We start from the raw sequence: 62372 nt of genomic DNA, 5'->3' as shown, positions 1-62372 counted from the left end.
TGAAATTTGAATCACATTCAGCAAATTGTTTTGGCCAAAAAAATGTAGTGATATGTCAATATATATGATTACTATATATATATGTTTGTGTGTGTATATATATATATATTTGCCTATAAATAAATATTTTTGGAAATGTCAGTGAAATTTTCTTCACCAGTACCAAATTACTAGGCAGCAAAATACAGTCTACTATTTGGTGTCCATATACAGACATAAGAGACAGGTAAACCAGATTTGAAATCTGCTGATGGGGACACTTTCTGCGCGGGGAGCAGCTCTGCTCCCTGCTTTAGTTAGTGTCATAGGCTTACAAGGCCCTGCCCAGAAGCCTGGTTATGCACATAGGCTGAGAACGCCCTTGCAGTTAGGGTGTTCCTCTGAGGGAAGTGCAGAACCTTTTTCCATATTACAAGGGAATTTGGCCTTTGCTTGTGATGACAGTCCTCATCTCCGAACTGTAGAAAACGGGGAGGGATCAGATCCAAAGGAAGTCACAGATTTATTCCTCCTGCTCAGTTCTGCGAATGCTCCTAAGATGCCTGAGAATCTAATCATCGTTTCTTAATCCTGTATTAAAAAAAATTTAGTACATGTGAACTCAAAATGAAACATTCCATAGTATATAAAATGCCCTGTTTTATACAAGATGTGTGTGTGCATGTGCTTTTATAGGTACTCATTTTCTTAATTATTTTAGGGGTGGTTAATAAGTATGGAAATCAGTGTAAATCCATTCAGATCTCGTCGTGAGACTAGTTTTGTGTAGTGGAATAATAATTCACTGCTTGAAGAGATGAAAAGAAAAAGATTATTTCTGAGCTTACTTGCATCTTCTAGTGACACTGTATTTTGGGCAAATAAATTTGAAGGGAAGCCAATGCAGTTGCTACACTGCACAAAGGGTTTTTTTGACTGATCAGAAAGTTCTCCCAGAAAATGATACTAAAAAAGTTTAAAATCACAACATCAGCAGATTTGTTTACTTTGTGTATAGGGTGCAAGGGAAAGTGATGGAGAGGAGGAATATTTAGCCTGTGATGAATGTAGCCAACAAAACTGAAAAAGAATGTGGATCTCTTGAATGCTAGGTCAGCTACCTTTATTTGCAGTTCCTTTTGGAGCTCTGAGAGCGTTGCACGTACTGAACATAATTCTAAAGTAGTGTGAAGTCATCAACAAATTTGTAATACGTTTCATGCTGTCAGAGGGATGGCACTTCTGTGATCCTGCGGCTGAGCAGTGGTCTTGGGAAGAGAAAACAACGCATCAGCATCCAAGTCTTGGAAAATGCTTAGAGCAAATTTGCACTGTCATAACCCCAGAGCTGATGCGATGTGATGGTGGGCATCTCCCAAAGTTTTGTTGCAGTAAGAATGAAGAGTTGAAGGCTCTGAGAAGTGCTCTGAAGGTCCCTTTGCACATGGGCGCATTCTTGTAACCCTGGAATTCCGCTGGGCAGAGAAGCTTCTGAACCCAGCTGGTGCTGGATGATGGTGAGGAGTGGGTGAGTGAGCATTGGTGCTTGCTGGGAAGAAACACCTCCAATAGCCCAGGACTGATAGGACACTTACAGGTAACGAGCGTAAGTGACTCTAGGCAAATGGAGATGTCAGTATTTGTATGTAATAGTTGCATTTTCAGGTCTGAGTTTCAGGTGTTAGATGAGTTTCTGAGCTGGTGTATCACAAAGCATCAATGAAGATGTTCTCCTGGAAGATGTTATTTCCATTATCTTCTTGGTTGGAACTAGATAACCTGTAATTTAGGAAAATATCCCCAAGATCACAAAGGGTTATTAACAGATCTTTCTGAAAATTGATTTGACGTAATTTGGTGATGGAACAGGACATTATACAGGCTCACCCTTTCAGATCAGGGTAAAATATGTATTAGATTATCAGGGACAAGATTCTGTTTGTAGAAGGAAAAACTGGAGTGTGATTTTCAAACTTTTCAAAATTCTGAAGGTCTCCAGATTTTCCAGTGAGGCTTTCTGTCCTTTAAAAACAATGAAAAACACTAATGTGGAAGTTGCTCTTTAGCACTTAGCCGTTTTCTTTTATCAGTTGTCCTGTACGGGCTGTTTCGGCACACTCTGAACACCTACGCCTATAGCGACGGGAGGGGACCCAGGTGGCGCCGGGGGTCCCGCAGTGGCTGCGGGCTGGAGCAGCCGGTGGCTCACTGATGTGCGGCGAAGGCTCCACTTCCCGCTGGGCACGCGGGACGCGCTCTCCCAGTACCGCCAGTACCGGGGAGCCAGTGCTGCTGCTCTCGCTGCCTGCGGTGGGCCACGCTGCCTCACGGCCCATCGCCAGCCGCCCTCCCGGTGGGACCCATCGCACACGCCGTGTCACGGCAGCAGCGCGGTGCGGTGTGACCCCCGCGGCGCCGCCTGCTCCCCGGCTCTCGGGAGCGGGTGACGGCGGGGGAGGGTGTTTCACCGGGCCGCGAAGCAGCGCCGCGCCAGCCCCGCCCCGGGCCGCTCCAGCGCGCAGGTGTTGGCTGCCCGGTGCGCGCCGCTGCCGCTCCCCGCGCTCCGCCGCCACGGGGTCCGCACCCCACCCCCCGCTGCGGGAGCGCCCCCCCGCGCGGCCGGTCCCGCCTCCCCGCCCCGCCCCCCGCTCGCTCGGTCCCTCCCTCCCTCCCGCCGGGGCCGGGCAGCTGCGCGGCCGCGGGCAGGCGGGCGGGATGGCGGTGCGGGCGCGGGTGCTGCTGGCGCTCTGCGGGCTGCTGGCTGCCTGCCGGGCGGCGGCCGAGCCGGCGGCGGGGCCGGGGGGTGCCAGCCGGCGGCGGCGGCTGAGCGCCGAGGAGGGCATCTCCTTCGAGTACCACCGCTACGCCGAGCTGCGGGAGGCGCTGGTGGCCGTCTGGCTGCAGTGCCCGGCCATCAGCAGGATCTACACGGTGGGGCGCAGCGCCGAGGGCCGCGAGCTGCTGGTCATCGAGCTCTCCGACCGCCCCGGCGAGCACGAGCCCGGTAAGGGGGCGGCGCCGCACCTGGCGGCGGTGCGGGGCGGGGCGGGGCGCGGCGGCTGCGGTCGGGCGCTGTCCCTCGGGCGCTGCTGCGGGAGCGCCACCGGCCGCACCCCGCGCCCCGCGGCTGGCCGTGGCGCCCTGCGGGGGAGGCGCGGCGAGAGCCCGGTGAAGGGGCGGGAGCGCGCGGGGGGCGCCGCGGGGGGCACGTGCCCGTGGAGCCGCGCCGGTGTCGCGGGGCGCGCGGAAGGGCGCGCGGATGCCGCCGTGTGCGCGCGCAGGGCGGACCGCGGCGCCGGGCTCGGCGCGCCCAAGGGCGCCATCCCGACAGGTGCCCGGGGCCGGCCAGGAGCCACCGGCGCGGCGCCGCGCGTCCCTCGGCGGGTCACGGACCGGGTCTCGAGCCCCCGGGTTGTCGGCGGAGACGTGGCTGCCGTGGGCCCCGGCGTGTCGGGCACGGCCGGGGCTGCGTGCGGCTCCGCGGCCTGAGCGTCACCTGGCTCCGCGCCCGCAGGGGACTCGGTGCCGCTGCCAGCACTGGGGCTGCCGGTGGAGGTTACGCGGTGCTGAGTGTAAGGGAGACGGAGGAGAGGGACGGGGTAGCAAAGCGTTGTCCTGGAATGAAAAATGTAGGAACTGCAGTGAAAGTTGAGAATTTTCCTTGTGGTTTGGTGCCATCTTGGTGTGAGGGGTGGTCCTGAAGCACAGAGTGAATCTGTCGCCACTGTGCCATTTGTGGGCCGGAATGATCCGTTGTGTCAGGGGACATCACCCCAGGTCCCTGTCGGGCACTTGTGCCGGCTGGGGCAGGGGCCAGGAGCACGCTGCAGCCCGCGGCGCGGCCGTGCCACTTCCCGGGGACACGCCGCTTCTCCGGTTGGCATCACTGACCTGGGAAAGGGTTTGTCATTGAGCCCAGCCCAGAGAGACTCCAACTGCGTATCAGTGAGCAATAACAGGCTGCAGAAAAGAAAATTTCCTGTGGATTCCATCCACGTAAAAGCTGCAGCGCATGTCAAGCGTTCCCTAGAACGTGCTCGGTCCCTCACAAAGGGAGCCCTATAGACAAAAATGCCACATGTTGTAATGTCCCAGTCACGTGGCAGGGAATGTGATGAGTCCTGGCAATCTTTAGTGGCGGATGCTGAAAATGCTGGGTTTTGCAGAGGATTAACCAGGGGTTGACCCAACACAATTTAATTGTTTTATTTCAGTCCTCGGAGTTTCACTCTGTGAGGTACCGAGCATTTCTCAAGAAGTGGAGAGCTGCTACAGCTGCTGTCGCTGTCTGCAGTGGCACATGCGGGGGACCCAGGGATCTGCCTAGGGACGGCGGTGAGCCAGACCCCGTGCCTGGTTATGGTTGTGGTCCTTCGGGAGAGTTGTAAAGGCACAGATTAACATCCCGGCGCCTTCCTTACAGAGCCTAAGCACCTACGTGTTATCCTAATGGTGCTTCTCAATAGCGTGCCCTTTCTTCTGCTGTGCAGTAGAAGGTAGCACTGTTTATTTTTCCGTGTGAGCTTTTTTAAGCCGTGCAGTGGAAGAAGTGGAGCCTTGTACCAGGCTGGGCAGGGAATAGGAGGCTGATTCTGCAGCTCGTACCTGAGGGGGGATGCTCGCTGGCTCAGAGCATCCATGCTTGATTCCCAGGGCAACGACAGGAATAAAGACATATTTTGTGATTAAAGCTTGTGTGATCAGGTCCTGATTTATCATCGTTACTAAAAAATGATAGTTTCACAGACACACATATACATATAGTTAATTTTTCGTGACAGGCCAACCAGTTGTTATTGCTGAACAGAATCTGTCCCTACAAGAACTCCTGAGTGTCACGGGGTTTATTTTTAAACATGTATGAGCATAAATGAAATGCATACTGTGGTTCATAGGTTTACAGTCTGTAGAGAGCTCGTGCTTCTAGAAGCCTGGAATATGCAGGCATGATATGTGAATTATCTAGTGAGCTGCTGTGAAAACAAAAAAATATGTTTCTGTTCACTTAGTAAGCAAGATGATGACAAAATAAATCAGGAAAGTGTCAGCAGAGCACCAATAAAGACTCCTTGTACTGAGTAAAGAGGCTTTGTACTGAGTAAATCAAATAATGTACATACATGCATATATTGCATAACCATATTGCACGGCTGTGCAGTGTTGTGTGAGCGCCTTTGTATGCAAGCATATAAATCAACTTTAGAGTATCAGCTATTTTTGAAAATGAATTTATGATACATGTGCAGTATTTGAAAAAAAATGCATGAGAGAAATAGGAAAATTTTAGAAATATGCTTTAGACTTCCAAAGCAGCTGGAACAAATCCTCCATGAATGAAGCAACTGGAACGAATTGTTAAGGCTTCATCTTTTGATGGGGTAAATACACAGTGTGAGGTTTTTTGTTTTTGAAGCCCTGATACTGCACTGGAAACCAGAATGACTGTATATAAGCCAGTCTCATTTCTTGCATAAGCATACAAAGTGTCTTGGCAAATCTTGGGGACCCGAATTAGTCACTCGGAGGACGCACACTGGGCCTTCACTGAGCTCTTCCCAGGGACATGGTGAACGCCAGAAGCGTGAGACTGCCTAAAGTTTCTCATCTTAGGTTAAACACTCGGAGAACGTGGTGCCTTCTCCGCAGACTTGAGCACCAGGCTACCTCTGCTTCCCTGGTGGGTCATACCAAACCCAGGCTGGTCTAATATTTTGTGATTTTGTTTTTTTGTGGCAGTAATTTCTTTAGGCTGATACTGCACCTGCATGAGAGATTAGAGCCTGCAGTTGCTGCTGGAGAAGAAGCCCTTGAATAAGGAGAGGCAAAATCCAGAGATGAAGATACTTGAACTTTTAACAGTTTTCTAGTGACACAGCTGTCCCACGCGGATAACCTTGCTTTGAGTCGGTGGGGACTAGGTGATTAGGGCAGAGGAAGACTTGAATGAGACTGTGTCAGTGGTTGGATGTAGGTGTTGTATGAACCTAGACTGGAAGTGATCAAAATGTTCTGGAGTAGCTTTGATTATGTAAGAAAACACGCTTTTGTCCCTGTGCTTGCCAAAAATTGGCAAAGTTGAAAGAATATGGCATACGGCAAGGTGAGGTAAAGCGAGGAGAAAGTGGTTGTGGGAAGCTGATGATGTACCAAGGGAAAACAGAGAACAGTTGATAGTAAAGCACAGATTATTTGTGGGACAGACTAAACAATATTTTGCCTTAATTCAGGTGCAAGAGAATACTGACTGCTCCTGAGAGAGCAAACAGGCATTGGATATCTGATGTTCTGTTGAACAAGCACCAAATGGGTGCTGTCTCCCGAGGCTTTTTTTTATTACCATAACTAAGCTCATTTTTTGGTATTCTTGAATAGCAGTGAAGTATATTTAGAATTGATTAATGCCAAAAGCAGTTCCTCCACCGTTAGTGTTTAGCCACTTGTTTAGGCATGCTGCCACTTCTGACTCATTTATACCATTGATTTCAGTGGTGCAAGATCAGTCCCCTCCCTTACCGCTTCACTTTTAATGTGAAAATGAAACATTCTGACACTTTAAAGAGTATTTTTTTTCCATTTACATGAAAAAAACATAGATAAGAATTTCTTTCAACTCCTACTTTTTTTTTTGTTTTAATAAATTACTGAGATTTTTATAGTTGTTATTTGTCAGTGTTTAGTTTTCTGAAGAAATCCTCAAAGCAAGGCTTAGTAATTGTCTGATTACGTGTGTTACATATACAGGCTCTGAAAATTACTTTTGCATCAAATAGAGGGGAGAGGGGATGGATGAAAATACAGATTTTGTGGCAACAAAATAATCTGCACATTTGTGACATTTTCATCGGACTGTTCATGCTAGAGAAAAGGAAGCGGAAATCCTGAGAATACCAGAATGATGACATTTTGGAAACAAAATCCTTGATGTTTTTTTCCAAAGCAGTATTTAATTTGAAAGTTTTTTTCAATGTTAATGATTTTATTGTTCATCCTTCTCCTGACAAGCATCTTTAAAAACAGAAGGAGAAGGTTTATTTGTAATTGAGAGGCGATTTTCTAGGATATGACATACTTTGGGCTTCTCCGTTTCCAAGGACACCAGAACGTTGCGCCACTGAACAAGCTGTGTGACTTCCCAAATGGGATGGTGGCTCCCGGACCAGCCCCCCCCCCCCCCCCCCCCCCCAGTCACCCAGGGTTGGGCTTTTGGCTTTTCACGCTCCAGCCCTGCAGTGCTGGAGCTGTTTCCTCCTGCAAAAACGGAGTCAAAGGGTAACTGAAAGAGAAGTGAAAATCGTGCCTCTGCTTGGTGCTAATGAATGGGGAAATCCAAGATCCGTCCGCTAATAGAGAAGCCGTACCTGTGTGTCGTGGTGTCACTGAAGTGCTCCCTCGTTCAGCTGTGCCACCGTCTGTGTGAACTAACGCTGTCTGTGGTAAGAATTGTGGTCAGTAAAGCTAACCAACTCACAGGGGAAAAGTGTTTGTATTTCACCGTTGCACAAACCCCATTTCTAAAGACTTTTAAGTGGTTGTAATTGCAATGACTGCAGCCATTTCAGAGCAAGCGTGAGCAAGCGCTGCTCTTTTTCAAAGAGAAGCAGTGGCAGCAAGAAGAAGCAAACGTGTAGGAGGCTGCCGAGCTTTCAGCCAGCCCGGCGTGGGCACCCGCTGTGCTGCCCCGGTGTGTGTCCCAGGAGGGGGACACACCCGGTGTCACCTGGGGCTTGCGGGCTGCCCCAAGTCGGGTGGGTGAGCGCAACGTGGGGCGGCAGGGCAGGGCATCCTGGCGGTGGCAGAAAGCATGTGGCTCGGCTCTTGGTTATGGTGATGTCATCAGGTGCAGCTGTGCTAGTTTTATCACTCACAATTAATTGCGCTTGATTTTCTAAAGCTTCTTTTCCTTATGCTCAGAATTTGCAAGTGGAAATCTTGTGAGCTTTTTGATGGGCCCTGTTAGTGTTTCCCAGTTTTCCAGAGCATTAATACAAATTGTATACGGCAAGAGCTTGTAGAGAGGAAGCCTAATTTTTTCATGCTTGAGGTTTAAGCAAACACCAGTTTTTATCAAAGGCCAATTGTTTAGCATTCCTTTTCTGAAGGGAGCTGCTGAGGGATATGGGGCTGGTCGCTGGTAAACACTGAGTGTGCTGAGTTCAGTCATCCCGCTGCATTGCACAAAGCTGGGGCTGTGGGTGGGTGGGTATAAGCTGTGTGTCAGTGCAGGAGGTGCTGTGCTGACCACGTTATATTGTCACGTTTTTCTGTCAGCTGTGGTTCAGCATCTCTCCTTATCTCGTGGCTTACATTTGCAATCCTCTTTAAAGATGAGCTGCTCTTTGGGCAGCAGGGTGACGAGCACCCGCAGTGCCAGACCAAGCGTGTGAGTGAGGGCAGCTCCTGGTGTCTCTGCAGGGATGTATGACATGAAACGCGGAATAAACCATGGCTGAACCTGTTATTCATGTAGCCCTCTGCATTTGGGATCTTTCTTTCCTTTGTGCATCAGGGAATAGATTTTCCTTTAGAGCTTGTGAGGGCATTCTGGCTTTCCCAGCGAGCGCTGCAGGGATGCGCTGCGGACTCGCCTCCTGGGATGCAGATCTGGGGCTGGCTGCACCGCGCTTGTTCTGCGGAAAACGAGAGGCTGTAATTAACTTTCCACCACAATCCCTTACGGGTTGTAGTGCCACTTAGGGTGGTCCCCCTGGAGTCTCCCAGCCAGGATTTGGCATAATCCTTTGGCAGCAGGATTACAATGCTGCTTGCATTCGGAGTGGGATGCCCAGTCTCCTTCACAGATTGTGTAGGTTGTGCAGGTCTCAGGAGGGCTGTAGGATTTGCTGGCAATAAGATGGCTGTTTGTATGTGCTGAGCGAATTTTTAGAAGCATCTATTGTATTTTTAGGACCCTTGAATAACTTCATATTTTTTTTAGAATGTATTTCATAACACACAGGTTTTTTGAAAATATTTTCCTTCCTTATGTATCTTCTTTCTTAAATAAATGATATTTCCTTAATATTTCTTATTTCGTCCTCAGTTCTAATAGTGTTCAGCTAAGAACAGAGGTGTAGAATACCAAGAGAAAAATGTGCTCACAAAACTCCAGCGAAAATCATGGCGAGGTAGGCATGTTGATGGGTCCCATTTGCAGCTGGTTGTTAATGCCGTTCAGATTCCCATTGAAGTCAGGGGAAATTCACGGTACGTGTGGTTCGGCAGCTGTGCTGGGCAGGCTCTGCAGCATTTCCTAGAGATACAACACCCTTACTCCAAACTCTATCACTGGCTGCTATTTAAAGGCCTCCCTTGTTAGATCATTTAGAAAAGGGTTAAGAGAGGCTGTGTGGTACCTGCAAAAGCCCTGTAGATCCCAGCTACCCACCTCAGAAGTTTCCCTTTTATTGGCAGGAGTGACACAAAAGGCAAACAAGGGGCTGTAATCATTGAGAATAAACAGGACTCCACAGAAAGCAGTTGTTTTATTTTTTCAGGCTTAATATTAGTCAGAGTATGCAGAACATCCAGTTTGTTGATCTGACTCAGGCTGGTTTTGACAATCCTGCTCCTTTTGAAAGAGTAGATTACTTCAGTTTCTTTTAAAGGAAGAGTTGTCACCGCCTCCTGCAGCTGCAGAACACCTTGACCGTTCCCAAAGAAGACACGAGGTGAGCCTGTTTTCTTGCTGGTCTGAATTAAAGGGATGTTTTATTATGGTGACATTAACGCAGACTCCAGAGGATCAGTGAGAAGTCTATAAAGCACAGGGATTTCCCAAGACTTTGTGAGACATTTTGTCAAAGGCAGTAAATTATAACCATGTGATTTATTGAAAAGTGATCTTGTTATGATATTAATTCTTAATTTATTTTATTCAGGAGAAACTTTTCATTTATCTATGATTTAGTGATCAATGTATGAAGCTCTTAAATTACACAGAGGGCAAAAAGTGTGAGACAGGTCTTCCTGTTTCAGAATAAACACAAGGTTTTGGTTGTAACAGTGGAGTTGCTGCTAGGCTCAGCTAATAATTTAGTATTAAAATTAATTTAGAATTAGTTCTTTGTTCATGCTACCTGATTTTTGTTTTTAAAGGTGGTACGTGATTTAGAAGCCTGCTGCTGTGCATCCATACTCATGCTATCATCTTGCCTTGCTGGTTCCTAGGTAGCCCTCTTGGTTGGGCTGCAGCATCCTCTGAAAATGTCTCTTTTCTCTGCTGACTATGAGGAGGTGACATTGGGCAGGCGTTGAACTTGGGAATGTGTGCAGGAGCTTATGGCTAAGGCCTGATGTATCCCAGCCTTCATCTAAAGTGCTTTGTTGTGCTTCATATGCTTGCTTTCTGAAATACACCATTTTTTAACCTGGCCTGATCTTAGCAGATTAATTTATATTATTAAGTCTTCATGCCTATTTTAATTCATGTTCCTCCTAAAAAAAAGTCATGTCACTTCTTTTTTTTCGTATGAGCAGTGGAGTAAAGGGTCATGTACTACATATACTTCATTTTGGTGTGCACATCAAAACCCAGGGTTCAGTGAATTCAGTGGGATCAGGATGTTATGTTTGAGGCTTACTTTCTGGTATGCTGAGGTTAAATGAAGACACCAAGGGTCTTTGTAGTTAAAAGGTTGGAAAAAAATAATCCCTATCAGTAAAATGGTAGCGGAGTGGTTAGGTTTGCTTTGCCATGTAGCATGAATTTGAGCCTCTTGGCTGCCACAGATTTGCGTGTGTTATCTCAGGTTTAAGGCTGAAAGCTGGTACTCTGTTGTGAGTGGGCTAGGAGCTCTGCAGAACAACAGAGCTGGAAAACAGCTTGCTGGAATTTGGGATTTTGGAATTGGAATTCTGCCAAATGATGAACACGTGCCACAATGTGGTAGCTGCCCTGTAGCACGGGAGCTGTCACCTCGCTTACTGCTTCCAGAGGCACTGTTGGGGACGAGGACACCAGACTAAAAGCGCGGTCTCGGTCTGTCGTGCCCTTCCCTTTGGGGTGGAGGTTTCTGGCAGCGTGCTGAGGGTGTCTTGGCTGAATCGCCACCGGCTGCGTCTTCCCACGGCAGCAGCAGGTAACAGGGTGGTTGTCACAGGGCTGTGGGGCTCAGGTCCATACAGATACGTATGTTAGAATGGCCAGCGAAGAGGAAATCTGGAATCATAAACCCATGGTTGGCAGTTCGAAGGCAGTAAAAATTTATCTTTAATTCTTTTTCCAAGGTGAGACATTTATAAATGTATAAGCTAGCAGAGGCTTCCTGCTGGTGGCTCATACTGAATTATGAGCAAATCCTGACATCCTGGTTTACTTACAAGTCAAGTCCTGTGGAGAAAGCTGAGATAGTCGTTCTTTGTATGGAGTTGTTTGTGACCATGGAGCGTGAGCTGCCTCATTTACGACAAAAGAAATCCACTTCTCTGGCTGCAGAGCCTACCTACAGTGAGAACGCCATTTCGAGTATTTATCCTTAGATATAGGTCTGCCTCAAAGCTGAGCAGAAAGAACTGTTTGGTCACGTGGGACATCTGACTGGTCACAGTTTAATAAGCGTTTTCTTAGCAGAGACATCCTTGGTAGTATACCAGTCGAATGATCTGGTAGGTATTTTTGGTACCTAGGAAGTATGACCCTGACCTTTGCATATTAGTTCCCCAAACAAAAGAAAAATCATGCAGTGCTTTGCTATGAGAAATACAACCAACAGTTGAAAGATACAAAAAAAGTGAAAGAACGGTGAGACATTTCAAAGGTCAAAACTTTTTGCATAGCTGTTTCCTGTACCACTACATTAGAGATAGCTAGCTAACATGTGTGTGAATTAATGCATGTTTTTTCCCTGAGTTTTCTAGCTGCAAGACATGTAATTTGCATGTCCTTTTATTTTTGTGTCCCTCAAAAGTAAAGGGAGCCCACCCACAGCATCACTGCCCTTCACAGCTATGATCGGTGTATTCCTTGCACATTTATTATTCAAAATTAACCTTTTTTCCTATGCTAAACTGAATGTTTTGTGGTTTTGGCTGGCTCTGCATTTTGACTTATTGCACCAAAGCACAATTCTGGAACTATACACAAAATTGGGCTGAGATGCAGACCTAAATAAACACTTTTTACATGTGTAGAAACCTGTTACTTCAAATGGAGCTTTATGCCTATGGTAAGCTGACTCTCCATGTCAGATTTCACCTGCTGTAGAGTAGACAGTGTTTTAATTTCTCCTCCCATCGAGGTGCTGAGCATCCACAAATCAAACTGAAGTCAGTGGGAGCTGCACATCTGAAATCTTTGTTGTAAGCAGGAGGCTTATAAATCCTAATGTTCAAGCCAACTCGTGTGTGTGCACCCTTAGGAAAGAAGGCTAAATGTGACTTTGGTTCTCTAATAGCCTGCACTTAAGGAATGAGTGATCAAAGTTTATGTCTTTCTGAATGAAATGTTGTCTGTCTTTGTGGTGACATCAGTACACGGTGGGATGGAGAGAAGAAAAAGGCTGTGGGGTTGGGAGCTGGGCTACCGTGTGTTTGAACTTCAGACACTGTCGTTGTAGGAAGTTGTTTCACAGAGAGGAAAAGTGGTTTTGTGATAAAGGATGTCTGGCTTCTTTCCTGGCTCTGCCGTGTATTTTTTGTCTGTGGGATAAGAACATTCTCTCCCCGTGCCCCAGGTTCTCACCTCCCTGCCGGGTTCTCACCTTCCCTGCCGCAGGTCGGTGTGTGGCTGTGTGCCGTACCCAGTACAGAGGTTCATGTGGATGGTGTGCGGGCCAGCGTTCGAGCTGACCTTAAGGTGCCGTTCCTGCCCTTGCCCTGACAGATCTGGCCGAGTGGCAGGTAGCCCACTCCTTGTGCTGGCTCAGTTATGCTAATGGCCATATGGGGAGGAGGAGTCAAGAGTTTCTCTCACTGTTTGTCTGCCTGCTGCAGATACACATTTTTTGTGGGGTTTTTTTTTGTTTGTTTCTTTTTGGTTTTTTTTGGTTGCTTTGTGGTTTTTTTTTGTTGTTGTTTTTCTTTTTTGTTGTTTTCTTTTTAAACCCCTGCCTTGGTAGCAGAGGAGTATGAAGAAGGTACCAATTCTTCCTTTCCTTTTGGTGCTGGTAGGTAGAGTTGCAACAGAGATGTCTGTATTTGCAGGGTTTCCATGTGTTACAGTTAGGGGAACAAATCTGTAGTGGAAATATATAGTGGAAATCTTATAGTGGAAATCTTTACTGGAAAAGTCTATAAATAAACAGAAACAGAGGAGCATCTGTTCCTTGATACTCCATGGAGCAGCTGATGAAAATAAATTCTGTATTATAACAGTAGCCAGTACAAAGTGAAAAAGTACCTGCCAGCAGAAGACCCTCTCAATAGAGAAGTTTAAGAGCCAACAAGCTCATCTGACTTGAAAATTGAAGAATTGTCTGAAATAGATGTTGCCATGGAGACAGAGAGGATTAGCAGGCTGAGGCTGATTTCATTGGTCTGCTGCTGGCACAAGTTGCTTGTTTGAGTAGCATTAATATGTTGTCTCATGCTGCTTTATATGCCGAGACCATCTGGCATTAGTGGTATTTAAAGGTGCAGTTCTGTTACAGAAAGAGTTGGCCGACCTGGTTTGGTTTATGCTTGTAGGATGAATTACAAGAGTCAAGAGGTCTTTGAAAAGCTGCCTCATGCACTAAAAATATTCTGAAAAGTCACAGCGCGTACAGAGATGAATTGTGGCTTTGGGAAGCAGCATGGGGAATGTCAGAAGTTTGCTTTATACTCAGCGCAGATTCGAACTATTTGCTGCACAAATAGGCAGTCCTGCATGTTCCTGCAGGGGTGTGTGGAGCCTTCTCCTTCCAACGAAGCCTTTTCGCTGCACACTGCAAAGCTGCTCGGGAGCTACAGCACCGCACCTTGAACAAGCTGAGATGATACTGCTCACTGCATTGTGTGTTAAGGAAAAGTACGTTGCAGAGTTAAATGAACAAAATAAGGTCTAACCAGATGGAGCCCCTCCAGGTTACGTCACAGCCCATGCTTTCAAGAAGAAGTATTTCCTTTTAGTTTGACTATATACCATTGAAAACATATTTTGTGGCAAAGTATTTGATAAGAAAGACAGTTCGTAGAGTCTGAGATAAACCTTATCTTTGATCTATTTATAGCTGTGAGTCTTCATCTGCTTTCCTTAATACCACTCTGGACTGGGAGTTAAGCTCCTTTGGAAGATGTATGACAGTGAGGAAATTCCTCAGACGCTTGTAAATTTTCACTGTTTTTTTCTTTGATAATTATTATAATGATAATTAATGATTCTCAAGAATTTTTCCCCAGACAGAGATGGATGGTTAAAGAGTGACCAAGTAATAGCCAGAAAATGTTTGTGTCTGACCTTAGGTGTTCCAGCGTAGAGGTCTGCCTGTGGGCTGAGCGTCCTAGGAAAAGTGGCTGGAGGGAAAACTGTCTGGAGGCTTTGCTCTCCTGGGCAGACTTAAAACCTAACGGAATTTGAAGTTAAATCTTGATAATAAACACTATGAAAGCATAGGAGTGGAAGCATTTTTGCATTCTCAGGTTACTGATGTTCTTCTGAAGTCAGTGATGGAAAGCATTCATAATGGTGTTCTGCAGCTGTGTAGTGCTTGTCCACAGATACTGATGTGATACTCGTTGGATATTGATGGTGTACTGCGTAGTACACATAAAATGAAACAAGGACTCGGGATCTATTTCACAAATCTTTTAAGCTTTCATTCTGGAGCTCTCACTTCGATGCGAAAATAAATTCTTCATATAATTTCACTTTAAAATGCAAGACCCAAGAAATACATAGCTTTGGATGTTCTAGTTCCTTTAAATAGCTTCAGAATGATTACATTCGATACTTAATGTTTTTACAGCTTAGTTCTGTTTTAACTCTGTCAAAATGAGCACTGAGCACATGAAGAAAGCCAAGTAGTTTTTCTGCCCAGCCCACTCCCAACCCTCAGTCCCTTGTCTGCAAGTCGGTTCCCTCCCTGGGTTTGTTTTTTTTTAAGCTGGTCATCCCGTTCTCTCTGCGAGAAAGTGTGGGTGCAGTTTTGGGCATCAGTTTGCCCCAAGTCCCCCCGACAGTGATGCGGCAAGGATGCCACAGGACTGCTTGCTGCTCTTACCCGGAGCAGTCCCCCAGGTTACCTCTCCGTGGCAGAGCATCACCTGCATCCACCGGCGCTCACAACACACTGTTAAAGCCAGCCTGACGGGCTGTGGCACAGCCTCACATCACCGTAAGCACTTTGAACTAGATAAACCCACAAGTAGTTACTTCTTAACGACACCCAGAGGGGCCCATCTTAGTGGGGATGGTGAGAAGGGACTGGTCCTGATCAGCGAGGGTGTGAGCCACCTACACTGCTTGGCACCGGGGTGTCCTGGGTGCGCTCAGCACCGCAGGCATAGTCATCACTTTTGGTGTCTGGTTTGATAATCAGAAGTTCTGGCTTCTTGCAAATTTTTTGTATTAAAGCTTAATTTCCGAAGCCACTGATTTTGGCTAGGTGCTGCTCCATTCCTTTGGTAGCATTTAATTTGTTTCAGTTCTCCAGATGCTGAAATTTGACATACCGATACTTATAGTCTGGGAATTAACTTTTTTTTTCTCTCTATTTTACTCATTTCCAAGGATGGAATGCCATTTCCATTCTTGCTGCATTTCCATGGCACTTAAATGGGCCTACTGCATCTGATTAAAATATTCACAGATTATTTCAGTGTGAGGAAGGATGACCGAGCTGAGAAACAACTACATCTGGAGTAGCGGTGGGGCTACATAACGTTATACTGAGCAGCAACGTCTGGTCATTGGCCTGTCTGAAACTGAAATAGTTGCAGCAAGGCTTTCTTGTCTGGAATGCCCAACACAATTCTTTAGATTTATTGTTAATATGAGTTGGAATGAACATACATGAATTAATTGTATATTTTATGATCTATTTTAGTGGTAGCCCTGAAAACTAATGATATGGAAATGTGCTTTTGAAACAACCGGCCATAAACGGCTAAAGATGAGTTCTTCTCACAGTACCCTTTCGGTAGCTCTGTAGATCCAATAGATCTGTTTTAACAGTACATTTTCTATATTAAACGGATTAATTAATATAACTCCATATTATGGGGGCAATTTCAGAAGCCTGTAGTTAGAAACAGCTGAATCAGAAGGTGATATCTCTCCTGTACAAAAAATCAATGGAAGGCACCAGAATGCTCTGTGCAAATGTAAACAGAGCTGCTGTCAGATTTGTGCTTCCGAAGCGTTGTCCCAGTAAATCGCACCTTTGGGTAGCATTCCAGTGCAATCCCTGTAATCCCAGTGAAATCACGCTATAAGGTCGCAGTGGAGCGCTTGAGTGTTACCCTGCGCCTTGAGAAGGTTGTAGTGCCCATCGATGGCCCCGACTTTGCCAGCAGGTTTGGGCAGGGTTTGTTCTGCCTGGACCTCGGCTCAGCCGCTGGGACCCCGGAGCGGTGGCGCTGGCACAGCTGGTGGGGGCTGGGAGGGGCAGTGTGGTGTCTGTTACCACGACACCACAGCAACCAGAGATGCTGGTTAGTGCAGCCCGATCCATTTTTCGTTTTCTCTTTCCTAGGAACTGAAAGGATTAGAATAGTCTAAAGAAAACAAACAAAGAAACAAAAAGCAGTTGATGTGGCTGGAGGAGGTGGAGGCTCGTGTTGCAGGGCTGCTGGAGGGTTCCTTGGGGCCCTCTCTGATGAGCAGTGGCATTGCCCTCTGCTCTTACTCATCTGCTATGAAGGGACTGGCTCACACAGAGCGTGGTGATGCTAGGAGTCCCTTATTCACTTGGTAGCAAAACTCACTTTAAGTTGCTTTAAATATGTATCACAGATCTCATGGCTTTTTCCCAGCATAAAATAGATTGGTGTGAGGCAGGACCTTGAGTATCGTGCTGCTAACCAGAGTTAGGAGGAGAGCTGTATTTTGCAAAGGACAGGTGATCATCTAGAGCTGAACAATTTACAGTTTGCTTATTGCTGGTGCCTGTCATCTGGGAGCACTTCCCGGGTTATTTCTGTTAAAATTAATTGCATGGACACTGAGCTAGATAGACCTTACCCTATTGCTGGTATAAAAAAAGTAAGTTGAAACCTTTATGAGCTCCCAGTTGTAATTTAAACTCATTGCACCCTGGAAAGCTGTGAATGACATGTATTTTTTTCATGCAAGGGTTCATTTAAAACATTGTTCTTTCCTTTTTTCTTCCTCCTTTCTCTTCACTCTTCCTGTCCTTTTTTTCCCCAATAGTTTTTTGTTGTTTGTGTGGCTTTTTTTAAAAAAAAATCACTGCAGTTGTCTTTTAAAAGCAGCCTCTCAAAATACAGTAAAGGTGAAACAGGAGAGGAAACAGAAAAGACTAAAGAAAATGTGGGTTTGCTACAGATTCTGTAGACTTCCAGTTTTCTCCAGCCCTGAGGCTGCATTGTCGGCTGTATCAAGATTGTACTACCTAGAAGGAAGCTGTGGCTGGAATTTGCAGCAAGGATGTGGCATGTTAGTCAGCAATCTGTTTATAACATGGTGGTTTAGAACAAAACTTGCCTTTTCTGTAGGAGGATCTCCAGCAGAATCCCAGGAAAACTTAAGTGGCTGCAGCTGTAAAAGGAAACGTGTATTAAAAATGCCAGGGAGAAACCACAGGCAGGGATCCTTCTCTGCCATTTATAGCGTTGTCATTAAATGTCCCTTTCAAAGCTTTGAACAGAGATGGAAATCACATTTACCTTTAAATACATAAAAGGAATAGACAAATAGTGAAGTTAGTGGTTCTGCTGCTGCTGGTTGCTGCAGTCTGTAACAAACGGGTATTTCGTTGCAGTTGGTGTCTGAATAGAAACCTCTGAGCATAAGAGCCGGGGAGCACAAGCGGCAGTAAGTGTACAGGATCTTGTCTAGTGAATAGGAGTGGAAGCAGGCAAACAAAATGTTGTGATAGTTTCAGCATCAATATATTTACAGAAAAATGCTGATCTGGTTATTGAGGTTTTCGTGTGCAGAGTCAAGAGGAGCGTGGGTCAAACTCTTCCCCCTGGTTGCTTAGGGGTAGGTTGGTTTCAGTGCAGTCTTCCTGCTTTTCTGTTAACTGTCCGTTTGGTTGTCCTTGTGTTACTCTCTGTTGTTCAAAAATACATTGAAATCAATGCAGCATAGTCTCTCTTTGTGTTTACTTGGCAAATTGGGTAGCACGTGTTTAATTTCTGAATTTAGCAGAAGTGCTCTAAGTGCATTTCAGGAAGTATATGTCGAGAGTTACTTCTTCCAGCTTTCCCATTAACTGGTTTACAGTGATGAATGCATTTCCCAGGAAAGCAGTCAAAATTAAATAGCGTGGAAATCTGTATAGGTTTCAGTTCTGCACACGATGAAGTCCACTGAAGCTCTGCCAGTGACATCAAGGGGTCCAGTTTAACATACTACCTATGCTGCCAAATACCATGGGAGCAAGAGGAGGGTGGGCTGTGCGTGTCTACATAAGCCATTACTAACAATATGAAATAACTTACAATAGGTTAAAATCGTGATTGCATGTACGTATTCCTGTCTGTGTGTACATTTGACATCAAAAATCTTCCAAAAGTTCCTTGCAGAAAGGAAAAATCTGACCTCTCAGCCATCAGCTGTGTGGAGGATCCGTTTCTTGGGAGCTGCAGCAGAAGCTTGTCGATGTGGCCCTGAAGGTGCACAGACCTGTGGGGTAATTGCTGAGCTGATCTTCCAAGCTCATTGAATACTCAAGGGGAGAAAGTAATTTTAGAAGACCAAAAAACTGATGTTAGTCCTTATCTTAGATAGGATTCCACATAAAGAAATAGATATTTGGTGAACTTTCTAGCCCTTCATATTCATGCTGCAGTTACTTTTTCATAAAGCGATGGAAAGCAGCATGGCAAACATTCTATTTGCACGTTATTACGGCAGCCCTGATGGCATTCACTGGCCACAGCAGCCAAGTTTCATGGAGACTTCAAAATTGTTGTGGGCAGGGCAGGCCGAGAAGGAGCCAGTGGTTCTGAGATTTTGTTAAGTCTTCTGTTTGATAAGTGAATGAATGCCGGATCATCTGAAGATAATACACAGATAAAAATCGACACCCCAGCGAGTCTGAGCTTGTGCTGTAAATGGTGTTACGTTGCTAACAGGGTGCACAGCCGAAGGTTTAACAGATACACTACGCGAAGGCCAGGCTCCTCACTTGTTTCTAGTCAGTTATGTAGCTAATTTGTGATGTTCTGCCTTTTCTTGATGCTATTAGCCCAGCTTTCGTTGTCTTCAGTGTGTGGAAGGTTGATACTCTGATTGATTTTCTTCCCTGTTTGCTTGGCTGTCCCTAATAGCAATTGTAATTTCAGACTGCTTCAAAACCCTTTACTGAGCTCTTGAGGGAATTAAACAAAACAACAAAAAAACCCAAACACCAAAAAGAACCAAACAAGAAACTCTTTCCAAACCTGCTTTTTCTTTTTAAAGCCTTACAAAACAAAAATGCATTTTTTTTAATTCCTTTGGATTTTGCTCTTTGAAAAATTACCAGGAGAGGAAAAGAAGAATAATATTATCCATATAGAAATCACTAGAGTCTTGTGGGTTTAGAAAAATAAAACGTCTTGGACTTCGAAATATCAAAAATCACAAGTCTTGTGTCTTGTATTTATATTGATCATGATAACATGGGGTGGTCATAATTTTCCAGAGGCAAGGTTTCACCTTGAAGAAAGAGATATTTTTTTTCCTAATACAGTTTGGTTAAATAAGTTTTAATAAAAGTGAACAAACATGTAAAATTACTCAACTATGAATCAAGGTTTGAAGCATGAAAGTATAGTTGAAATTCAAGTCTCAGTTTGCCATTCTTGCATGGTGCATCAAAATTTGCCAGCTGTTTATTAAGTGGTTTTGCAGCAGATGACCTGGCATATGTTGACCCATCTTTCAAAACTTCTAGCATTATTATATGTTACAGAAAAACATGTTCTGAACTTTTTGGAACTCTTTAAAGTTCCCGTGTGCTCGGGGGAGGCTTCTCAGGTCAGCCTGCTTGCTCGACTTGCAGGAGTGAGGCCAGTAGCTGTGCCACTGCAAACACAGCGGTCCTGTCTCACCAGAAGATCAAGGCAAACCAAAATACCATTTACTGGTGGCAGAATGAAAGATACCCTCAGAAAACGGAATTTCAAATGTTCACATCGGGCTCAAAAGCCTTTAAAATCCACTAAGGCTAAAACGTGTTCAAGTCAAGATCTTACTTTGTTTGCAGTTCAGTAATTTCAAAGGGGAAAAACATAAATAACTTCAGAAAGGAAGTGGTCTTAGAGAATGGGAACAAAAATATCAAAGGTAACTTTCTAAAACTTTCTCATGTATTGAAGGGGTAAGAGCAGATAGGTTAGAGGCATATGGTGCATCTTGAATAACTTTTATTTTTTTCTCTACAAATAGAGAAAAGAAATAAAAGAATCTACTTAATGTTAAAGTCTGTGAAAGCTCTTCAGAAAAGAAGAAACAAAATTCTCCCAAGACTGTTAGTGTGTTGCTATGTGAACAATTATAATGCAGCAGCAGAAAATGTTTACTGAGTGCCCACTGTTCTGGGAAGGGGTTTCTGTAGGCTATATCAAAAGAGAAAGAAGTGTTTTGATGCCAGTTAAAAAGTTCTCTCCATCTTGAGAGATTTGTTCAGTTACGTTTAGAAGAATCATGGCAAGCCTATTTACCAAGACCTAAAAGAGGCTTGAAGATTGCTGAAGAGTTAAGAAGATATTCAAGGTCAATTTCATTATTTTTAATTACTGATATATGGGCAATATATATGTGTGGAGGCCAGCTTTATTCAGAAGGGAGATGCACAAACTCATCCCATCGTAGGGTGCCTACCAAATAACTAGAAGTGCAGTTGTACCAGAAAGTATACTTACACTTTCTGTAGTCAAATGGCTGAATCCAATGATGTTAATAGAGGCTTTCCCCTATGTGAATAGAGCTTTTCCTGAGAGTGTTTTGAGCTGATGGGGGGTTTTGGGTGCTTGTTTGTGTTGCTAGCCTGTGCTTAAACCTGCATCGTCATCACTGTTGTCACCCACTTTGGTAGGTTAAACTTGTCAGTTCTGCTGTCACACCTCCAGTTACAAGATTTCCTCGTGCGGTATGGCAGTTGAAATGGAAAACTGGAGAAAGGACCAGGATAAACAATCCACTCGTTAAGGAAGTACCGCAGAATTTTTAACAAGGACAGATATGAATTTATTGTTAATAATCTGGAGGTCGACACCCTTGGAGAGAGATGATCTATAACAATTCCTATTGGGATTGGAGGTGTTGTAATATCCAGGTATTCTGTGAAAATAGGCAAGGAAAGAAATCTTCATTGAAACGTCTTGCTTTGTCAGTGCTGTTATTATCAGGTTTTCCTTGATATCTTTGTATGAAATAATGTCCCTAGCCGGTTGATGCCTCTATGTTACTAAACTTCTTAGCGTGGATTTTTTGTCACATTTTCCTAGTAATTAAAATAAACATAATTTCATAAAATAGTCAAATTGAATATAATTATACCTATTATGATTTAGTTCATGTTTTCTTTCTTCAAGGAAGACTTTGGAAATTACTATAAAACTTAACTAAAATTTTAAAGGTTTTTCTCTGTTCCTTCCTTCTTTACATCGTTATTATGTTATTTTTTTAAATCAGAACTCTGGAAGGAAATTCGTGACCTTTTGATTTTTCCCATGTAAGTGCTGACCTGCATTTGACATGTCAAGCCATAAAATTGTCATAATGTCATGACTGTGGTTTCAAACTTGTATCTCTGTGGGATTTCCTCAGGAACCAGGAATCTTAAGCAGTGTTTGCAGATAGACTCTGTGGAATTACTTGTCACTGGTAAGTGGAATGCAAACAATGAATTGAGAAGTGTTTTTAGTTAATTATTAAGCATTGTCATTTTTAGAATGGTAAGAAGAGAAAGAACTGGGCAAAACTTTGTAATTCTAGTAAAAGTGAAATCACAATATATCTGATTTTTTGATTACTTTGACTTTCGAGAGTGATCTGTAATTCAGACGTAGTTTTGGTCCATATTGTGGACCAAAATGTCACTATTAAGGATACTTTTTCCTTAATTCAAGTTTATTCTACTTATAACAAAGATGGATGCATTGTTCCTGGGTAGTAATGTCAACACAACAGTGGAAAAATGAGTTGGTTTTTGTATAAACAGTTACCTGCTACACAGCTTTTTATGTGGAAGTAGAAATTGGTTGCAAGATTTTTTCCAGGGGTAGGTATGCTGTGATGATGGATGTAGTGTAAAAACATAAGAGAGGAAGGTTTACAATGGTTCAGACAGAGCGGTGTGTAATTTTAAAGCACTAAGCCTGTAAAGGTGGCAGCTGGAACCTTTTGACAGGCAAACCGGGACAGTGCATGTCCCATCATTGTCCCAATGCACATGATGTTCCATCAGTTCCTAGCACTTGAAAAGAACCCCAACATTAGGGACCTTTGGGAGGCTAAGCGCTAGTTTTACTTTACTTGCCAAGGCCATACAGAGAATAAACTCAAATATGTTAGTTTGGCAGTAACCTGGGAGACTTTGCTGCTGCTGTCTTGGGTTTCCAGCAGGTCTCCAGTGAATAGATGCCAATCACTGTGCCAAATGGAATATTTTTTAGAGTGGATGGACAGAAAACAAAGGGTAAGGGTTAGGATTAAGCAGTGGTGAGGTTACGTATGGAAACTACTCTTCCGTGTGGAATACCTCATCTAGAGATGTTTGAAACCTCTCTGGACGTGACTGTGCAACCTGCTCTGGGTGACCCTGCTTTAGCAGGGGGGTTGGACCAGGTGATCTCCAGAGGTCCCTTCCAGCCCTGACCATTCCATGATTCCATGATCACAGAGGAAGTAATGAACTGTGTAAAGTTGTAGTGGGGAGATGGTTTTTGAGAAAAGGCTGGAAACAGGAAATAAGGAAATGTCATGTAAAAAAAGACAGGAAAAAACTTGTAGTAATATTAAGTTACGAAAACAAATATGAGCAGATTCCCGAAGTGTTCCTTCCCCATTTGTTCTTAGGCCACTGCCTGTTGGTCGTGCTAGGCCTGTGGAAGGAGAAGCCAATAAAGACTAAACATGCCACCACCCCACCCCCCCCGACTCCCCTGATTTGCTTTTTTTTTTTTGACTTGTGATTGCCAGCATAACAATCCTTTGCAATTGTAGGTGATGGAAAAGCAGCGGGGTGCTCTGGGCGGTGTGGTCTCGTAGGGTGAATGATGGTAGGAAGCTGGTGGCACGGTCACTAGTTTGTGATGAGGTCATGGACACGTTAACGTGGTGGCCTGTGCTGCCTGTTGCTGAGTCCAAGTGTGGTGCTTGGGCTGCCCTGGCCCGTGCCCTGTCTCCGGGATCATGCAGCATGGAGGCCGGCTGTTCTGAGGGCCGTGCACCCGGGGCGCTCAGCACCGGGCACCTCCGTTCCTCTGGCTCCAGAAGAGCGCACCGTCTGAGTGGGGGCTGTGGGGTTTGCACCTTCTGCCGCTGGGCCTCCCTCTTTTGGGGTCCCATGCAGTGTAACTTGCTCCCCTTTTCTTCAGGGGACCTCCAATTTCTTCAAAGTATTTTTCCGCTGTTGTCCAAAACATCAGCTTTAACCATGGAGCAGCCTCCTGGGCCAGCGGCTATGTCGGGGCGCCGCTCCCCGGCGCAGCGGGGCCTCAGGCTGCTCCCTTGGTTCATTACAAGCCTTGCAGCACAGCGCGACACGCGCTTGCAGGGGCTACACGGTACGTTACTTCCTATTTCATCTTACCGTCTGCCTGGGGTAGCTTATTCTCGTCTTGTATTCTTCTCTATAATTGCCTCTCTTAATTGACCTCTTACGGCAGCTTAGCTGAACTCTCCCTGAAATCCGCAATAACTTATGAAATATTTTGACTCAGTGGAACAAGCCCGGTGTGATTATCCTCTGGGCTGTACTTTAACCTCAGGAAATCCTGGCCTCCCGTTCTGCAAAATAAAGGACGTGTAAGTGCTCCAGGAGTACAGCAGCATTTGTATTTCCATAGCGATTTCCAGAGGAAAATCTTAGCATGTATTAAATGTTTTCCTCATTTTAAGATTTTTTTTTGTTTAAAAGTGTGTCCTTTGCTTCTCCTCCAAGTTAGTAGTTTAAATGTGCCTCTCTTTCTCTTCCATTTCTAATGGTCTGTAAAAGGGCAAGAGAAATTAAAAACCCACAAGTGTTTTTGAAGTAAGGTGAGTGCTTGGAACTTCTTGGAAGAAATGTACTGTCTTAATGCAACACCATATATACATATATCTATATATATGTAATGGTTGATAGAAATAATTATAATACCAGAGCCTTACAATTTTTAAAGGAGAAAAAGTGTATTTTTCTGTACCTGCTTCAAGCCCATTAAGGTTTGAAATGAAGTTTATGCGCACTGTGATATAAAGTAGGATTAATAGCTACTATGTAAACCTTGATAGGGTGCTTTTGGTGTGCTGAGCCGCCCCATACTTGCTTCACCGCTTTGTGGATAGTTTCTGCAATGTATAGTGGAGATTTAAGAGCAAATTAGGCATAGTGCATTAGGCATGGTAGTAACAAGTTATAGATTCCTTTCCTAGCATCTAAATCTTGCCTCTTCTGGTAGATAACCATATATACTATAGAGCATATATGTATAAATTCTGTCTTCTCTCTGCTATATGTCAGTGTTCGTTACTGTAAAAAATGAAAGAATAGTGCAATTCCTCTGGAAGGCAGTTGACGTGCACCATGTAACAGAGAGTAGAATAGATCCCAAATCCCATACCTTGCCTTCTGTGCATGGCAGGCGGACAAAGTTGTAAGGTTCCTTACATGCCTGTTGCTGGTATGTCCATGTAGCAGCTGGCATTGAACAGGCTGTCTTAAGAAGTGGAGTTTAGCTTGGTCTGCTACCAAGTATTTTGCTTCCAGAATAATTCTATGAAATTACCTACATCAGGGTTTGTGTAAGAAAAAAATGGCATTGGGAAGCATTTGTGCCAGCAAAATGTGGCAGATTCAGTATCCCCAGGCAGAGAAATTAATGCCAAAGTAAAATCTAAATTTCCTGTATTTGACATCTAGCATATAAAATGTGCTCTGAGGGGAATCTCTCTTGCCTCTTTAGTGCTCTGAAATGTACAATGTCACTGAAAACAGTGTATCTTTGGAGTGAATTATTTATGGAAGGCATGTCTGCGTTCCATGGGTGCTCATCAGACCAGCAGTGTGCTGCTGCTGCTGTGGTTTGCTGCCACCCATGCTCAGCTCTGCCCATCATCTTTACATGGTAATTCATTAGTAAGGGGTGACTAGTTGCAGTCACATCACGGAGTAACACAGTGATCCCATACCACAAAACTGAGAGTAAAACCACCAAACTAAACCGTAACAAAAAGTCTAGCTCAGCAAGCTTCCAAAGAGCAAAATCCTCTCTCTTGTTTATGAAGTAATAAAGCTAGCACCACATGTAATGAGAAAAACATAAAAAAAGATGGGAAATGTTACTTATCCAGGTCTTACCAATATCTTACATATGTGCTTATACATTTGAAGTGTGGAGGTTTTGCACTTTCAAAGGTCTGGGCCTTCCTTTTATTAAAAAATGGGTAAAGTTTAAATAAGTGAATCGCTATTGTGAACCAGTGTGGTGATTTCTGTGCCAGCTCTGCTCTAAACTTAGTTGAGGTTACTTCTCTGCTCACCGTCAGAAATGGGTTTAAGTGTGGTATTGAACTTCAGCCTGATCCTTCTTTAATTCATAGAGAATTTGGCACAGGATTTGAGGGAACCTGGTTTGACACTTTTTTGTCAAATCTCAGGTGTGCTAAAATATTTCCATATCCTGTAGAATGTTAGTTTTTTTCATGAATTAATGTTTTCAGCCCTTCGAAAAGCCAGAACTGCTCCTTACGTTTACAGGCTCAAACAGTAACCATAGCAGACTCTTAATTTCCATATTAAGAAAGAAGTGACTGTGAATGCTCATGATAAATTTGAATATTAGCATTTACTCTCTTACTGATAAATTTAACAGGCAGATCCAGTTTAAAAACAAAATTGCTATGGCATGGACCTTTTCCTTTGACAAGCGCTTGAAAACTGGCTCTCTAGGATGCTAGCAGCCTCTGAAGTCGTTCACTCGTTGGAAGAAGGGACTTGGTTTAGTTCTGGCTAGTATTTCCACTTCGGAAGAGATGGAGTTGAGGGAAGAAGCTTAAAAGCTCCATGTAGGGAAGAAGGTTTCAGTCCACGTAAGCAGCAGTGGGAGGCTGTGAACATTAAGTCCACGGTTTTCTGCTGCTGGTGCTGTGTCATCAAGCTACAGAACGTCACCTGCTTGTGACTGTTGCCTTTCAGAGACTCCTGCGGGGTGGCCAGCCCGGCCAGGCTGCCTGTTGTCTCACCGGCGGTGCCCGTGGGGCAGCGGGGCTGTTCCTGGCTCAGCCGGCCGCCTCCTGATGGCTTGGGTCCGGAGCTCAGCCCTGAGAGGCAGCACCTGCATGCTCTCGTGTCCCCCTTCTTTCCCCAGGATGGGGTGCTTGTGAGAACTGGAAGATGTTTTGCAGATTAGATGTTAAAGGAGAAGTGAAAGAAAATGGCAGTGAGCAACCCACATCGACTGACACGATGTCAAGTAGCTCAGTGCAAGGAACTGTTACAGTGGTCAAAGTGATGAAGAAACATTTCCCGGAAGGTTCATCAGACCGAGGAGTAGTTTACAAAGGGTGTCAGGAATAAAAATACAAACCTTGAACGACATTTAGAGCAAAATCTCCCAGCAGGAGGAGAATACGCGATATCCACATAGATGTTGCCAGCTTTTCTGGCTTATTCACTTACCTGGTTGAAAAAAAAAAAAAAAAAGTTGTCTTTCACTCTTGTATGTTGAGATTTAGAATATTCATGGGATTAAAGTGAAACTACATATGAAGGGCATAATGAAAATAATCTTTTCTGTAGTTTTGTCTAAGTTACTTGAAAAAATGCGATATTCAGTAGGTGTGGCATGGCTTTTCATAAAACTTGCATTTTCCTTTGTAGGTGGATTTGGATGGGTGTAATCCTGATTCAGCAATCCTAAAATAAAACCATAAGATAGCACGTTTCCTTCCTTCATTTAAATAGAAATATGTAGCTATGAAGTCCAATGATAAGCACACAGCAGCTGAACATCACATGTCATCCTGCTTTCTCTCATGCACATCAATGTGATGCCAAGATGACATCTGTTGGGGTACTTCCGTAGGGAAAATCTGTGGAGAAAACTCTCTGCAGCATAGCTGCCCGGACTTTCAAAAATGTTATATCAACACCCTTACTTTTTCATTCAGTGGAAACATATTTATGATGTAATCAGGAACAATTGCAGTGTAATGAGAAGTGAGTGCTATTATTTTTTCCTCTACTAATATTCATTTGCTTTTATGCTAATTGTGAACTACTTTTCATTTTGTACAGGCTTGCTTTTCTGGCACAAACCTGTTGATTTCCTCATTAATTTCATTGCATAGGAAGATAAACTGTTCCTTAAGAAAAAATGTACTCGTATTCAGTTGTCTATTTGAGTTAAATGTTGCTTATTCTGCTTATTTTGGAGGGTTTTTTGAGTCCAAAGGCTGAAAAGTATCATTTAGGATTGGTACTCGATTTTGTTGCTGTTGAGATATTAACTGCCAAAATGTCAGTAAACACTAAAATATGCATTTGTACTTCTGAGCCATTAATGATTGCTTCTGTTGTCCACTGAGCAAATTTTCAACCCACCTTCCTTGCAGTTTGTCCTGTAGTGACATCTGTGGTAGCAAACAGCTTCCCCATAACGGTCTCAGAGGCCACGGTTTGATGCCCTTCTTTAGGTCTCTCTAGAATATTTACTTTTGTCGCAGTAGTCCCCTAAAGGTGAGAGAGGAAGAGGAGAACTACGGTAAGATCATCGCCTGCCCTGTGCTTGCCATATATTTTTATTCTCTTCTGCTGCTTGGGTAGCACGTGCTCTGAGAGCAGGTACTATCTGTGTTCGGTGACAGCACGGTGGTCTGTCCATCGTGGAGCCTGTTTAGGATTTGTGATATTATTAATACTTGTATGGAAAGCTCACACTGTGGCTTGGAGTAACCCACGGTTGAGGTCCCGGTGTGGCTTTCTGCACTACACCTATCCTTGTCACCGTGCTTGCCTGTATGGGGGGAAAGAGGGCTGTTGGGTCTGACTGATTTATTTGGGTTTTTTTGTTTTCAAAAAAGCCTGCTGTTCAGTGATCAGCACAATAAACTATATAGATTTTTTTTTTCTGTTTCTATACATGACTCAAGCCACTCACCATTGACAAGCAATCAAGAGTCTGTCTGGGCAAAACCCTCGTGGTCAGACTATTTTTGCCTGGTTGGGAAGAGCTGTAAGCCAAGCATGGACTGCTCATAACAGGCGTGTACAATACACAGCTCCAAAAGCCTGGTAAATTCTGGTTTTCTGTGTTACAGTGTTAGGTTTTAGCTTTAGGTTGTAAGTCATGCAGCCATGACAGAACAGCATCACGGTGCAAGTCTGGGAGCTGTTCCTTGTCAGGAAACTCTTACAGTTCTTGAAATTACCTCTTGGGTTTTGGGGTTGTTTAGGTGTGAGTTTTTTTGATTGGTTTGCTGGTTTTTGTTTTTTTTCCTTTTTGCCATAAAAGACTTAGGTTTGCTTCATATCCTGCTTCCTTTGATATGTTGAGTTGATTATTTGGATCTAATGGGGCCTTCTGAATAGTGTGAGATGTGATAACAGCATTGTTTCTGATGTGAAATATTTTACGAGAAAACCTCGTGTTTGAGTTGGTCACTGTCATGGGGTTACAGCAGTAGACACCCATGTCCAGCGGGGGAAATAAAGATTATTACCCTGAGAGCCTGGCACTGAGAGCCTCTGTAAAAAAAGTGTCATTCTTCAACACTGAAGGGTTTGAAATAGTTTTCTTGGCATAGCAATAGTATAATCTAGATGTAATTTTACTTTCTGTCTCCCTTTTCAAGCAAACTAAGAGAAAAAAGACTTAATGTTGCACTAACCTCAGTGTTCTTTTCTATAGTCGGTTACCAGATAGGAGTCTGCAGGTTTGTGTGCAGTTAACCATCAGCACCCCACTACAGCCATGTGTCTAGCACCAAATCTTTATATGCACCTTTTCTGGTAGCTTTTCACATAATGTCGTGGTTCTAAATTTCGTATTGCCTGCTGCGAGATGGAGTTTTCAAGCTTGTACATCTGTTGGTTCATACCTGGTTTGAAGAGGATGCCTCAGTGGAAATAAGCCATCTGGAGAATTTTAACATGAAAAATTTATTTGTTTTCTGGGTTACACAAGTGGAAAGAAGATATCTTTGCAAAAAAAAGTTGTCTTACTAGGGCCTATATTTTTTTTACCCCCAGATAATTTATGAATAGGTGAAAAGCATTTGCTTAAAGGAAAAAAATAAAAAAGTGGTTAAATGTGGACAGAAACCAAATATGTAAAAATTGCATCCAGAAAGAAATTTTTTATAAATAAAGACTTGATCCAGAATTTATAGGAGTCAGTGGAAAAATCTCTTCTCAAAGTTGTTGCTTTTGCACGAGACCATAATCCCTTATTCTGGCAAACTCCTGAGCATGTGCTTGGCTTGATGTTCCAGACTAGCCCCTCTGATGCTGATGTGCTGAAGGTAAGCCTATGTTTAACGTCCTTCACTGCTTCAAGTCCTAAATGAAGAGAAAAGACAATAAAACTGAGCTCTCAATGTGATTTCAATGGTAGTTTTTGCTACTAGCAAAGTTAAAAGGGAAAATGTCTTTCTTGTATCATTATCAAAGTCTTTATAGTTAGAAGAGCCATAGCAGGTCAAATATCACTGCGATGTTTTTGGGAGAAAAGTATTATTCCTGCCTGCTGGGTTAGTAGCATTGCTTGGTGAGCTTTATGCACCAGCTGCTCTTTCCCAAATTTGTTGCCTTTAAAGAACAGTGTGGTAATCTTTTTTGGATCCTGTTCCTGTGTTCCTATAACCTGAACACAATTTTGTAGATTATTTTACATTTTGTAACTGTATTTTTTTTTTTTCTTTATGGCTTAGCAGACTGCTGGAAAAAATATACTGAAACGTGCTTTTGGCAGTCATCACACTGTGATCATAAAAGTTAAACCCAGGATGAAAGGGAAAGTTAAGTAAAATGCATATTAAAAAAAGTAGAAAATATGGCAAAAGCTGAATAGCTAGTATTTTATGGAACGATCCAAGCAGCTTTAAGTTTGTCTTTTCATGCAAAAATATAATCATTTGATTAAAAAGGCTTTTCTTTCAGATTGTTTGATTAAATAAGAATGAACTACTGAATCATATGGTGTAAGAGGGTTAATAAATACAGGGAGTACTACATTGCTTCCTAAACAGTTCAGTTCCTTTCTCCATTGAGTCATGTGGTTTTGATTTTGTTTGTGAACTGTGCCAAATCTGTCATTTCATATGATTTTGAATATCTGCAAATGCAATTTCTTCAGTTAGCTAGAAGTGTGCTTTAGATCTAAGAAGATGTTAGCAAACAGAAACATGAAAAATATTTTCATGACCTGGGGATGACCTCCTTGGTGCCGGAGTCTCTCAGGGAGGGACATTCATGCACGTCTGTAAGATGTACGTGTGCACATACACACAGCAGTACGGATGTGCTTGTATGCAGTTGGGAAAGATTTTGCATCTCCACTGCTCGGTGCTGTTCCCCTGTTTTTTGTTGAATTACTGTCCTTGAGTTATGAGCTTGTCAGATGCATATGGGATCAGGCACCACATCTTCCTATTTGATTGGAATCATTATTTCCTACATTCCATTTTCTCTTCATTAGAGAATTTTTTTCTTCTCAAAAAGACCCAAATGCCTGAAACCTCAAGGTAAAAATAACTGCAGTAGGGCTTCTCAGGAGATGCTTTTTGCCTGTATTATGTGCTCCTCGGTGGGCTGGCTAGTTAGCTACTACTTCATGGGGTCTCTAGCCATGAAGAATGACAGTATGTAAGAGAGAAGTAATTTCAGCAATCTCAGAATATTTTTTAATAAATAAAGGTAAAAAATGCATGAAACCAGCTTTTAAAAAAGTACCAAACTTTATTATACCTCTTCATTGTACCTTGCCAGACTTCTACACCTGCATAAAATTGAAATAAAATGCAGTAAATCTTGAAAGTAGGGCACAGTTTTCCTCTTGCTTTTACTGCTGTAATATTGGTGTGAATTGCAGAAGTATGGCAAAACATTTCAGCTCCTAGTGTTTTCTTACACTTACTAAAAATATAAATGAGCGTGCAGGAATCGTTGTGAATACACTCAGGCTGATGCCAGATACCAATAACAGAAAACCTTTAGACTCCTACTAGTGAAGGAATTTGCCCTTAAATAACATGTACATTTTCATTAACATGATGTTTCTTCCTGCCTTGGCAGGAAAGATCTTGCCTGATGTACTGCTGGTAACATAAAAGAGAGTTTCAAGGGAGATGAAAGGGACCACAAAAGATGGATTTGCTGTAGCTTTTTATGTTGCTCAGAGGAAACGATAATTAGACAGTGTTAGGAAGAGCTACTTGGGTTTTGATCCTGCTGGTCATTGCACTTTAATGTGCTTGGCATATTGGAGGCATAGTGTGTATAATTGTAGGAAATGGCTATTATTCATCCTTTTGTGACGAACATGCCTTGTTGCTTTGAACTAACCTTTCTGCTTCCACTTAGAATAAACCCTAGGTAGGTTCATTTTATATCAAATTGCACAAAGCTCTATCGCCATACATAGAGCTCATTATAAAATGCCTAGTTACTTGGCCGCAGGTTCACTTTCAGCACTTACAGGTGCTGTTCGTGGGCAGGATTGTGATTTCTGTTGTCCTTGGCTGAAGACCATACGGCCAACAGGTATCCACATCTCCTTTCTCGTAACACGGAGCTGTCCTGTTACTTTTTGGAGGGAACACCCAGCAGAAGCTCTGAAGACAGCTGAGAAGTTACCAAGCTTTTATGTTTGTTCCTTGTATGAGGAAAAAACACGTCTGTTTTTAGCACATTGGGTTGTGTGCCCCTGAGCAGACCTAAAAGCCATTACAGACTTTTTGTTAAGCATTTGCTTCTAACTTACAAAGGCTGTCCTGTGTCCTGCAGCTATGCAGCTGTGCTGTGGCTTGCGGTGTGGGGGTCAGTATCCATATGGGATTTTTTTGTCTGGAGCTCCCTCGGCTAACAGCAAAACATCTCTTGAAAGCCTTCTGGATCCACTCCCATCTTCTATTGAGACAAAGGATTTGTCTGGTTCAGTCATTTCCATCATTATTCTTGAGTCAACAAGCTGTTATATGATTCACTTCTTCCTCTTGCGCACCAGGCTTGGTTTCATTAGCCTCTGCACCACTTCAGCTTCCTCTCCCTATACTGTTTTGCTAGGAATTACCACCTTTTTTCTTTTTTTTTTTTTTTTTTTTAATGTTTAAGATGATATGGGTTGCATTTTCTAAAGGGTATCTGTATTTCAGACATATGTGAGTGAAAAGATTGACCCCCTCCAAGCATCCCGGTCTGCCTTACTACCTAAACTGGCTAAAATAAATCATTGAAGTACAATACCAATTTTAAATAAAATTTTGCATACCGTAGAAAGATCCTGAAGCCAAGTGTTGCAATGTTTGGAAATATAGTGCTGCACTACCAATCTTAATCACTCTCTACCGAGGTAACCTTTATTTTCTTCTGCTTCATACTGAGCTGATTTAACCATTGCTATCTCAAGAAGAAGTACAATCAAGATTTACTACAGGTTATCACATAGCATTCATATCTTAAATGCAGAAACTTGAGAGAGTACTGGCTGCTAAAATCAGGCTGAAGGTGAAGTGCGGCAGCAGAACAGACCTCAGGGAGCCACTTTTTTTTTCATCAGGGTTTCACACAGTTTAGCAGGTTTTTAAGCCTACAGTGGAGCTGCAGGTTTTCTGGCAAAAAACCCCACCTAACTTCTAAAATTATGGAATTCTGTTTTTAAAAATTATTTAGAGCTGAAAGGTAATGCTAAAACAGCATCAGGACTAAAAGAAGCTGCCTGGGTATTTGTTGGTTTCTGAGGATATTGACATAAATCAGGTCATTTATGTTGTGACGTAAATGGTGACCTCTGTTAGTCATCACAAGTCAATCTTGTGTATTTTTTTTCCCCAAAGGAGCAAGGTAACAGCGTAATTAGCATTTGCAGTTTGCCTATATCTGTCTTACTGTAATTTATTTTAAAAGGGCACTTTGTATCTCCTTCTGTAAAATCTATGGCCAGGAATCACAGAAACTAAGATCAATAAATACTAGGGCTCATCTAAGCAAGGGAAGCTAAATAAATGTGCAAACAAAAGTCTTGCTCTGTAACATGCTGTCTACATGAGGGATGTGTTGCAGATGTACGTTTATGGGGAGATGTTATCCCTCTCCATCTGTTAGCGATGGCCAATGCACTTCAGCACAGTCTGTCTGAATCACAGATCTGCAGCCCACGGGTTTTTTCACGCAGTGTCAGATTGTGACAAAACAGAAGCGGAATAAAATCGTGTTCCTGTTACCAGTGAAGAAGGAGCGTCCAGTATGTGTAGCCTTGGTGGAGCCATGGGTACCATTGGGATGCCCCAGAAAGGTGATCCAGGGAGGAAGTCTGGGGGATTCCTGCCAGTTATTCCTAGATCCCTAAGCACAGAAAGTGTTTCCTAAGGACCCAGAACGTCCCCTTCGGTCAGAAGTAGCTCTCCTCCACAGGGAGAACGTGCCAAGGGTTGTGCTGGGTGAAGGTGGGCTCTGTGAGCGCGCTGCCCTCGCTCGTGCTGGTACGGCCGGGGGCCGAGGTCGCGCAGCCCCGAGGGTCACCCTGGGTGCCTTTTCTCCCAAAACATGGCCCTGAGTGGCTCCCGGGGCTCCGGCCGCTCGGGAGGGACCTCGGCACTCCTCATGGCTGCCTGCTGCTCTGGGCACGCTGGAGACACCACAGTGCTCATCACTCCCAGCCTGGAAGTGGCCTCCCAGGGAGCACCTGGCTGCGCTTCCCTGCAAAGAGCTATTTACGGCCTCTCACTTTCTTTTTTTGTTTCCAGTGAAAAGGGAGAGCTTGTTTCCTTGCCTGATTTGTCCAGCATTTCAGCCTGCCTCTTTGGCTTTAGAGTCTGGGATCCAGATATAAACGGATTGTTTCCAACTTTTATTTCTTCTCCTCGTGCAATAAGGATGAGGGAGAGCAGAGCCCAAATGTATCTCCTGCTGGCAGCAGGCGTTTGAACTAGTTTAGCTTTGAAAGTTCCCGTATACTTGTTGCATGTGGAAGGGGTGGGATAGATGAGCTGGGTCCTTCTGAAGCGCGCTGATGGCTGGGGAGTGCCTTGGTAGTTGAAGTGAAAGAGCCGATTCTGGAGTCTGCTGAGGAGAGAGAGCTTGTTAAGTGAACTTGAAGAGGAACCATCCCAAAATACACATTTACATTATGTATCAACTTTCTCTTCATCAGAAGGTCTATTTTGATGATGAAATGATGGATTAAAAAAAAAAAATAAATCTTTGCTCGATGTGCCAACCAAAACTTGAGGGATAGAGTGAATGCTTTTGAAATGAAAATCCACTTGGTCACACAGAGTCACAAATGGAAAAGCCCCCCTCCCCCTTACCGAGCACGGTGGGAAGGATGAATTGAATCTGTTACATCCAACAGCCAGTATCGCAGCAGACACAGAGTTACTGATGCTGTCTCTGTATTGCCAGCATCTTTCACGAAGAACTCCAGGATATGTTTTGGTCCAGGTTTTTTCCTAGCAGTGAGAGCAGAAACTGGGAGGTGAAAAAACTGTACCTGTCTTGTACTGTGCCACAGACCGGTAAGGGTTGTTCTGGGCAGTTCATTTCGTGCCAGGTTTCTCAGGAACCTCATCTTCAGTGCTGAGCTAGTGATACTTGCTGCTCTGACTCTGTAATGAATTCTGTAAATGCAAAGTCCTGTTAATTTTTCCTAGAGCATCAAAAATGCAATTGATTCTAAAACTAATCTGGTCAATCCAGTTGTGTGTATAGGTGGTTATTTATTACTTCCAAAATTCTCTTGATTTTTTAAATCCGCTTTGAACTTCAGAGAGGGCTTTTTAACGTATTTACACAAAATGAGGGTTTTGTGCATATCGCATTGCAGTGTTTCTTATTAAGTTAAAGGTTTTGATTAAGTAAACTTGGTTTGCTTTACAAATGATTTGTTATAATTTTGAGAATCATCATCAGTGCTGTTGAGAATCATCATCAGTGCCCCAGTTCATGCGTGGTAACACAAACCCAGCAGGCAAAAACTGTTCTACTCTCTGGTGAAGCACGCGGGCTTTACTTGAAATACGAACTCAGCGCTGCACTGTGCAACACCGCAGTGTAAGCGCAGGGTGCTGGAAAGCCCAGCATGGGGATAAGCCAGTGTCAGAGCTGTCGGTGGGGACCGCAGGAGCTGAGCAGATGCTTTGCCCACTTCTGTGGGAGGCTGCGCCAAGTCCTCTAGCTGCTGGGGTGAGGGTGGGCCGTTGGAAACCTGGAGAAAGCATCGAGTCATACGGAACCTTTTTGGGGAAATAGCTGTCTTGAGCATGAGGTAATCTGTCTGGAGAATTTAATTTGCAATGCAAAGACATACAAGACCCTAGTTGGAAGCCCAACAGACAGACTTCGTGCTCAGTAGAATGGAGATCGCATCTCAAGTTGAACGTGTCAAGGCCAGCAGAAATATAGGTGTTCTCTGTGAGCTTTCACTCCGAGTTCAATGTGTTGTGCAGACTTTGCTGTTAACTTTAATTTTAAGTGGTAGTGTTCAAATAATTATGAAAGTTTCCAGGAAGAGCTTGAGACCCTCTTGTATCATAGCTGTTAAAAAATGCGTGTGTTTTTAAAGCAGGAGATTGTGAAAAGATCTTTGATTTTCTTTTCCTCTTGTTTTCTTCTCAGTGGATTTTCTAGCAGTTAATGGCAAGAAAGTGAAAGATTGGATTTTGCAAAGGTCTTCAGTGTTGACCTGTTTCTACTTTATGTAAGCTGCCTGTGAAGCTTCCAGTAGTTTCTCTTTTAGCAAGTTTAGACCAACACATCTTAGTAAATGTCCTGAAATTATGTAAGACCTGTACAATGATTTAAAAACCAATACTGCATTGCAGTTCTGTCTTTCAGTGCCGTTTTCACACAAATTGTGGAGACCAACATTTCTATGGAAATGCTCTTGAGTCAGGTTGCAGACATTTAGTTTACAGGGTGTTAGAAATCTGAATTTTCTAATCTTTCACTTTCATATCTCACCTCCTCCTTTTATTTTCTTCTTTCCCTCTCTTACTTTTTTTCATATTCAAAGGAGAAACCCATTTTACAGTCTTTGGTTTTCCATGTAGTTGATCTCCAGAGAATTTCTTTCTCTTTAATCTACCACCAAAAATGTGGAGCATAAGAAAGTCTTCAATCACATTTAGTGAATGAATTTCTTGCCAGCAGGGGTTCTGAGATTTTTCATGCCATTTATCTACGAGAAAAATTTACTGGTTGCCAAATTAAAAATTACAAACAACTGTAAGTAATCAAAAACACTAAGTCTGTTATTTCAGGAATGTTGCTGGCTTTTCCATAAGAAGTACAGGAAAGCAGAAGGGCTCTACTCTTTAAGAGTATTTGAGGCTGATTTGCAAAACAGTTCATTAAGCACTTAAACTTTACAGTAGTTAATTTTTTTCTTCCATATAGCTTGCACTTCCATGAGTGAAATACTGTGCATTTTAAGGTTAACTGCTTGACATTAGACCGTGACTAGTGGCATGACATTACCTTGACTCATAGTATCTATAATTAGTAGGTGCTAAACTTTTTGTCCCTACATTTTAGAAAATTACTGTCTTTATGGTACAAATACAGCCTGACCTGAAAATGGCAGTGGTTAGTCATCTTTAGTTGGATGACCTGTCTGATATTAATGATGTAGATGCTGTTCCTAGGAAACTGCAGAAGACCTTAGCTGACAGCAGCTGCAGAAGTGGATGGTGACATTTCACAATGTTTGTCAGGCCCCAGAAAGGCACGACATTTTAAAATGCTTTTTCCTCCATCGTTTATCAGGTTGTAATGTACCACGCAGTCAATCTAAGAGGGAAGTGAAAGCCTTCTAAAAGCCATAATGATGTGATGGCTTAGGTTTCCCCAGACGCACTAAGATATTTATAAACTTGATTGCTGCGTTTCATTTCTTATGACTTGCCCCCAAAGGTGTTAGTATCTACTCATTCTTTTGTGATAACAAACCGCTGTATCTGATCTGAAATTATGTGTAAGCTTTTATAAATGTCACACATTGTTACACAGGGCATACTTTGGCTATTGTGAATAGAGATTATAGTTTCCCAAGATATATTGTCAGAAAATTAATAAAATTAATCAAATAAGAGTTTTAAATACTGAACCAACAGAAATGTTCCTTTGTGTTTATTGTATCTTGGACCATGGGAATCCATTAAAACAATTTTTCTTTTTTGTGTGGGTCAAGTAAATGAGAAAAGCCAGTTATTTCTCTTCAGGCTTCTTCTCCCTTAAAGCTACCTCCAGTTCTGCAGTGGAACAGAAGTGTTTCTACTGGTCATCAAATTGACATTTACAGAGTCTTTTAATAAAAAAAAAAAATTGGTGTGGCAATTACAGTTACAGAATCCTATGAAGGTCTGCATTAAATGGCTCATGAAGGATTAATGGGAAGAGCCGCTCTTCCTCCAGCCAAGGAGCCTGCTCGCCAAGGTGACCGAAGGCCCTTTTCCCCATGGGGCGAGCTGTTCTCCAGAGAAGCCTGAAGCTTGTAGAAGTGGTGTGTCAGGGCATACTCAATGAGTAGACCAGGGGACCCATAAAGTGTTGAGGCTTAAGGACCAGATGGCTGGCATCCTCGGTGTTTGAGGTATCCATGCTAGCCATGAAGTGGAGGAGAAGGAGCTGGTTCCCTTGTGAGCCATAGTGGCCCCGGAATGGTGGCCGCATTGCAGCCACTCGCTGAAGCTCAGGCAGCTGGGCTTGCTTAGCTCAGCCAACAGGGTGCTGGGCGTTTCTCTGTCGGCCCCAGCTAGCTGTCTGCCCTCCAGCTTGGACTTTATTGTCCTAGAGAAAAAGATTAGCAAAGAATTTCGGTAAAAGTGACTCAAAAAACCCCCAAAAAACCAAAAAAAAGACCAGTTTCCAGCAGGTACCCGCTGAGTTGTAGTTTTTGGTCTAACAAGAAAGGCAGAAGTGCAAATACAAATTAAGGGCTTTATTAGCTGCAAAGTTGTATCAGCAGATTGTAGTCTGTGGAAGCTCCCTTGGCTTTTTGGCCATTAACGTGATAACTAATGACTTCAGCAGCATTGTCCCTTTTTCCAGAATGGACTCCCTGGCTTTGCCAGTCATGGGTATGAACAACTAATGAGCAAACTGCTAATCGAGCCAGCTTGTAGCAATAATTTATTTCCGCTGAAATAGACATAAAAATTGAGTTTGTTTCCTTGGAGCAGCTGCAAGGTTTAGATATGAGAAAGATCCATTTTTTCCGTTGTTCTTTAAAGTGTAAATCACATGTTGAAATGATGAAGAGCTTTCCTAAAATAGTCTGATATAGTCTGAAATTCAGTATCTTCTGATACTGAGCAGAAACTCAGTATTTCGTTGGTTGCTGTGGCCAGAAGTAAGAAAACAGGCAGGGCTGGCGGCTGGCAAACAGTTCCCGTGCTCATGGACCACACAGCCTTGTTCCCTACAGCCGGAGGGTCGATAGGAGCTGGATTTCTGTGCTTCAGAGAAAGGTGTAAGAAAATACCCAGGAGAGCTGAAATATGAACACAAAGCTGAATTTTGAAGCAGGGCTGTTATTCAGCTGTTATCTTTCCCTTTTCATTCTGCATTTGCTTTTAGATCAGTTTTTTAACTCTTGATTTGCTAGCAAAACTTGGAGTTCTGTTGATACCTCACTGCCAACAGGATTCTTTGAATACTGCTTCACACTTTGTGTTGTAAGTAATGATACTTTATCAGTCTAAAAATGGTCATTGTTCTTTTTCACTAAAAATCACTGTCTCTTGTTTTGTGGTGTCAGGAAGTGCCGCTTTCCAGACCATTACCTCCATGCCGTAGTAGTTGGTATATTTGACTGACCCTTTTTATTCTTCCTAAGGAAAACAGGGATGATCTCTTCAATCGCTTTTCATAGGAAAGCCTTTCCCTGTTTCCAGTGACTGTCTGCCTCTTCATGATCTGCTTTCAGCTTTTAATGTTCATTTGAGATGGGTCATTACTACTAAAGATACGCTGGAGATGAGGCCGTACTCTTGGTTCACTACAGACCCTGTGACTGTTTTCACCAACCCTTCTAAACACTTTTAGCAATTCTTTGGGAGGGGGCAAAGCAGAACCCTATGGGAAACATGTTTCTATTTCTCCATTTGAGCCAGGCCTGCAAAATTCAAATGGGAGAGAAAGACAGGTGATTAATGCACAAGGCTGGGAATCAGAAGAAATCTCTCCTTTAGGCTTCCTTAGTGAAGTACAAATGCAAAATGCAACTGTGTGTTCATATTTACCACAGTAACAAATTTGTCTCTCAGCTTGTGAAAGTGCTTTTCCCATAAGTAACATGTCAATATATGTATGTATTAAGTATTATGCATATACATGGTGTGCAGTGCTGTGTATTTTATTAAATCATATCCATCCGTTTTAATGGGATTGGGTGGATTGCATGGTGTGATTACTCTCGATGATTAGATCTCTTGCATTCCCTTGTATTATTAGGTAGGAAGAAACAGTAAATAGGAGCTCAATGTCAAAAGATGACTATCAGATAAAATTAAGCTATTTCACTGAAACTAGAAAACTTTTTAACCTATCTGACAAAAAAACCTCAGGGATGAATCCCTATGTACAAAACCACCTTAGCTGGAAGGAAGGAAGTCATGGTATTATAATAGCACTGTGTCTGCTAGCATCTTAGCACTGGATTAAGGTTAACAAGCACAGGCTGGGGAGTCATAAATAGATAGAGCTGTGTGCTTCGTTAACAATTATTGAGGTGTTATTAGTGTAACACTCTTCCTGGCTTAAATTTGCCCCTGTGGTAGTGCAAAAGGCCATCACAAAATGTGTTCCAAGACTATGCAGAGCATATAATCACCAGAATGTTTAATTAAAGCTGTTACAACAGAAGAACTACATTGCAAAAGGAAAAGAATAAGAAGTGGCTTCAACCCAGAAAACGGCATATTCTTCATTTTAGTTCCAGAACAATCCTTTAAATCTCATTCAGGTATTTACATGCATACTAAAATCTCTCTGTAATTAGGGCCCAAAAGGAAGTCTTTTAATAGGTAAAGCTCTGCAAGACACATCTTGCGTGTTTTTTATGTCTACGGTCATAAGAATGAGACTAATTAGCAATTGGGAATATTGGATGGCTTATAGATATTATATAGATCTACAATATATATTGAAGACATATTACACATTGAATATTATATATGGCTATACAATATCTATTGAATATATGCGTAAACATTCCATACATATTCACAAATATAGATATATATGTATATGGAAAGTTTAAGTATATATTTAATATTGGACTGTTTATTTGAATGTTAAATGGGGACAATTCTTTTTATGAGTTAGGTTATTGCCCTTGCTTCTAAAGTCTGAGCTGAATATGCAGAGCATCAGCTGAATAAGGCTTTTGCAGATCACTAGGTTCAACAGCTATTCACTGGCAATGCTTTGGTAAAAGAATTTCAGTTTAATGCATGTGTAGTGTGATAAGCTTTAATCTTATAAAGAACATTAAAGACAAGAAGCTCTGTTAGTGTCAGTTTATATATTTTAAAACTACCTAATCAAGACACTCTTTCTTAGTATTGGGGCATCAATTGCATTAGATCTCAACAAAGTAATGTTGATGGCAGTGCTTAGCATTTAGTTTGGCATACTGTGTTGTCATCTGGTATTCTTTCTCTGTCTTTGGCAAACAGCTGAAAATAAATTGCAATTTGTTTAACCTAAATCCACTTTTTGGAAGGAGGCTTGTAGCTCCCTGGGGATACTGTGGCTAGTCGTGGTAATAGCGATGCCTACGTCTCAGGTGTGCTGTGTGATCCTGTCCATGGGTTATTTTTGTATGTTGTTCTAAGTCATGTTCTTCCTTTTTCTTGCAGGAGAACCAGAATTTAAATATGTTGGGAATATGCATGGGAATGAAGCTGTCGGAAGGGAGTTGCTCATCTTCTTGGCTCAGTACTTGTGTAATGAGTACCAGAAAGGAAATGAAACTATTATCAACTTGATCCATAGCACGCGTATCCATATCATGCCATCTCTGAATCCAGATGGCTTTGAGAAGGCAGCATCCCAGGTTTGTGCGGCTGCATATATCAGAATAGTTATCAATGCCTGTCAACCTTAGGATCATAATGACACTTGGACTAGCAGTTCTACAGATACCTGAACTCCTGGTGGTGATTCTTGAATGGAACAGCATAACTGAATTATTGCCCAATAGTACGGTAGTCTTGTTCTGTTTAACAAGGAGGATTTTATGCTTAGGTTTTCAACAAATAGCTGTCTCTCCTGTAAGTGAGTTTACTGTATTTTAAAATATAATGATGTCAATGCTTTATGCATATTCTTCCATATAAGTTCACTGACCAGACTGGTTCCTACAAAGTAACTTCTAGTAACACATGATGTTTCAGAAGTGGTACACCAGGGAAAGTTGATGTTTCCTTTGAGCATAGTCTCATGTAAATGCACTTACATGAGTTATTCACATTCATCAGAGCTTGATCCCAAAGCAAGCAATATTTGTGAGCCATCTTTTTAATACAAATAACTTTGATTTTAAATTTCAGGCATGAGGTACTTTAGTTAAGGTATTAGTCAAGAAAATTAGCATGTATTTTAGGATGACGACTCAGTCAAGAAACATGTAACATGTTAATGCACAATTAACAAATAGAGTTTTCTGGCGTGTATTATGTTCCAAACAGCAGTAAGAATTTTCTTGTTTTACGCAGTGTAGTTATTTTTTAAATTAATATGGAAATTTTGAATCTTTCTATATGACTATTTATTTATGATTAAATAAGTCAAACCTTAGTAAGATCTTTGCTAAACTGATTGTTACAAAATCTTTTAAAAAAAAAAAATACCCCCGAAACCACAAACCTCTTTTAAACCATAGTCGGTCCTGTGTCGCCCTCTCGTGGTAGCGAAGTAGAAGCTGTCCTCAAGTTGTGGTATTTTACTGCGTTGAAATACCTCTCTGTAGAGTTTCTGTGATAATATTGTTTCAAACTTTTGCTCCCTAGTCAAAGTATGTTCCTTTTACATGGTTGCCTTACATGTTACAGGTGAATTATAATACGATTTGCTGTAGTGCCACTGTTGCTCTAACTTAGAAGTACACACTGTGTAACAGTAGATCCAATGTACCCTTAGATTAAAGCCAGTCACCAGCTAAACCTACTTTAAAAGAGTACTGAACGCTTACACAGGCAAGTTAGGGAAAACTATGTACTCTGAAGGCATTTTCTTAATGCAAGCCAAAACCTGTTTTAGAGAATCAGCTTAAAGAAAAGATTTTGCAGTAATTCTCATTGCATCTTTATTCAGTGCTACTGTTTCAGTGAATGAAGCTGACAGACACCATAAAAACAAAATCTGATGTAAACAAAGATTAAGGTCCTTCTTTACCCTGAAGCCATTTAGAGGAACTTTGAAACGAGCACAGATGTTCCTTGTGGCTGGCAGAGAAATCTACAGCTGCTCTGTAGCTACATTCTGCCCTAAAATGAGGCCTGTAATCCATGGCCGTGGGCCTGAGGCAATGGGGAGAAGCCAGGGGAGAAGCCAGGGCTCGGGGCAAGGCTCATCAGGCACTGGAATTAAGGCCACACAGGCCGGTAATTTTGCCCATCCTTTGCCTGGATCTGCCACCATGAGAGTGATCTTCTCCTCCAGCACCCTCAGTGAGCTAGAGGCTGGTTTTGTTCCCACAGTGCTCTAAGAAGAAATATGGGTGACTCAGCTCTTGGTGCCTCAGAAGTTTCTGCTCCCACATGATCCCTTCTTATTCTTGAGAACATGAGAAGTAAACCCATGATTGATGTTTGCGTGGCTAAATATACCCATATAAAGCTTGGTATGTCATCTCCTGAGTCTGCTCATGTCCCTTCTCTTTGTATTCTCTCTCCCCATTCAGCCTGGTGAGCTTAAAGACTGGTTTGTTGGTCGAAGTAATGCCCAAGGGATAGATCTAAACCGAAATTTCCCGGATCTAGATAGAATAGTCTATGTTAATGAGAAAGAAGGTGGTCCAAACAACCATCTGCTGAAAAACATGAAAAAGGCTGTGGATCAGAATCCAAAGGTAAGCAGGGGCTGAATGTCGGGGCACTCATGTCCCCACCTCTGCCCTTTCACGCAGTCAGACACTTCGCAACCTCTGCGAGCTGTGTGCGTGGTCTTTACAACTCGCGTTCTTCTGAATATTTGGTTCATTTTATTAAATTTATCTGTCTGATGCTTCTTGAAATTTTTCTCAAAATGGCTTGCTGTAGTAAACCCTTTTGATCCACATTGCTTAATCCTAAGAAAATTCCTCACTCAAAACATGTTTTATTTTTAAGGCCAGAGATTGTGTAGCCTTCTCCCTTGGTTTTAAGCTATTCCTGCAGATGTTCTGCATTTTTACTGTTGCCAGAAATTCACGCGTGTGTTGTGCTTAATTACATTTCTAGCTAGATAGCTCTTCTCACATATGACATGTGCATTTTTGTTAAGCTTAAGCCTTAAATATACAGGTGTGTATCTGGAGAGATTTTCGTTGTCTTGTGTTTACCCCAGAGGAAGTTCTAGAAAATACAGTGTTGTGACTGTAGCCCCATAGGACTGTGGCCTTAATAGCAATATTCTGTCTTCAAATTATTAAATGTAGTAATTTTACTTTCTATGCAGAGAATAGACTGCATCCTCCTGCCAATTTTATTTCTTTATTTATTTTGAAATAGTTTCTTTTCCTTGGTTTAAAATTTGGTAGGAGCTTTTTGGCTGTAACAGGAAGAAGTGAAAGATTGAGGTTGCTTTACTTGTGGTCTCATTCTGAACTAATTTACACCAGTTTTAAACTTATATTAATCTACTTAATTATAAATCTGTTGTAAAGGACTGATTAAGTTCTCTTGGAACTGAAAATTGCTGTTCAATTAAATGTCTTGCACAGTATATGTGATAAGAGTTAAGCCCACTAAATATAATTGAGTAAGTTTCTAATTTGGATTCTCAGTTTGTAACTGCTGGTAATGCTATTTTGTTTTAGCTTGCTCCTGAAACCAAAGGTGTCATTCACTGGATCATGGATATTCCCTTTGTGCTCTCTGCGAATCTTCATGGAGGAGACCTTGTTGCAAACTATCCTTATGATGAGACACGGAGTGGTATGTAAATAGAAGCTAACATGAAACAGTAGGAGATAGAGATTACATTCTGTACTTATTTCTCTGCTACCTGAGGTTCACTTTGTAAACATCGTGTCACTGCATTGTAATGACTTGTTTTAGCATATTAATCACATTTAAAGCTAGTTGCTGTATGACCATGTTTTCTAGTTTTGAAGATGTAATGATGTAATACCTGAGGGAATCATAGTCTCTCAGATATTTTAATCAAGGCACCTTGACTCTTAAATTAGCTGGGGCTGCCTGTACCCTGTTAAGTGAAGCAAGAGAGCTGTGTCTAGGCTGCCTGTATGATCTTGCACCTTTAAAAAATTAATAAAATGGATTTATGAAAGTGGTAGTGTGCTAATAGAAACAACTATCATTGTTTCCACTTTCTCAGTGTTGGTCCCATATAAAAAGGATCGCATTTTAGCAGAGATGTTATAATTTAGCCACAGCAGTATTACTCTCTTTTTTTCTGCTACTAGGGGATGTGCACGACTGAAATGGTCGTGATATGGTGGTATTGTTTGTAATTGAGAAAGTAGATGAAAGGAAAACACAGTTTAATTGCAAATCCTTTTTATATCAGACTGTGAAACTCTTCAGGGAGACACCTTTGTCTATGTACTGTGGGTTCTTCTAAGAAAATATCTAAAGCCTAGAATAACTTAGATTTTGTGGTGAACTTTTACTATTTTCATGTATATTGAGACTGATCCAAATAGTCACCTTAATAATGGGGCAACCTCATACAGGCAATTGATGAAGTACTGGGAAAATGTTTATGTTATTAAGGTAATGCTGTATGAGTTTGGGATGCTGTGTGACACATACCTGTGTAGTTTCCAGGTACAGCCCTGCTGTGCAGTGCTGATAATCTAGGTTGCAAGCCCAGACGGTTTGACTGCCCTTCTAATAATCCTTGCTCCTGGGCTTTCTTTCCTTCCTAGGCAGTGCTCATGAGTACAGCTCCTGTCCCGATGATGCTGTTTTTCAAAGCCTGGCTCGCAGTTACTCTTCTTTTAATCCTGCTATGTCTGACCCGAACAGACCACCGTGTCGTAAAAATGATGATGACAGCAGCTTTGTGGATGGAACAACTAATGGTGGTGCATGGTACAGTGTCCCAGGAGGTGAGCTCCAGTGCGTGGGGGTTTGTGTCACTGGTGGTCATTTTAGGCTACAGTTTTCACTAGTTTACGTATAGTCTGGAATACCACCAGGTTAGCCACAACTTTTGGTCTGGTTAAGGGTAAAGCAAAGGCTGATCACTCACCGTAGTACATTTATGAAGTCCCATAAAGTTCATTATGATGCTTGTTAAAATATTCTTCTCTTACTGTTTTTTCTTCAGTCAAGGTTCAGGTCATTGCAAATTTAATAGTCCTGCAGCAGGCAAATAATTGCTATGCTGTCATGAGAACTTAAGGGGGGTTTGGGTGTTTGTTTTGCTTTTGTTTTTCTTTTTTAAAAAAAGAATACAAAGTCCCCTGACAAACCCTGATGAGAGAAAGCAGGCTACTGACTCTTGTTTTAACCTCAATAATAAAAACATCCAACCCTGAAAGAACTGGAGAGGCCTGGTTTTGCGGCATTACAGGCAACATGAGTTTGGCCTTTGATTTCTATGGAAAGTAAACCAGCCATGAAGATAATTGTGTCTCCCTGCTTTGTGGCTTAATTAGTGCCTGATTCTTGCCCGGGTGATGTTCCCCTAGACTTTGGTGGAGCCTTCTGTGCTAAGAACAGCAGTGCTACTATGGCCACTTCAAGACTAATTTTCTAGGAGTCTAGAAGAGTAGCCTGAAATGAGACATTTCATTCCTTTTAAGACACTTGATATGTCATTTTCTTTGTAAACTGAGGCAAAAAGGTGTTGGGGTACCTAAATCTTTGAGTCTTCTGTATCTGCTAAACTTGGACAAAACTTCAGAATGAAAACTGATCTGAGGATTTCTGAGCTGGAAACTGAGCTTGCATTGGAGTGATTTGCCTGTGCGTTGGCTTTGTTAATTTATACCAGCTAACTCTGAACGCACACACCGGTTTTATTGTTTGCTTTCCTCTTAATATTCAATTGCAGCCTCTGAAAGAATTTTAAGTTTTTACCTGGAATGAGTAGGAGTCTCTCAAAACATTAGACAGCCTAGGTGGTAGCCTAACTCTGCTTTTGTTACAGTAATGGTTTTACAAGAAAAGAAAAATAATTAAGGTCATGTGAAGAAATTAGAAACAGAGCAATAACAGGTAGTGCTCACACAGTCTGCATTCACCTGCATATTCTTAGGGCTCTTATTCCCAGTCTTCCCAGGGGCAGCATGTTTCCTTTGCTGTGATACCACAGGTACCAGGGATGGGGTGTGAAGTAAAATGTTGACATTTCTGAATATGACTGAAAAGCAAAAATTTCCCTTTGTGTGAAGCTTTCCAGAGACTTTGAACTGGAACAATTGAAACACCCTTGACAAAACAGAGTTTGCATAATTTGAAAAAAAACCTTACTGCAAGCAAAATATTGAGAAGTTTAATGGTTAAGATTTGTTTCAATTCAGTCAAAAAATTAAATGATTGAAATATTAGGTATTAACTATAAAAACATGGACATATTTAACTTCAGCTTTTCCCTTAGGAAAATGCTATAAAAAGCAGTCTTTCCATTGTTTTGATGAAATGCTCTGATTCCGACTAAACTGCACATGCCAAAGGCACATTTTTCCATTAGAAAAACTTTTTGGAAAGTTTGAATTATTTTTTCCTGTTGGATCTTATTTTAAGTTGGACTGCAAATTCCCCAAGTGAGCCCTTTCTTTTTTCTCATATATTTATACAAAAGTCAGTGGACAGGAATCCTGGTTCTAACCAGGATCTATGATCCTAACATGGTACAGCCAATTAAAAAATTGAGATGACAATATACTCTGGACCGTGCAGCATGAATCTGGGTTTTTTTTTCCCAAGTGTAGAAATCGGCTGACAAACTGTGACTTTTGAACAAAACCTCCATGGTAAAGTTTGCCATAAGCAGACTTGAAAAAAAAAATTCAGCAAAAACAGTTCTGTTGCTTCCATGTCTAGTGCTAAGGAAAATAATGAAACATTGTTTAGTTCAAGTGAAAATTTTCTTGAAAGCTTTAGCCAGAAAAGCTCTGGAAACCAAAATGTGGCAGTAAAATTACCGGTTATATCCGTGACCTTTTGCTATCTGTATGATAATGCACTAAAGTTAGCAGCGGTGTAAGTTGTTGAAAAGCCATTTGTATTGCTTTAGGAAAAGTATTTCATTGTATATCCTTACCAGAGTTCAGAATTTATCAAGAGAAACTCCCCGAAGACCTTGTCTCCATGGTACCTGCCCCAGTTTCCGAGCTAGTTCCAGTGGTGCTTCTCTGCCATGGCACTGTTGGGTTGCTCTGGGATGTTCCAGGTCCTGTGAAGGGACGTGAAAGTAGCTCGGTGCCCTGTGGGGATCTAAGGTTAGGCTTGCATCCCTGTGTCATCTCCCTGGGTTGAACGGAGGCAAAAGAAAAGAGGACTTGCCACAGGTTTATAGAGAAGGACAAGAACCAGAGCAATGTGACTGGGAATAGAGATAGCAGATAGGTGAGAGTGGGTGCTGGAGCCGTGCTCGGTGTGCAAAGGGGTGCATGGCTTTAGCAGAGTGGTGGGAAGGGAAAGGGAAAGGAGAGAGTGGGGGACAGCTGAGCTAAGTGAGAGAGGCTGCGGTCTCCTAGATGGTGCCTTTGACAGTACCTCATCAGACCAAGAACTCTGACCTAGGAAGTGATGATTTTTCATTCTAATAAATTACTGAAGTTGCTGTTTTCCTATAGAGCTTATTATGGTGCCCTCAATTGTGCAGCATCTTTTCTTTGCCCGCATCATTCACGCACAGGAACTTCTACCTTCTCTAAAAGACAGCAGTGCGTGGTGGGCCAGCAGTTCCTTTGCTGGTTCCTCAGTATGCAGGGATAATATATGGGTGGCTCTCTCATGTGGCTATGGGTTCCTCTTGCACATGTTTTTCTGGATACCTGGGTTCTTTCATTAGAAAGGCTGAACGTCTGGTGGCAGAACCATCTGGTAGCAGCCTTTGTCTCAAACTGGAAGTAAGGATGAACCTCCATTGTGCCCATGTTATGTCCATCACTTTTGACAAACCTCAGGATTTCCTCATCAGCCTCATGCAAGGTGGCAATTCTCTGTTTAGGCTTTGGGCTTTTGGGGTAGAGAGAGCAGATGATGTACAGGAATGTTTGATGCTTGCTTCTGTCTCTTAATACGCTTTCTGTGAGGTTCTTTGCACCATTACCTGCTTAGCAGTTACTTTCTTCTGTGGAGCAGGGGTACAGAGGAATTAACTCCAACAGCATCTTTGTGCTAAACCTCAGACCATGATGCCTGTTACACTTGTTTTGTATTAGTTGTCATCTGTAATTAGTTGATTGTTGTAGGTTTTTCAGAGAGCAGCAAGCAAAGGCAAAAGGGTCATTCTTCTGTGTTCAGGAAAGGCCCTTTTAGTCACCAGACCTTGGGGAAAACAAGCCTGTACATAATATCCATGCTTTTTTTAACACTGGTCTTCACCCTATGAGCATGTCATTAATGATTTCACTTGCACAAGAAAGCCAAATTAAATTTGCACAGATAGCTTTAGTTTTGGTATTTCCTCAGCTGTTAAGCACATAACTTTTCAACAGCACTGATGTTTTTTTTAGTGTACCTTTTGTGTGTAGTATATATTTGGAAATGCAAATGAGAAGAACAGATAGTAATGAATTACTAGATAACCACATGCCTGTTCTGCTTGTTCTGTCATTAGAGTCACCTGAGTCTGATCAGGTTCTTGTCATTACAAAAATAGGACTTCAAAGCAGCTGACATTGCTGTACTATTAGGTTATTGTTTAAGTGTTGTTTTTTTTATTTTCAGATACTCTCAATTGCTCTTGGCACTCAATTAATTCCTAACTTGAATTACCTCTCATGTTACCAGTTTTGAAGCAATGTTAGGTACATTTTTTTAGGATTTTGTACAACAAGTTTAGGAGGCACATATTTTCCCCATTATGCACAAGGCTCAGGTTCATCCTGTCCTGCTAAAAGTTACTATCTTTATATGCATAGAAGCTGAACTAGCTTAATGCTGTAGCTTGTAATTCAAGGTCTAAGTACTTCTGATGCCTGGATGCCAGGGGCACACCCTGCACTCCACTTTCTTTGTGAATGGTTGGAGTTCCTTTTTTAAAAGCTGAAGAAATTACTTTTGTCTCATATTAGAAACTTATTTATGTAAGTACTAACGTAGTGACACTGCAGTCCTTCAGGGTAGGAGAGCAGTGCAACAGAGGAGGGTTTGTGTTGGTTGGTTTCAAATAAAAGTCCTACACATGGTCAGTAATGAAGGGCATTCATTGCTGAATCTCAGTTATATCTGAGGTCTGCTAAGCCTTTCTGATCTTCAGAGAGCAGTCTCTGTTGAAGTATAAGAAAGTTAGTTTTGTGCTGTCCTTTGTTAAAACAAGAGGCTGAGGCTTTGGGATTGTGGTGATGTGCATCCATGTGATGTATGCCATGTGCATAATAAGAAGGAATAGAGCAGTTAGAGCTTGCTGGTGGCAGCAAAGTTGCTGCAGTGTTGACTAAAACTTCTGAAATATGTTGATTTCTTGGGTATTGCACCTAATCACCATATTGCACAGGCAGATAAAGAGTGCATATTGTATATAGCCAGCACAATGCTCTCCAGATTACAGATGTAGTAGGCCACCATTTAGATCTAGGCTACCGTCATGCCATTCTCCGGTCCAGAGATGCAGATCACCGCCTGCAGCTCAGTAATGCAAGCTGCATTTTTTTCAGAAGCGACACATATAAACTGTGGACCAGGCCAGGAGCTGGGAAACAAACTATAGGATATGGACATGCAAAAAACTGGAAAATATATGGCTTTTTTATTCCGTTCTTGAGAAACTAGGGCATCCTTGAGTGTCACCTTGCTTTGGGAGCTGGAGGGGAGGGAGAAACTTCCTGACAATTGGAGCAGTAATGGTCAAGAGTTGTTGGCACCGCAGTAACATTACATCACGCCCTTCAGCTCCCAGTTTTCCTCTTCATGAAGTAATTTCTTGCAGAAGAAGACAGAAATGAAGAAAACCAGCATTATCTAGTGTCTGGCACAGATGCCTGGCAGTCAGCACTGCTGTCAGGATTTTACCCAACTCCGCACTGTGTACTAGTGAATGGTCCATCTTGCATTCTTCCTGGTGGGACATGAGAGTTCTCTCCCAGGAGCACCTTTGCCTGCTGTGTCCTCATTTTTCAGCCATCTAAAAAAGATTTTGAAATGAAAACGTTCTATTAGGAATCTGAAAAGTCTCTGTTGCTGTCACTAGTTAGGAGTGTCATTGCCTGGTTGGCAGAAAATAGACTTTCCACCCTAATGTGTTGGCAAAATCCCACTTGACTCAATCTATTTACTGCCCTCGGGGTTCTCTTTTGGATAGGACATCAGCTCTCTGGACTTTTTTGGACCAGTGAACAATACCAGTGCTTTGGTGAAGAGACTGTGTTAGGTCTCATATGTATTTTGCATGGGGGAACACAGGGCTGAATGAATTAGCTGTGTTTGAAACACGTTCAAATCCTTCCCTGACCTCCATGGGGATGCTCAAAATGCTTGTTAACCTTTTTCTTTTCAGTCCTCCATTTGAGAATCCACTGACTCTGCTGACTAGATAGAGCAGGAAAGCACGAGCTAGTTCTACATCAGCTTCTAAAAAGAATATATTTATAACCCTCCTGGGGACAGCCACAGTCCCTCTCCAGCTAGTTGATGCATTTACAAAACTGGGCACCAGCTTGGTTATTAGTTGACAGTTGAGAAAATAGCCAGTGTTCCCATGTAGTACTAGTAGGGGCTCAGAAATGTAAGAGTGCCTCTTTCCCATCACGTTTTTATTCCTAGTAGTGATGCTACTATATATATTTCTAAATTCCTAGGATTAAAGTTGCATTCATAATGATGTTTCTCTTTTCTTGAAGGCTATGCAGTATTGATTTTGCAGAGGCATCGAGTGGGTGGGAAATACCTCCGTCCATGGAAAAATTTCCATGTAAATAAAGTTTATAGGAGGTTTGCTTATCTGTTGTTTTGGTGGGAAATATTTGGAATCTATGCACAAAAGCTTGACAAAGAAAATAGCAAACAGATGCTTTTTATGGAAAATGTTAATCAAGTTGATACCCTATATTTTCAGAAGAAAAACTCAACACGTTTTTGACCCATCTTTACAAACCTCTTTTTCATAGTCACTTTATCATGTTTCATTTGCTTTGTAATTAAATGTCCTTCTTCTTCTTGGCTTATGGAAATACTTCAGCCATAATTGGAAATAATTTTCTGTTCCTGAAGAGAAGTGATTAATGTGTCAGCTGTCCAAAAACATGTCAAGCAGGAGTATCCCGGCTGGGTGCAGCAGCAGGTAGAAGTATACAGGCCAGATGTCAAGTCTTCTGTAAACTTTCCATGGGAAGGAAACTTTTTTTGGAGAATTGTCTCATTGGTTTCTCTGATTTAAATGTCTCATTGGTTTCTCTGATTTAAAGCTTCTGAATTCAGAATGAAGCTGATTAAATGGAACTGTGCCAGCTGTATTTACAGCTATTCTTAATAGCCCCAGCATCTCGCGTATCCCCCTTTATTTACATCAGAACAATGCAAAATGCATCGCTAACTCTTTTCTGCCATTGTAGGAATGCAGGATTTCAATTACCTCAGCAGCAACTGCTTTGAAATCACAGTGGAGCTTAGCTGTGAAAAATTCCCACCCGAAGAAACTTTGAAGGGCTACTGGGAGGACAACAAGAACTCCCTTATCAATTACATTGAGCAGGTAACAAAAAAGAATCTGGCAAAACTCTAGTTACTGTACATAAAACTTGTGAACTCTGTGCTGTGAGAACATCTAATTCAAGATTTCATAATAACCCGATTGGTGCTCCATAATTCTTATGGTAAACCCCGTGTGGTCTTTCTAAATATGCAGAAGAGGGGAGAAGAAAGATAATACTGTAGTATCTCACTTTAGCTGTTGTAGACATTTAATTTAAATGATTTGTGTTGGTTTCCTCAATGAAAAGAAATACACATCCCCGGAGTGTATAATTAATTCCCCCAGCACTGGTGTGTATACTGAGAGAGATGGATTGCCCTCTGCAGATAGGAACGTGTGCGTACAGATGTGGGATGAATCACTCTGGGTGTGCAGAGACCCCACACAGCTGGATTAGGCTGTAGCTGCCTGGCACTTCAGTGTCATGTCAGGGGACATCTCTGATCCTGGTTTTGTAGATACTCTGCAGCTCTCTGATTGCGTGAGCTGCTGATACTCAACACAGAGCTGTCAGTGCGATGATTCCATTAACAATTACACAAAATCTGGTTGGAAGTGTGAAGTGTAGTCATGAGTTTAGTGTGCTAATGCATTTTTAGAAGTTAAAACTCCTGAAATAGATCTCTCTGTGTGTTTTGGGGTTGGGTTTTTTGGGTTTTTTTGTTTGGTTTTGGGTTTTTTAATCATTTCATGTCAGCGTAACAAGCTGCACTGAAATGATGTTTCCAAGCACTGTGGGAGTATCAAATTTATGAAACCTGGATATTGTAGTTAAAGATCACAAATATATCTGATATCATTAATGGCTGCACATCTGGGACTTGAAATCAGAAACATACTTTGTTAGCATAGCTGGTCAATTAATACATTAATTTCTTTAATAACTTACTTGTGCAAAAATGCTTTAGTTAACCAGAAATTTGAAGTATTTGACTATTTGAAATGTTTGAGTTACATTGTTCTGTTAGTAAGTTGGATGTGGGCTGAAGAAAAAGCTGTACCTGCCCTGCAGATTTGTACCCATTTATTATGGGATCCATCTCAAATTGTTAGCTCCTTTGCGCATGGGTTAATTTTCTCTGATCATGGAGAACTATGGTGTCACTGCATTTTCAAAATTACTAACGTGTAAGAGATTATTTTGCCAACTTCCTTTGCTCCTGTGGAGCTGCTGGCTTTATCCTTGAATTATCCTTGAAGTTCAGATGGTCTGTCTGGCGTTGGTTTTTATCCTCTTACAGGGTAAGAGGCCCAGCTCTATGCTCCAGCTCACCCGAGATTGCAGAGGACAGTGCAAATTGTACTTTCTGCTTTCCTGAGCCGATCGGTGTCAGGCTTCTCCCACAGTGTAAATTAGAGGAATCTGCTGAACTAAATCATAGCAGCTGAATGCACCACACAAGTTCATAAAGGGGAGCATCAAGATCTCAAAGTAAAATTTGGGATCCACAAGTCTTTTCAAATATCACAGAGCCAGAGAGAAGCCTGGACTCCACAGCACTTCGTTTCCAGGCTCCCAGTGAGATGCATCCCTGCACAGGTTCAGAACGTCCTGTTCTCCCCGGTGCTGGGAGCTCCCTATCTCAGGCTGGGAAGGGGCGGTTGCCCCTGAGGAGCTCAGTGCTTTCAGACCATGTTACAGAAATACCAGCAGGACTGGTCTCTCCACACACTGTGGTCAGTCAGCACTTTTGCTTCACGTGTTGTGGGAAGAGGCAGATTAGGTACTGCTGGTGCTGTTGCCTGGAGCGTGTTGTGAAGAGGCAAGGAGGAGCTAGGGCATGGCCCACCGCTGCCTTTCGCTCACAGGCCATGTGGTCCCAGCTGAAAGGCCTGGATGTTTTGGGTACACAGTAATGCTCAAGCATCTCACACAGGGATTGCCAGTCAAAATCCAAGTGCCCACATTTAACCTTGTTAATGTTTCACCTTTAAGCAGTTATGTCCATTATTAGCCCTAAAGTCTTAGTTGATGCAACTTTATCTTTCAGAGCTTTTCAGTGCATTCATTAATCCCCGGTGACAAAGGCTTTCCAGTCCATGTTCACATATATTATGATTTGCTGCATCTTTCTGAGAAATGCTTGCATTGCACAGAGAGATTGGTCTAACTGTCAGCTGAATTACATTTCCTCTTCGCTGTTTGTTCTATTATGATGTTTAGTAATTAACTTTGATAGTGCTCAGCCTGTAGACCGTGGGATCCATAACATGCGTTGTTAGAGACACCGATGGATATGGTGAAAACGCCATCTACCCTTAAGAATTTTCCAGTGATTTCCCATGCGTTACTGACTTTATTTATTTATTTTAGATTCATCGAGGAGTGAAGGGGTTTGTTAAAGATCTTCAGGGCAATCCAATAGCAAATGCTACAATTTCTGTGGAGGGAATAAGCCACGACATTACATCAGGTGAGCGTTGTGCCTCAGCAAAACAAGAAGTGCTGGAATATAGTGCTTCTCCCTCTACCTGGCAGCCTGGAGCCATTTCAGAGCTTATTAGCTGAAGCTTTAAGGGAGCGAAATTTTCAATAAGTTTGTTGCCTGCAGGATTTAGTGAATCTTTCTCTTGTAGTGTGCTCTTAAAGTAGCTGGAAACTAGTTGTTGGATCTTTGTGGGGGTCTGGTGTGAATTGGTTCTGGTGGCTTTTGGCTATTTGTGCTTAGTTTGTCTTCTGATTTGTGGCACGAGTTGTGTTCCACAGCTCTGCCAGGATCTGAAGTCGTGTCGGCAGTGCCATTTTGAGTTTGAAGGCTAAACTGTCGTTCAAAAGTGTTATATTACTTAATGTTGCAATCATACCTTTTGGTATGTAAATTCTTGCCAGATTTTCAGTTTACATAACTTCCTCCTATGACGATAAATTCTCTCATCTGTTTACAGTTATGTGACCTTTTTTTTAGAAGGGTGGTTCTAAAAGAGGGAAGTATCATGTTGGTATTCATATAAAATTGTGTGTCACCTCTTCGGTGGTGGTGTCCTTTATTCTAGGAATGAATTCAAAGGTAGCTCGCACAGTGCCGACTTGCAGTCTTCCCTGTGGATCTGATACTTTCTTAGTCTGAATGACAATTTATTTTGTTTGCACCAGATAATAATTAGAAAAACAAAAAAAAATGTCATTGCTTTATGCGTGAAGTTACATTGTGGTCGTTTTCTCAGTGACATGTCTGACTGTACTGTTAGAGGTGCAGGATACTATGAAACAGGACTGTTAGACCCTTCAGGTGGCTTCGGTTTGTATTTGTTCTCACTTCACCTGCAAAGAGGCCAGCATTTCCACCAAGCAGAACAGTCTGTGATAGCATAGCCACCTTCTTCCACTGTATATAAGAAGGCAAAAAGTATGGTGGCTGGAAATAAATTTTCAGGGATAATAAAAAGGGAATAAGCTCTGCAAAGCGGTATTTTGGGGTATGAGAGTAATGCATATGGTACTACAGCTCATTCCTCTACAGTACAGAAAAGCATCTAATTGTGAATTCTCTCACATCATTGTGTGTGTATAAGCCTGGGAAGCATGGATTGCAAAACACTGAGGAAAACAAGTACTTGAATTTTAGCACATTCAAAAAGAAACATAAATATTCTTTGGCTTTTTTTTTTTTCCTCGCTCCTTTGTTCATGAGTTAAAATTTGTTCCAGTGCCAGGAATTAAAGAGATCATTATCGTAGCTCTGCAGCAGTATTTTTTTCCTTTCTGTTTTGTGAAGAGAAAAGTTTGGGAACAACTGGACTGACTACTGATGTGTTTTGACCATGTGAATTGCAGACTTTTAAGTAGTATTTCCCACCGTGCTCTGTGTAGCTGCAGACATGCTGAAAAAGCATTTAAGGAACTGGCAGTAAGAGCATGGCTAAGGCTTTTAAGTGGCAGTGCTAACTGACCTTTAGAACAGGCTCGCAGTGTTTTCTGGAGATCGAGACATGCAGAGTGTCAGCCTGCGACAAGTTAGACAGTTGTGTGCGGTTGGTGCAGGGAGGATCTGAGTCTGTGAAAATGGGAGAGGGTCATATCTAGAGAAGATGATGATGCATTTTTTTTCTGTGACTGAAAAAGATGATCTGCAGTAGCACTCAGTGCAGTAGGACCTTAGTGCTTTGACCTTATTGGATCAAACTTTCATTTCTTTGTTTAGCTAAACAGTGGAAAAAAGCCCTAGATGTTGCCTGGATACTGAAACACATGGGTGATGCTTCAGGGGTGATTCATGTGCAGTATTCTAGGAAATGACAATTTATAGCTTCCTCTGCAAGATAAACTGCTTCTAAAGTGGGATAATGTCCCGTATTGTCCTTTTCTTCAGCGTGCTGGAGAGCCTTCAGCCTCGGCGGGCAAAATCTTTCATGGAGGCTACAGCACAACTTCAGAGTTTATATCTGTGTTTTGGTTAACGGAAAAGAAGAAAATCTGTAATGATGTATTTATACAGCCCTTACAGAAGAAACCGTTCAGACAGACAAAAGGAAAGGACTGACAGGAATGCAAAAGGCTCTGACAAGATATACGGTCCCTTCTTAGCTGCATAATGAGTTTTATACATATTTATTTGGATTTTTTTCTTCTGCTTCTTCTCTACAGCCAAGGATGGTGATTATTGGAGATTGCTTGTGCCTGGAAATTACAAACTTACAGCCTCAGCACCAGGCTATCTAGCAATAACTAAAAAAGTGGCTGTGCCCTTTAGCCCTGCAGTTGTGGTAAGTGCTCATGTGTGTTGGTTTATCGTCTATAATTTATGAAAAAAACCCTCTTTATTTCTGTCATGCATGGTATACATATAAGCAGGAAGTGATTTTTGAGACTATTTCAGAATATGCTAATTTAGAAGTCAGTCTGGAAATCTACTCTTCTAGTACTTGCTGCACAAGCCCATGAGAGTAATCTCATTGTAAACTCATTTCGTCTCCTACTTGTCTTACTTAAAATGAAAAGACACAGAGAAGGGTAATATTGAGATACTTAAACTTTTGTTTTATTGATTAACGTGTGACTCGCCAATCAGATAGAACATTTACAGAACATATTGAAATAGTGCAGCATAATAAGGAAGAGATGTTGAGGTTTTCATTGAGACCATATATTTTTAATCTTGTCAAGTGACTACTTGCATAGGTTAAAACCAGTGTTCAGCTCTGCAGGAACAGTGATGGAGCGCTGTTCTGTGTAGATCCCCAGCATGTATGGCAAGTAAGATCTAGGCTGCATCTAAGAGTTTAGAAGCATTTTTCCATCAAATCCTGGGATATACTATACTAGCACATCATATCTACACTAATGAGCCGCGTGTCAGGAAAGCTCCCTGGATCTTATTGATGGCATAAAATTGAATACGTTTTGATATGTTAGGGGTCTGCATTGCTAGGTGTTAGTAATATTCTGAAAATACTTTTTATTTCTTGCTAGATGATTTATACGGCTGGCAGTTTTAATTTCAGTGGCCCATATTTGTTAACATTTTTAGATGTCAAAGACTGGACAGCTGTCTGCTTTCTTTTGGAAATTTTGTTCACCTATGTGCATTTTTAGATAAGTTTATTTTACTGGTTTGCTAGTATTACATGTATTAAAATCAGCCTTGAGACACCTCGAAATAAACCTAGCCTAAATGGAGGTACCTCCCTAAGCCCCCGTGTCTGTGTTAAACAACTTCTTTCAATAAATGACTCTGAAAAGCTTACACTTCTCTCTTTCTACAAGCCTTACCAATGTTTTTAATTGTTTCCCTCACTCAGGTTGATTTTGAACTGGAGTCATTGTCTGAAAGGAAGGAAGAGGAGAAAGAAGAGTTGATGGAATGGTGGAAGATGATGTCAGAAACACTTAATTTTTAATTGAAGATTTTGACTTTACAGCTTTTAATCTATTATATGTTGACTATAGTATAATGTACTGTGGAAAGTCCCCAAATTCTAGATTTTGTGCACTTAATTAACTTTGATTTTTGCAGTCATCTTTTGTTTAATATGATTACAAATAACTACTAGCTTCCTAGCTAGATAAGTTATTAATTTTCTTTCATATTATAGAAAATTTACTCTTATATACAAATGAGAAAAAAATGAGTGAATGTCTCTGCAGCCTATATGGAAATACAATCTATTGTGTATTATTTGCAAGTTCAGAATATGTAGGTTAACTCATGATTTTAAAAAAGGAATATGCTGTAGTCAATTCCCAATACTGCCAGAAATACTTGACAGTGCATAGTAGTAGACAGTGCTGTTTACTGAGTTCGATAATGGATGTTATTGAAAAGATTTATAATAACAGTGTGCGGTGTAATAATGTTTTACAAGGATTAAAATTCAGTATAACATTTTGTATGTCTCTGGTGTTGGGGCAATTTAAATATGTAAGAAACATAAGCTGACTTCATTTTAGTAAGCAGAAGGAATCTGCATAAGCTCTTTTATTAAAAATGTCATGGAATGAAGTCAGGAAACAGAGCTTTATTCCTTAAACTGTTGATCATATTTCAAGATCAGGTTTTAATTATTTCTCATTAATTATTAACCAAATGAAAAATTCTGAATGGGCACAGAAGAGCTTGTACGAATTGTTAATATGCTGCTTGTGTGTGTTTTACAGCAAGAAAAACCCCCAACATTTCAGGTGATGTCTGTTTTAATTAGATAACTACCTTTTCAGCAATCTTTACATGTGTCAGTGGTGTCTCGATAATCAGCTGAAAGTTCGTGTATGTTCAGGGAAAGCTACTAATACATTACAGTTTCGACAATGAACTGGAAGTCTACTGGGAACATGCATTTAGTCTTATAACCCAAGAAGGGCTTTGTTTTCAATTTTGTTTTTCTGCTGGTTAGTCATGGCTACTACTAGAAGCAAGACAGAGAAATGAAAATTTTTTCAGTGTGGTGAAATTTTCCCCAAATACTTGAAGGTGATACAAAAAGCAACTTTGATTTTAAAAGATCCTTCTTCCTTCCATTTTTTTTAGTGTGCTTGAATTAACTTGCTTTAGTCTTTTGTTTAAAATGAGTGAAATTTGCAGAGTCAGAGAATACACATGAACTGTAGTGGGTGCAAGTTTGGTATAATTCTTCTGAAACCACTGCTGGTATGCTACTTGATAGCAGCTAAGCATCTCATCTGTATGACAGCTTACACACTATTGCTGGTCTATTTTAATTCAAGATCAGGTGTTTGATACAGATTTCCTTCCTCTCTTTCTTTAGTATCACTGTCTGTGTTTTGAAATTAGCATATTATTTTAGTTGATGCTGTAGGAATTCGGTACCAACCAATGATGTACTGTCATGCTCCTGCCATAAGTGAAAAATCACCTGTTCAGGTGTAGGATTGACGTTTACCTCCTTTGGGTATTTAAAAACCTACTGAAAGTACTGTTGCCTGAGAACTTGAAATTCTTTAATAAAAATAACACTTGGTCCTTTAAATTAACAAGCTTAAGGTTTGACACACATTGATAAATTGAACAGCAATAAAAAGGCATAAACGTTCTCTCTCTGATGAAGAGTTTGCTATGTAACCTGTAGCTCATTTGCATAGTGGATTTTTAATTCCAAACTTCAGGGGAATTTCAGTTGCTGTAAGTTGTTATGGAGTGATGAACTTTGGATCTCCATTGCGATGAGGAACCTCTGTGGCAAACAAAGAATCTTACCTGAATGTGTCTTGATAACCACTTGTGGCTAGCTGTGTGCAAGAGCGTGCGTAAAGGATGCCCAGTTAGACCAACTCGGGTGTTAATGACAATTGGAAAGGCTAAGATCCAGCACAAAACAGTGTATGGAAGTAACGATTCTGTTTTCAACTGAACCAGGTAAAATCAAAGTAAACAGGCTAAAAATTAATTAAACAAGAGACTGCTGGCATGTGGGCAAAAGGCTACATTTGTCTTGTAAACTAATGTAATAAGGCAAGCGTATATTTGTACAGAACATCCTCTCTGCCCCTTCCAAACCTAACAGTTTCAATCCAAATGATGTTACTATGTGGCATGATGCCTGTCATGCATCCAGTCTTCCTGTGTGGTGGATTGTGTGGCATAGTTAGTGCAGACATTACATCAAAGTGATCTCATAACAGATTTCTAATCTGTACTTGTAACGTGTGTGAGATCCTCTGGTTTACTGTTTCATGCGTTTGCAGTTAAATGTGGTGTCCCTTAAATGGTCTTTTCATTTTGCTCTAGGTGACTGCCTGCTATTACTGGGCTGAGAACAGGTTAAAGTGATTAAATGTTACAACACCAGAACCACTGCCACTGTTCTTGCTGTAGGTAAATATCCTTAAGAACAGCATAGCCAGGACTCTCAATTAATTCATTCATTATGTAGCTTTCCTAGCTGAACTGAGCTGTGTTGTAGGACTGTGTATGTTTAAATGGAAGATTAAAGTGTTGTGTGATGCTGAGCTTTTGGTTAAAAAGGTACATGCTGTACTATTGTACAATAAATCTACAGGTCTATTTAAAATGTAAAACGCGTGAGTAATTTACAGGTTCAAAACTTCGGCTGTGCATGTCTGTGAAGTGTGCAATGAACATCCTTGCTGAAGTGTGTGTGCCAATTAATCTGCTGTTTGAACAGAGAAATGAGACTGGGATTAATGCTGGTATCCTGTTGAGAGCCATCCATAACCCCTTAACTTCGTGCCAGAGCATACTCCTGGTGTATATGTCTTTCTAAGTGCTTTTTCCATGCAGGTTTTCAAGTCAAGTCATGGATGAGAATGAGATGCTTTGCATCCATGCGGTGTCAGTTGGGACAAGGCATACACTTTTGTGTGTCTCCCACTTCCACAGTATTAACAAATTATTCTTTTTCCATACCAATCATTAGGAATGGAAAGCACAGTCTGCACTGTGTTTAAAGACCTGTGATGCTACACATTCCTTATAACTACAGTGATCAGGATTATAGTAATGCAATCGGTCAAATAGAATCGCTGCATCTGAATTGTTTCCCTGTTGCGAGATTGTAGTGTTCACATTGATATATGTGAATTCACATACAGTCGTGGCTATTTCTGAGCTGATAATAACATACATTAAAGTGTAATTTTAAACTGATAGGTATATAAGAAAGAATCGCTGCCAGGTTGAGCTTTTTTAAGCAGATCTAACAGGTGTGTTAGGAATATTCAATATAACTATCCCATGAAATGAAGAGGATTCAGAGGAGGATGACAAGTAGGTTTAGAGGAGCTGGGATTTAAGTTAAAGGCACAGTTCCCAAGAGCCGGATTCTCTCCCATATCTCAGCTGAGTTTGACTCAGGCCAGTGGAGGCTGTAGAACAGCAGCAGTTTCACGGTTACCTCTGTATGAATTAGAGCAGCTGTCTAGAGCTTGTAAGTCAGCCTGCTCCATGGGAGGAGTGCCTTGGTTCTTACCTGTAGTAAATGCAGGACCCAGACACATCATTGCAGAGCTTGCTTTCTGCCTTCCTGAATCTTGCAAAGAACTCATTCTGCTTGTCTCCTTGCTGGTATTTCATTCCCCCTGTACGTTTCTGGTTATGTAGAGCTACATGTGCTGTGAATAATTTACTGCTTGTTAATTTGACTCATAAGTTTGGTCGTGGACACAGCCTCTCTTCCAGTATTTCTGACTTCTGTAATTAAACCCAGAAAACAGGAACACTTGGGAGATTTTTCTGAAGGTCATGCCATAAAACCCCCCAGTGGGTTGGTGTGTCTCCTGGTTCATAAGGGTTTTGAGTGAGCTTGCCTCAGGTTTCCATTTTCAAAGCCTGCTTTAATGGGAGAAAATGACAGCTGAGAAGTTGATGTAATCCTATGCCTCCAGGGGCTGGGGTTTTGAGACATATAGCAAGTATTGGAATAGGCAGTATAAAAATTAGATATTTAGAAACAACTGCTGTTTACTTTTACTAACTGTGATAATGGGAG

At 41.9% G+C, this 62372-nt stretch overlaps 1 protein-coding gene across 1 annotated transcript; it reads left to right on the top strand.

Annotated features, from left to right (window-relative positions):
• The first annotated feature begins 2679 nt into the window (after positions 1 to 2679).
• CPE (carboxypeptidase E) lies at positions 2680 to 60942 on the top strand. The gene is made up of 9 exons (XM_037377344.1): positions 2680 to 2983; positions 41294 to 41490; positions 43339 to 43506; positions 44455 to 44572; positions 45529 to 45711; positions 52330 to 52469; positions 54784 to 54883; positions 57055 to 57173; positions 58209 to 60942. The coding sequence occupies exons 1-9, from the start codon at positions 2695 to 2697 to the stop codon at positions 58305 to 58307; spliced, it is 1413 nt and encodes a 470-aa protein (XP_037233241.1). The 5' UTR covers positions 2680 to 2694; the 3' UTR covers positions 58308 to 60942.
• The last annotated feature ends 1430 nt before the right edge of the window (positions 60943 to 62372 follow it).

The sequence above is a fragment of the Falco rusticolus genome, chromosome 1 (assembly GCF_015220075.1).
Source record: "Falco rusticolus isolate bFalRus1 chromosome 1, bFalRus1.pri, whole genome shotgun sequence".
Taxonomy (NCBI): domain Eukaryota; kingdom Metazoa; phylum Chordata; class Aves; order Falconiformes; family Falconidae; genus Falco; species Falco rusticolus.
Note: the sequence above shows the minus strand (reverse complement) of the source record. Positions and strands in the feature narration are given on the sequence as shown.

Excerpts from the sequence above, each read along its gene's own strand:
- CPE (XM_037377344.1), top strand. The coding sequence starts at position 2,695 with ATGGCGGTGCGGGCGCGGGTGCTGCTGGCGCTCTGCGGGCTGCTGGCT. Across the intron at positions 52,470-54,783 it reads TTATCAATTACATTGAGCAG|ATTCATCGAGGAGTGAAGGG; the intron begins GTAACAAAAAAG and ends TATTTATTTTAG. Across the intron at positions 57,174-58,208 it reads CCTTTAGCCCTGCAGTTGTG|GTTGATTTTGAACTGGAGTC; the intron begins GTAAGTGCTCAT and ends TCCCTCACTCAG.